The sequence below is a fragment of the Salvelinus namaycush genome, unplaced genomic scaffold (assembly GCF_016432855.1).
Source record: "Salvelinus namaycush isolate Seneca unplaced genomic scaffold, SaNama_1.0 Scaffold907, whole genome shotgun sequence".
Classification (NCBI taxonomy): domain Eukaryota; kingdom Metazoa; phylum Chordata; class Actinopteri; order Salmoniformes; family Salmonidae; genus Salvelinus; species Salvelinus namaycush.
The window spans coordinates 15,649-77,500 of record NW_024061650.1 but is presented as its reverse complement, the minus strand read 5'-3'; the positions used below and the strand labels follow the sequence as shown (position 1 = coordinate 77,500).

Sequence of the window (61,852 nt, the reverse complement as noted above, 5' to 3'; positions counted from 1 at the left end):
AAGTTTACATGCACTCAATTAGTATTTGGTAGCTTTGCCTTTAAATTGTTTAACTTGGGAAAAACTTTTCAGGTAGCCTTCCACAAGCTTCCTACAATAAGTTGGGTGAATTTTGGCCCATTCCTCCTGACAGAGCTGGTGTAACTGAGTCAGGTTTGTAGGCCTCCTTGCTCGCTCACACTTTTTCAGTTCTGCCCACACATTTTCTATAGGATTGAGGTCAGGGCTTTGTGATGGCCACTCCAATACCTTGACTTTGTTGTCCTTAAGCCATTTTGACACAACTTTGCTTGCAAGTATGCTTGGGGTCATTGTCCATTTGGAAGACCCATTTGCGACCAAGCTTTAACTTCCTGACTGATGTCTTGAGATGTTGCTTCAATATATCCACATTTATTTCCATCCTCATGATTCCATCTATTTTGTGAAGTGCACGAGTCCCTGCTGCAGCAAAGCATCCCCACAACATGATGCTGCCACCCCCGTGCTTCACGGTTGGGATGGTGTTCTTCAGCTTGCAAGCTTCCCCCTTTTTCCTCCAAACATAATGATGGTCATTATCACCAAACAGTTCTATTTTTGTTTCATCAGATCAGAGGACATTTCTCCAAAAAGTACAATCTTTGTGCCCATGTGCAGTTGCAAACCATAGACTGGCTTTTTTATGGCAGTTTTTGAGCAGTGGCTTCTTCCTTGCTGAGCGGCCTTTCAGGTTATGTCGATATAGGACTCGTTTGACTGTGGATATAGATACTTTTGTACCTGTTCCAGATACCTGTTCCTTCCTGAGCGGTATGACGGCTGCGTGGTCCCATGGTGTTTATACTTGTGTACTATTGTTTGTACAGATGAACGTGGTACCTTCAGGCATTTGGAAATTGCTCCCAATGATGAACCAGACTTGTCTGGTCTTGTCTGAGTTCTTTTGATTTCCCCATGATGTCAAGCAAAGAGGCACTGAGTTTGAAGGTAGGCCTTGAAATACATCCACAGGTACACCTCCAATTGACTCAAATGATGTCAATTAGCCTATCAGAAGCCTCTAAAGCCATGACATCATTTTCTGGAATTTTCCAAGCTGTTTAAAGGCACAGTCAACTTAGTGTATGTAAACTTCTGACCCACTGGAATTGTGATACATTGAAATAATCTGTAAACAATTGTTGGAAAAATGACTTGTGTCATGCACAAAGTAGATTTCTTAACCGACTTGCCAAAACTATAGTTAACAAGAAATTTGTGGAGTGGTTGAAAAACTAGTTTTAATGACTCCAAAGTGTTTGTAAACTTCCGACTTCAACTGTATGTGTGTGTGTGTGTGTGTGTGTTTCCACACTTTGGGTGTTTGCCTCTGTGTTATACGTTTCTTAGGCAACACTTCCTTCTACGCTACTGGGTCAATATGTACGTCAAGGACAAGGTAGACATTTAAAAAGGAGAGATTTGTCTTTGTTTTGAATATCAATATAATCTCAAAGTAGTTATTGACTTTTAGAATTTCTATCAAAAATATAAAATACCCCCATCAACGAAGTTCTATCAAAAATATAAAATACCCCCCCATCAACAAAGTTCTATCAAAAATATAAAATACCCCCCATCAACTGAGTTCTATCAAAAATGTAAAATACCCCCATCAACGGAGTTCTATCAAAAATATAAAATACCCCCATCAACGAAGTTCTATCAAAAATATAAAATACCCCCATCAACGAAGTTCTATCAAAAATATAAAATACCCCCCATCAACGGAGTTCTATCAAAAATATAAAATACCCCCATCAACGAAGTTCTATCAAAAATATAAAATACCCCCCATCAACAAAGTTCTATCAAAATATAAAATACCCCCATCAACGAAGTTCTATCAAAAATATAAAATAACCCCCATCAACGAAGTTCTATCAAAAATATAAAATACCCCCCATCAACGAAGAAGACTTCAGAAATTGTTGATCAATATGTAAACGTCTCTTTTTCAGGACCCTGTCTTTCAAAGATAATTCGTAAAAATCCAAATAACTTCACAGATCTTCATTGTAAAGGGTTTAAACACCATTTCCCATGCCTGTTCAATGAACCATAAACAATTAATGAACATGCACCTGTGGAACGGTAGTTAAGACACTAACAGCTTACAGACGGTAGGCAATTAAGGTCACAGTTATGAAAACTTAGGACACTAAAGAGGACTGTCTACTGACTCTGGAAAAACACCAAAAGAAAGATGCCCAGGGTCCCTGCTCACCTGCGTGAACGTGCCTTGGGCATGCTGCAAGGAGGCATGAGGACTGCAGATGTGGCCAAGGCAATAAATTGCAATGTCTGTACTGTGAGACGCCTAAGACAGCGCTACAGGGAGACAGGATGGACAGCTGACCGTCCTCGCAGTGGCAGACCACGTGTAACAACACCTGCACAGGATCGGTACATTCGAACATCACACCTGCGGGACAGGTACAGGATGGCAACAACAACTGCCCGAGTTACACCAGGAACGCACAATCCCTCCATCAGTCCGCGATAGGCTGGACTGAGGGCTTGTAGGCCTGTTGTAAGGCAGGTCCTCACCAGACATCACCGGCCTATGGGCACAATCCCACCGTCGCTGGACCAGACAGGACTGGCAAAAAGTGCTCTTCACTGACGAGTCGCGGTTTTGTCTCACCAGGGGCGATGGTCGGATTCACGTTTATCGTCGAAGGAATGAGCGTTACACTGAGGTCTGTACTCTGGAGCGGGATCGATTTGGAGGTGGAGGGTCCGTCATGGTCTGGGGCGGTGTGTCACAGCGTCATCGGACTGAGCTTGTTGTCATTGCAGGCAATCTCAACGCTGTGCATTACAGGGAAGACATCCTCCTCCCTCATGTGGTACCCTTCCTGTAGGCTCATCCTGACAATGCCACCAGCCATACTGCTCGTTCTGTGTGTAATTTCCTGCAAGACAGGAATGCCAGTGTTCTGCCATGGCCAGCGAAGAACCCGGATCTCAATCCCATGGAGCACGTCTGGGACCTGTTGGATCGGAGGGTGAGGGCTAGGGCCATTCCCCCCAGAAATGTCCGGGAACTTGCAGGTGCCTTGGTGGATGAGTGGGGTAACATTTCACAGCAAGAACTGGCAAATCTGGTGCAGACCATGAGGAGGAGATGCACTGCAGTACTTAATGCAGCTGGTGGCCACACCAGATACTGACTGTTTCTTATGATTTTGACCACCCCCCCTTTGTTCAGGGACACATTATTCCATTTCTGTTAGTCACATGTCTGTGGAACTTGTTCAGTTTATGTCTCAGTTGTTGAATCTTGTTATGTTCATACAAATATTTAAACATGTTAAGTTTTGCTGAAAATAAACACAGTTGACAGTGAGAGGACGTTTCCTTTTTTGTTGTTGCCGAGTTTACATTCACATATATATCTGAAGACAGTCGATTAACGTGTAAAACAACCACGTTTATTCCAATATAAATATATTCATGTTTTTACCTTAATTAGCGTTGTCATAACAACTTGTTAAAAATAAAGAATATTACACGCCATTAGCTTCATCACCAAGTTTCTCTCAGACGAATGAGGAGATTTCATTTCAATGTTATTGTGTGAAATGTTCATTGATATACTCTGTATAGGCTGTGTGTGGCAGACCTGGGTTCAAATACTATTTGAAATCATTTCAAATACTTTACCTGGGCTTGACTGAGCTTGTCTGTTTAAGCAGAAGAACAGTCCCATATCAGCTGATGTAAGAAGGGCTTTATAAATAAATGTGATTTGTTTGAAAGATTTCAAATAGTATTTGAACCCAGGTCTGTGGGTGACTGTGTGTGAAATACATTTCCCCCCCCATTAAAAAGATAGAGGAAGGAATGTACAGGTAGCTCTCAAAGTCCTGTCCATCGCCGTCCTCATTTCCTGTTAATGTGGGAGGAAGTGGCGTTGAGAAACAACACCAATCCCAGACGGACCCCTAGGCGCCCTACGCCCTCTGAGAGGATTTGATTGGTACAAGCAATAGGGTGAAACTTCCCCCTAGCCTAACAGAGGGAAAGGGGGGAGCTACTACCATATTAATTGACCTAATAATTATAAATAATTTATTGCACCGGTCAAATCATCTCAGATCCCCACGTGCATCGGGTTTAGGTGACCATTTGGTAATGGGACGACATCCACTAGTTCTAGTGCAGAGAATTTATACAAGTTGTATTCTGTTCATACCCAGTACATCACAATACAAACCAGCTGTTCATACCCAGTACATCACAATACAAACCAGCTGTTCATACCCAGTACATCACAATACAAACCAGCTGTTTATTCAGTTCATACCCAGTACATCACAATACAAACCAGCTGTTCATACCCAGTACATCACAATACAAACCAGCTGTTTATTCAGTTCATACCCAGTACATCACAATACAAACCAGCTGTTCATACCCAGTACATCACAATACAAACCAGCTGTTTATTCAGTTCATACCCAGTACATCACAATACAAACCAGCTGTTCATACCCAGTACATCACAATACAAACCAGCTGTTTATTCAGTTCATACCCAGTACATCACAATACAAACCAGCTGTTCATACCCAGTACATCACAATACAAACCAGCTGTTTATTCTGTTCATACCCAGTACATCATTATAAGGCATTCAGGCTAAGAGAGAAATGCTGATAGCCCAGACAGAGACCCTCCTTCACCTTTCACTCCCAGAGACATGACCCGGTCCCTTCACATGGACTACTGTACTCTACAGGGTCCAGTCAGAGACATGACCCGGTCCCTTCACATGGACTACTGTACACTACAGGGTCCAGACAGAGCAGGAGCCTGGCCTGGTCCCTTCAAATGGACTACTGTACTCTACAGGGTTTAAACAGAGCAGGAGCCGGTCCCTTCACATGGACTACTGTACTCGTCTTTGTCCTTTAAGACTGTCAGCAGGGTTTACCTACTATACCACCCAACTCCTCTTTCCTTTCACAGTCCCATTCCCCTGAGGGTGGTAAGAATAGTTCAGGGTCATTCAGTCCCATTCCCCTGAGGGTGGTAAGAATAGTTCAGGGTCATTCAGTCCCATTCCCCTGAGGGTGGTAAGAATAGTTCAGGGTCATTCAGTCCCATTCCCCTGAGGGTGGGAAGAATAGTTCAGGGTCATTCAGTCCCATTCCCCTGAGGGTGGTAAGAATAGTTCAGGGTCATTCAGTCCCATTCCCCTGAGGGTGGGAAGAATAGTTCAGGGTCATTCAGTCCCATTCCCCTGAGGGTGGTAAGAATAGTTCAGGGTCATTCAGTCCCATTCCCCTGAGGGTGGTAAGAATAGTTCAGGGTCATTCAGTCCCATTCCCCTGAGGGTGGTAAGAACAGTTCAGGGTCATTCAGTCCCATTCCCCTGAGGGTGGTAAGAACAGTTCAGGGTCATTCAGTCCCTTTCCCCTGAGGCTGGTAAGAATAGTTCAGGGTCATTCAGTCCCTTTCCCCTGAGGGTGGTAAGAATAGTTCAGGGTCATTCAGTCCCTTTCCCCTGAGGGTGGTAAGAATAGTTCAGGGTCATTCAGTCCCTTTCCCCTGAGGGTGGTAAGAACAGTTCAGGGTCGTGTTCATTCAGTCCCTTTCCCCTGAGGGTGGTAAGAATAGTTCAGGGTCGTTCAGTCCCATTCCCCTGAGGGTGGTAAGAATAGTTCAGGGTCATTCAGTCCCTTTCCCCTGAGGGTGGTAAGAATAGTTCAGGGTCGTGTTCATTCAGTCCCTTTCCCCTGAGGGTGGTAAGAATAGTTCAGGGTCATTCAGTCCCTTTCCCCTGAGGGTGGTAAGAATAGTTCAGGGTCATTCAGTCCCTTTCCCCTGAGGGTGGTAAGAATAGTTCAGGGTCATTCAGTCCCTTTCCCCTGAGGGTGGTAAGAATAGTTCAGGGTCATTCAGTCCCTTTCCCCTGAGGGTGGTAAGAATAGTTCAGGGTCATGTTCATTCGGGAACATGAGAAAAAAAAGCATTAACATTTTGCAGCATTTCTCATTGGACATATCCAGGTTCTCCCTCCTCGTTTCAGTCTGTTTTGTTCCATTTGGTGCCTAATGAACACGACCCGGTTCAGTTCCTCTCGATCTGATCAATGTCCAGATCTCCTCCCAGCTGATACACATCCTTCCTGGTGCCAGTGGCTGCCCAGTGTGTCACGTCATCGCAGACCGGGGAGCTCAGCCAGATGGCTGGATCCTCCTCCCCAGAGACACTGGTGACGACTCCGCCCTCTTTGGAGCTGGCGGTTGGATCGTCCAATCCCTGATCGCCTGCAGAGGCGAAGTCAGTCTCACATTGGTCAGTGGTGCTCAGAGGGGGCGGGCCCTGGGTTGATTGATAGCCGGCGTCCCCAGTGATCCCAGGGCAGCTGAGGCTTTGGAAATTCCGAAGTTTCTGTGGATCCAAAAAAACACGTTATTTTGTTATGAATATTTATTTGGTCACACAGGAAGAAGCAGAAACTAAAGCAAACCGGGACTGGACTGGGGTAGAGAGGAGAGAGAGTTACACAACATGCAGGATACTGAACAGACACTCAAGTCCCCATGAGCAGTATTGGCAGTTACTTTACAGTTGGTTTCCATGGAGATGCAATATTCCGCTGGCTAGACGGACAGTATTGGACTTGTGCAATTATAGTGGTTGAAAAAACACACACACCTTGACCTTTTTAATTGTTTGGTTTACCCAACAGTGCAGGAAAGATTTGAGCTTTGAGATTTGAGCAGACCAGAACCTCCAGCTGGGAGTGTGGCTGACTGACTGAGCTAGCTAGCAGACCAGACCCTCCAGCTGGGAGTGTGGCTGACTGACTGAGCTAGCTAGCAGACCAGACCCTCCACCTGGGAGTGTGGCTGACTGACTGAGCTAGCTAGCAGACCAGACCCTCCACCTGGGAGTGTGGCTGACTGACTGAGCTAGCTAGCAGACCAGACCCTCCAGCTGGGAGTGTGGCTGACTGACTGAGCTAGCTAGCAGACCAGACCCTCCAGCTGGGAGTGTGGCTTACTGACTGAGCTAGCTAGCAGACCAGACCCTCCAGCTGGGAGCGTGGCTGACTGACTGAGCTAGCTAGCAGACCAGACCCTTCAGCTGGGAGTGTGGCGAACTGAGCTAGCTAACAGACCAGACCCTTCAGCTGGGAGTGTGGCGAACTGAGCTAGCTAGCAGACCAGACCCTCCAGCTGGGAGTGTGGCGAACTGAGCTAGCTAGCAGACCAGACCCTCCAGCTGGGAGTGTGGCTGACTGACTGAGCTAGCTAGCAGACCAGACCCTTGAGTTTGAGTTTATTTTTACAGGGACAGTGCACATTAATCAACGTTTCAGTAAAAGTGCCGGTTTTAGCCAGCCGGCTAATTTTCAACCGCAGTCCCTGGGCAGGTTATTAAAAACAATTACAATATAGACAATAGCAACATAGAACAAGACATAGCATACAGACATAGCAACATAGGACAAGCAAGACGTAGCATACAGACAGAGCAACATAGAACAAAAAGCAGCAAGACAAAATTCATAAAAGCGACAAAGTGTTTCCACACCTCACAAGTTACAGACAACAGACATGGAAAGCGGCAACACACAGCTAGGGACCATGTTCACAAATCTGATTGACCTTTAGCCATGTCTTCAAGCATTTTGTGAAAGTGTGATATGTGGTGCAGTTATGTGTGTCTGATGGCAGTGTATTCCAGACATGGGAAGCTCTCACAGAAAAAGCGGATTTACTAAAGGTGCTTTTCCTTAGGGGAACTACACAGTCACCTCTCATGGCAGACCTTGTGGATCTGCTGCCATATGTTTGGGTTTTCTGTTTAACAAAAATACTGAGTGGAGGGGGAGCCAAGCCATTTAGAATCTTGATACAAGACATGCATCAGTGTATTGCACAAGATTTTCCCAACTCAGGAGCTCATGCTTTCTGAGGATGTGACAGTGATGATGGCTATTGGGCTTCCTATCAAGCACTTTGAGAGCCTGTTTGTAGACAGACTGAATAGGTCTTACTGTTGTACAGCAAGCTTGGGCCCAACTAGTCAAGCAGTATGTTAAGTGGGGGAGTATCATAGATTTGAAGTACAGTTTTGCTACCTCTGTAGTCAAACAATTTCGTATAAATTGGAAATTAGCTAGGTTGAATTTGGTTATTTGAATTACCTTTTTCACCTGCTTTTTAAAAGAGAGGTTGGAATCAAGTATGATGCCAAGGTACTTAAAATCAGATACCACCTGGAGCTTCTCCCCTGACACAGACATCTGGCTCAGTAGCATCTGTTGCCCTCTTTGTGAAGAACATGCAAACAGTTTTTTTCACATTGAGATGCAAACACGAGTCACTGAGCCACTTTGTAACCTGGGCCATTACAGTAGTGAGTTCTTGTGCAGCTTGTTGTTTGCTCTTTGCATGCACATATATCACTGTATCATCTGCATACATTTGAACTTCAGACCCAGTACAGACAGAAGGCAGATCATTAATGTACAGGCTGAACAGGAGGGGCCCCAGTATTGACCCTTGGGGCACACACACATCATAGCTAAGAGTGGGCGACAGCTCATTGCTCACTCTGACACACTGAGTTCTGCCTTCAAGGTATGATTTCATCCATCTCAAGGCATCGGGGGAAAAGTTGAACTTGGACAATTTTGTGATGAGAATCTCATGGTTAACAGTATCAAAAGCCTTCCTTAGGTCCAGAAACACAGCCCCAACAACGCCCCCTTTGTCCATCTTGGACTTCACATTTTCCAGAAGAAAGCAGTTGGCCGTTTCTGTGGAGTGTTTCGCTCTGAAGCCAAACTGCATGGAATGTAATGTGAAGGGGCTGTTGTTGAGGTGGGCAATCAGTTGTTCTGCTACACACTTTTCAACAACCTTTGACACCACAGGTAGTATACTAATGGGCCTGTAGTTACTCACGTCAGCAGGGTCGCCTGATTTAAAGATGGCCGTTATTATGGCCGACTTCCATACCCTTGGAAACACCCCGAGACCAATAGATGTGTTGGTGACCTTAGTAATGGGGCCAATGAGTGACTCTTTGTAGTTTTTAAGAAAGGTAGAGTCCATCCCAAACACATCTTTGGCTTTAGCGTTCTTTAGTGAGATAATCACCTTGTCCACCTTTGACTCAGAAACCTCCCTTATGATGAAGACAGGTTGAGCATCATTTACTAGCACTGAGCCCAAGCTGGGAGCGTGGCTGACTGACTGAGCTAGCTAGCAGACCAGACCCTTCAGCTGGGAGTGTGGCTAACTGAGCTAGCTAGCAGACCAGACCCTCCAGCTGGGAGTGTGGCTAACTGAGCTAGCTAGCAGACCAGACCCTTAGTCACCAAACCATGTACAGTCCAGTCCCTTAATTAGTCTACTAATTAGCATGAATTACAACCCACGTAAACCCATGATATTCTTCCCCTTCTAACCTGTGTCATCTTGGTCAGATCCAGAGAAGGCCTCTGTTTGTGTGAGTCGGCTGGTCTCCTCCGCTTCATACCCATCTTCTTATCGCTGAGGACACAGGGCTGAGAGCGACTCCGGGCCAGCCCCCCCTGCCCAGCACGACGCTTCATCTCTGGGGTGGAGTCTGGGGAGCTCAGGGGCGACGCCGGGCCTCCCTGGATCTCTGGGAGGCAGATCTGTTCATGAGAGAGGTAGAGGAAGGGCCTGGGGGGCTCTGAGGAGTAAGAGGTGGGGGCTAAGCCGCTGAAGGAGGAAGGGCAGGGGGTGAAGCCAGTGAGATCCAGGGAGAGGGTGTTGGAGCGAGCTGGCAGGCTGAAGCTGGAGCTACGCTGCATGGCAGGGAACCCTAGCTGCTGAGAGCGTGTCCCTCCTCCTGTTGCAAATCCTCTCTGGACACTTCCTCCGCTGTGGCATCGCCTCTTCGCCACAGCCGTCCACACCCCGGACCCCTGGGGCCTCCAGGCCGACCTACAGCCTCCCAGGTCCTCTGAGCAGGAGACGGAGCGGCACTGGCGTTTGGAGGGAGGAGCGGCGGAGGGTGAGGGGGCTGAAGCGGCTGACGCCTCACCCAGGCTCAGGTCCTGTAGCAGGCTGGTGATGGTGCCTGGGATGGAGGTGATGCTGGTGGGACTCAGTCCTGCGTCTCTGTCCCCACAGCGGACTGAGCTCTGGTAGTAGTGGGAGGGTAGAACCTCAGACGGCAGGACATCCCACAGGTTTTCCAGGCAACTGGACTCCACTGAGGGTCTCTGGTGATGCAGGGCTCCACAACACACCCGGCCCAGATCCACGTCACCCCACCTGCTGCCGGTCTCTGAAACACAACACGCAAATAGTCAGGTGGGGAACATATAGTCTACAACAACATGGAAATAGTCAGGTGGAACATATAGTCTACAACAACATGGAAATAGTCAGGTGGGGAACATATAGTCTACAACAACATGGAAATAGTCAGGTGGGGAACATATAGTCTACAACAACATGGAAATAGTCAGGTGGAACATATAGTCTACAACAACATGGAAATAGTCAGGTGGAACATATAGTCTACAACAACATGGAAATAGTCAGGTGGAACATATAGTCTACAACAACATGGAAATAGTCAGGTGGAACATATAGTCTACAACAACATGGAAATAGTCAGGTGGAACATATAGTCTACAACAACATGGAAATAGTCAGGTGGAACATATAGTCTACAACAACATGGAAATAGTCAGGTGGGGAACATATAGTCTACAACAACATGGAAATAGTCAGGTGGGGAACATATAGTCTACAACAACATGGAAATAGTCAGGTGGGGAACATATAGTCTACAACAACATGGAAATAGTCAGGTGGAACATATAGTCTACAACAACATGGAAATAGTCAGGTGGAACATATAGTCTACAACAACATGGAAATAGTCAGGTGGGGAACATATAGTCTACAACAACATGGAAATAGTCAGGTGGAACATATAGTCTACAACAACATGGAAATAGTCAGGTGGAACATATAGTCTACAACAACATGGAAATAGTCAGGTGGAACATATAGTCTACAACAACATGGAAATAGTCAGGTGGAACATATAGTCTACAACAACATGGAAATAGTCAGGTGGAACATATAGTCTACAACAACATGGAAATAGTCAGGTGGAACATATAGTCTACAACAACATGGAAATAGTCAGGTGGGGAACATATAGTCTACAACAACATGGAAATAGTCAGGTGGGAACATATAGTCTACAACAACATGGAAATAGTCAGGTGGGGAACATATAGTCTACAACAACATGGAAATAGTCAGGTGGAACATATAGTCTACAACAACATGGAAATAGTCAGGTGGAACATATAGTCTACAACAACATGGAAATAGTCAGGTGGAACATATAGTCTACAACAACATGGAAATAGTCAGGTGGGAACATATAGTCTACAACAACATGGAAATAGTCAGGTGGGAACATATAGTCTACAACAACATGGAAATAGTCAGGTGGAACATATAGTCTACAACAACATGGAAATAGTCAGGTGGGGAACATATAGTCTACAACAACATGGAAATAGTCAGGTGGAACATATAGTCTACAACAACATGGAAATAGTCAGGTGGAACATATAGTCTACAACAACATGGAAATAGTCAGGTGGGAACATATAGTCTACAACAACATGGAAATAGTCAGGTGGAACATATAGTCTACAACAACATGGAAATAGTCAGGTGGAACATATAGTCTACAACAACATGGAAATAGTCAGGTGGGAACATATAGTCTACAACAACATGGAAATAGTCAGGTGGAACATATAGTCTACAACAACATGGAAATAGTCAGGTGGAACATATAGTCTACAACAACATGGAAATAGTCAGGTGGGAACATATAGTCTACAACAACATGGAAATAGTCAGGTGGAACATATAGTCTACAACAACATGGAAATAGTCAGGTGGAACATATAGTCTACAACAACATGGAAATAGTCAGGTGGGGAACATATAGTCTACAACAACATGGAAATAGTCAGGTGGAACATATAGTCTACAACAACATGGAAATAGTCAGGTGGGAACATATAGTCTACAACAACATGGAAATAGTCAGGTGGGAACATATAGTCTACAACAACATGGAAATAGTCAGGTGGAACATATAGTCTACAACAACATGGAAATAGTCAGGTGGAACATATAGTCTACAACAACATGGAAATAGTCAGGTGGGAACATATAGTCTACAACAACATGGAAATAGTCAGGTGGAACATATAGTCTACAACAACATGGAAATAGTCAGGTGGGGAACATATAGTCTACAACAACATGGAAATAGTCAGGTGGGAACATATAGTCTACAACAACATGGAAATAGTCAGGTGGGAACATATAGTCTACAACAACATGGAAATAGTCAGGTGGGAACATATAGTCTACAACAACATGGAAATAGTCAGGTGGGAACATATAGTCTACAACAACATGGAAATAGTCAGGTGGAACATATAGTCTACAACAACATGGAAATAGTCAGGTGGGAACATATAGTCTACAACAACATGGAAATAGTCAGGTGGAACATATAGTCTACAACAACATGGAAATAGTCAGGTGGAACATATAGTCTACAACAACATGGAAATAGTCAGGTGGAACATATAGTCTACAACAACATGGAAATAGTCAGGTGGAACATATAGTCTACAACAACATGGAAATAGTCAGGTGGAACATATAGTCTACAACAACATGGAAATAGTCAGGTGGGAACATATAGTCTACAAAAACATGGAAATAGTCAGGTGGAACATATAGTCTACAACAACATGGAAATAGTCAGGTGGGAACATATAGTCTACAACAACATGGAAATAGTCAGGTGGGAACATATAGTCTACAACAACATGGAAATAGTCAGGTGGGAACATATAGTCTACAACAACATGGAAATAGTCAGGTGGAACATATAGTCTACAACAACATGGAAATAGTCAGGTGGGAACATATAGTCTACAACAACATGGAAATAGTCAGGTGGAACATATAGTCTACAACAACATGGAAATAGTCAGGTGGAACATATAGTCTACAACAACATGGAAATAGTCAGGTGGGAACATATAGTCTACAACAACATGGAAATAGTCAGGTGGAACATATAGTCTACAACAACATGGAAATAGTCAGGTGGGAACATATAGTCTACAACAACATGGAAATAGTCAGGTGGAACATATAGTCTACAACAACATGGAAATAGTCAGGTGGGAACATATAGTCTACAACAACATGGAAATAGTCAGGTGGAACATATAGTCTACAACAACATGGAAATAGTCAGGTGGGGAACATATAGTCTACAACAACATGGAAATAGTCAGGTGGAACATATAGTCTACAACAACATGGAAATAGTCAGGTGGGAACATATAGTCTACAACAACATGGAAATAGTCAGGTGGGAACATATAGTCTACAACAACATGGAAATAGTCAGGTGGGAACATATAGTCTACAACAACATGGAAATAGTCAGGTGGGGAACATATAGTCTACAACAACATGGAAATAGTCAGGTGGGAACATATAGTCTACAACAACATGGAAATAGTCAGGTGGAACATATAGTCTACAACAACATGGAAATAGTCAGGTGGGAACATATAGTCTACAACAACATGGAAATAGTCAGGTGGGGAACATATAGTCTACAACAACATGGAAATAGTCAGGTGGGAACATATAGTCTACAACAACATGGAAATAGTCAGGTGGGAACATATAGTCTACAACAACATGGAAATAGTCAGGTGGAACATATAGTCTACAACAACATGGAAATAGTCAGGTGGAACATATAGTCTACAACAACATGGAAATAGTCAGGTGGAACATATAGTCTACAACAACATGGAAATAGTCAGGTGGAACATATAGTCTACAACAACATGGAAATAGTCAGGTGGGAACATATAGTCTACAACAACATGGAAATAGTCAGGTGGAACATATAGTCTACAACAACATGGAAATAGTCAGGTGGAACATATAGTCTACAACAACATGGAAATAGTCAGGTGGAACATATAGTCTACAACAACATGGAAATAGTCAGGTGGGGAACATATAGTCTACAACAACATGGAAATAGTCAGGTGGGAACATATAGTCTACAACAACATGGAAATAGTCAGGTGGGAACATATAGTCTACAACAACATGGAAATAGTCAGGTGGAACATATAGTCTACAACAACATGGAAATAGTCAGGTGGGAACATATAGTCTACAACAACATGGAAATAGTCAGGTGGGAACATATAGTCTACAACAACATGGAAATAGTCAGGTGGGAACATATAGTCTACAACAACATGGAAATAGTCAGGTGGGAACATATAGTCTACAACAACATGGAAATAGTCAGGTGGGGAACATATAGTCTACAACAACATGGAAATAGTCAGGTGGGGAACATATAGTCTACAACAACATGGAAATAGTCAGGTGGGAACATATAGTCTACAACAACATGGAAATAGTCAGGTGGGAACATATAGTCTACAACAACATGGAAATAGTCAGGTGGGAACATATAGTCTACAACAACATGGAAATAGTCAGGTGGAACATATAGTCTACAACAACATGGAAATAGTCAGGTGGAACATATAGTCTACAACAACATGGAAATAGTCAGGTGGGAACATATAGTCTACAACAACATGGAAATAGTCAGGTGGGAACATATAGTCTACAACAACATGGAAATAGTCAGGTGGGGAACATATAGTCTACAACAACATGGAAATAGTCAGGTGGGGAACATATAGTCTACAACAACATGGAAATAGTCAGGTGGGAACATATAGTCTACAACAACATGGAAATAGTCAGGTGGGAACATATAGTCTACAACAACATGGAAATAGTCAGGTGGGAACATATAGTCTACAACAACATGGAAATAGTCAGGTGGAACATATAGTCTACAACAACATGGAAATAGTCAGGTGGGGAACATATAGTCTACAACAACATGGAAATAGTCAGGTGGGGAACATATAGTCTACAACAACATGGAAATAGTCAGGTGGGGAACATATAGTCTACAACAACATGGAAATAGTCAGGTGGGGAACATATAGTCTACAACAACATGGAAATAGTCAGGTGGAACATATAGTCTACAACAACATGGAAATAGTCAGGTGGAACATATAGTCTACAACAACATGGAAATAGTCAGGTGGAACATATAGTCTACAACAACATGGAAATAGTCAGGTGGAACATATAGTCTACAACAACATGGAAATAGTCAGGTGGAACATATAGTCTACAACAACATGGAAATAGTCAGGTGGAACATATAGTCTACAACAACATGGAAATAGTCAGGTGGAACATATAGTCTACAACAACATGGAAATAGTCAGGTGGGAACATATAGTCTACAACAACATGGAAATAGTCAGGTGGGGAACATATAGTCTACAACAACATGGAAATAGTCAGGTGGGGAACATATAGTCTACAACAACATGGAAATAGTCAGGTGGGAACATATAGTCTACAACAACATGGAAATAGTCAGGTGGAACATATAGTCTACAACAACATGGAAATAGTCAGGTGGAACATATAGTCTACAACAACATGGAAATAGTCAGGTGGAACATATAGTCTACAACAACATGGAAATAGTCAGGTGGGAACATATAGTCTACAACAACATGGAAATAGTCAGGTGGGGAACATATAGTCTACAACAACATGGAAATAGTCAGGTGGAACATATAGTCTACAACAACATGGAAATAGTCAGGTGGAACATATAGTCTACAACAACATGGAAATAGTCAGGTGGGAACATATAGTCTACAACAACATGGAAATAGTCAGGTGGGGAACATATAGTCTACAACAACATGGAAATAGTCAGGTGGAACATATAGTCTACAACAACATGGAAATAGTCAGGTGGAACATATAGTCTACAACAACATGGAAATAGTCAGGTGGAACATATAGTCTACAACAACATGGAAATAGTCAGGGGGAACATATAGTCTACAACAACATGGAAATAGTCAGGTGGAACATATAGTCTACAACAACATGGAAATAGTCAGGTGGGGAACATATAGTCTACAACAACATGGAAATAGTCAGGGGGAACATATAGTCTACAACAACATGGAAATAGTCAGGTGGGGAACATATAGTCTACAACAACATGGAAATAGTCAGGTGGAACATATAGTCTACAACAACATGGAAATAGTCAGGTGGAACATATAGTCTACAACAACATGGAAATAGTCAGGTGGAACATATAGTCTACAACAACATGGAAATAGTCAGGTGGAACATATAGTCTACAACAACATGGAAATAGTCAGGTGGGAACATATAGTCTACAACAACATGGAAATAGTCAGGTGGGGAACATATAGTCTACAACAACATGGAAATAGTCAGGTGGGGAACATATAGTCTACAACAACATGGAAATAGTCAGGTGGAACATATAGTCTACAACAACATGGAAATAGTCAGGTGGGGAACATATAGTCTACAACAACATGGAAATAGTCAGGTGGGGAACATATAGTCTACAACAACATGGAAATAGTCAGGTGGAACATATAGTCTACAACAACATGGAAATAGTCAGGTGGAACATATAGTCTACAACAACATGGAAATAGTCAGGTGGGAACATATAGTCTACAACAACATGGAAATAGTCAGGTGGGGAACATATAGTCTACAACAACATGGAAATAGTCAGGTGGGGAACATATAGTCTACAACAACATGGAAATAGTCAGGTGGGAACATATAGTCTACAACAACATGGAAATAGTCAGGTGGAACATATAGTCTACAACAACATGGAAATAGTCAGGTGGAACATATAGTCTACAACAACATGGAAATAGTCAGGTGGGGAACATATAGTCTACAACAACATGGAAATAGTCAGGTGGGGAACATATAGTCTACAACAACATGGAAATAGTCAGGTGGGGAACATATAGTCTACAACAACATGGAAATAGTCAGGTGGAACATATAGTCTACAACAACATGGAAATAGTCAGGTGGAACATATAGTCTACAACAACATGGAAATAGTCAGGTGGAACATATAGTCTACAACAACATGGAAATAGTCAGGTGGAACATATAGTCTACAACAACATGGAAATAGTCAGGTGGGGAACATATAGTCTACAACAACATGGAAATAGTCAGGTGGAACATATAGTCTGCAACAACATGGACATAGTCAGGTGGGGAACATATAGTCTACAACAACATGGAAATAGTCAGGTGGAACATATAGTCTACAACAACATGGAAATAGTCAGGTGGGGAACATATAGTCTACAACAACATGGAAATAGTCAGGTGGGGAACATATAGTCTACAACAACATGGAAATAGTCAGGTGGGGAACATATAGTCTACAACAACATGGAAATAGTCAGGTGGAACATATAGTCTACAACAACATGGAAATAGTCAGGTGGGGAACATATAGTCTACAACAACATGGAAATAGTCAGGTGGGGAACATATAGTCTACAACAACATGGAAATAGTCAGGTGGAACATATAGTCTACAACAACATGGAAATAGTCAGGTGGAACATATAGTCTGCAACAACATGGACATAGTCAGGTGGGGAACATATAGTCTACAACAACATGGAAATAGTCAGGTGGAACATATAGTCTACAACAACATGGAAATAGTCAGGTGGAACATATAGTCTACAACAACATGGAAATAGTCAGGTGGGGAACATATAGTCTACAACAACATGGAAATAGTCAGGTGGAACATATAGTCTACAACAACATGGAAATAGTCAGGTGGGGAACATATAGTCTACAACAACATGGAAATAGTCAGGTGGAACATATAGTCTACAACAACATGGAAATAGTCAGGTGGAGAACATATAGTCTACAACAACATGGAAATAGTCAGGTGGGGAACATATAGTCTACAACAACATGGAAATAGTCAGGTGGAACATATAGTCTACAACAACATGGAAATAGTCAGGTGGAACATATAGTCTACAACAACATGGAAATAGTCAGGTGGAACATATAGTCTACAACAACATGGAAATAGTCAGGTGGGGAACATATAGTCTACAACAACATGGAAATAGTCAGGTGGGGAACATATAGTCTACAACAACATGGAAATAGTCAGGTGGGGAACATATAGTCTACAACAACATGGAAATAGTCAGGTGGAACATATAGTCTACAACAACATGGAAATAGTCAGGTGGAACATATAGTCTACAACAACATGGAAATAGTCAGGTGGAACATATAGTCTACAACAACATGGAAATAGTCAGGTGGAACATATAGTCTACAACAACATGGAAATAGTCAGGTGGAACATATAGTCTACAACAACATGGAAATAGTCAGGTGGAACATATAGTCTACAACAACATGGAAATAGTCAGGTGGAACATATAGTCTACAACAACATGGAAATAGTCAGGTGGAACATATAGTCTACAACAACATGGAAATAGTCAGGTGGGGAACATATAGTCTACAACAACATGGAAATAGTCAGGTGGAACATATAGTCTACAACAACATGGAAATAGTCAGGTGGAACATATAGTCTACAACAACATGGAAATAGTCAGGTGGGGAACATATAGTCTACAACAACATGGAAATAGTCAGGTGGAACATATAGTCTACAACAACATGGAAATAGTCAGGGGGAACATATAGTCTACAACAACATGGAAATAGTCAGGTGGGGAACATATAGTCTACAACAACATGGAAATAGTCAGGTGGAACATATAGTCTACAACAACATGGAAATAGTCAGGTGGAACATATAGTCTACAACAACATGGAAATAGTCAGGTGGGGAACATATAGTCTACAACAACATGGAAATAGTCAGGTGGGGAACATATAGTCTACAACAACATGGAAATAGTCAGGTGGGGAACATATAGTCTACAACAACATGGAAATAGTCAGGTGGGGAACATATAGTCTACAACAACATGGAAATAGTCAGGTGGAACATATAGTCTACAACAACATGGAAATAGTCAGGTGGAACATATAGTCTACAACAACATGGAAATAGTCAGGTGGGGAACATATAGTCTACAACAACATGGAAATAGTCAGGTGGGGAACATATAGTCTACAACAACATGGAAATAGTCAGGTGGGGAACATATAGTCTACAACAACATGGAAATAGTCAGGTGGGGAACATATAGTCTACAACAACATGGAAATAGTCAGGTGGAACATATAGTCTACAACAACATGGAAATAGTCAGGTGGGAACATATAGTCTACAACAACATGGAAATAGTCAGGTGGAACATATAGTCTACAACAACATGGAAATAGTCAGGTGGAACATATAGTCTACAACAACATGGAAATAGTCAGGTGGAACATATAGTCTACAACAACATGGAAATAGTCAGGTGGAACATATAGTCTACAACAACATGGAAATAGTCAGGTGGAACATATAGTCTACAACAACATGGAAATAGTCAGGTGGAACATATAGTCTACAACAACATGGAAATAGTCAGGTGGGAACATATAGTCTACAACAACATGGAAATAGTCAGGTGGAACATATAGTCTACAACAACATGGAAATAGTCAGGTGGAACATATAGTCTACAACAACATGGAAATAGTCAGGTGGAACATATAGTCTACAACAACATGGAAATAGTCAGGTGGGAACATATAGTCTACAACAACATGGAAATAGTCAGGTGGAACATATAGTCTACAACAACATGGAAATAGTCAGGTGGAACATATAGTCTACAACAACATGGAAATAGTCAGGTGGGAACATATAGTCTACAACAACATGGAAATAGTCAGGTGGGGAACATATAGTCTACAACAACATGGAAATAGTCAGGTGGGGAACATATAGTCTACAACAACATGGAAATAGTCAGGTGGGGAACATATAGTCTACAACAACATGGAAATAGTCAGGTGGGGAACATATAGTCTACAACAACATGGAAATAGTCAGGTGGGGAACATATAGTCTACAACAACATGGAAATAGTCAGGTGGGAACATATAGTCTACAACAACATGGAAATAGTCAGGTGGGAACATATAGTCTACAACAACATGGAAATAGTCAGGTGGGGAACATATAGTCTACAACAACATGGAAATAGTCAGGTGGAACATATAGTCTACAACAACATGGAAATAGTCAGGTGGAACATATAGTCTACAACAACATGGAAATAGTCAGGTGGAACATATAGTCTACAACAACATGGAAATAGTCAGGTGGAACATATAGTCTACAACAACATGGAAATAGTCAGGTGGAACATATAGTCTACAACAACATGGAAATAGTCAGGTGGAACATATAGTCTACAACAACATGGAAATAGTCAGGTGGAACATATAGTCTACAACAACATGGAAATAGTCAGGTGGAACATATAGTCTACAACAACATGGAAATAGTCAGGTGGAACATATAGTCTACAACAACATGGAAATAGTCAGGTGGGGAACATATAGTCTACAACAACATGGAAATAGTCAGGTGGGGAACATATAGTCTACAACAACATGGAAATAGTCAGGTGGAACATATAGTCTACAACAACATGGAAATAGTCAGGTGGAACATATAGTCTACAACAACATGGAAATAGTCAGGTGGAACATATAGTCTACAACAACATGGACATAGTCAGGTGGGAAACATATAGTCTACAACAACATGGAAATAGTCAGGTGGAACATATAGTCTACAACAACATGGAAATAGTCAGGTGGAACATATAGTCTACAACAACATGGACATAGTCAGGTGGAACATATAGTCTACAACAACATGGAAATAGTCAGGTGGGGAACATATAGTCTACAACAACATGGAAATAGTCAGGTGGAGAACATATAGTCTACAACAACATGGAAATAGTCAGGTGGGAAACATATAGTCTACAACAACATGGAAATAGTCAGGTGGGAAATATATAGTCTACAACAACATGGACATAGTCAGGTGGAACATATAGTCTACAACACAACATACTGACTGGTTTTCTGATCCACACCCCTACTTTTTATTTTAAAGGTATCTGTGACCAACAGATGCATATCTGTATTCCCAGTCTTGTGAAATCCATAGATTAGGGCCTAATGAATTTATTTAAATGTACTGATTTCCTTTAGATAAACTGTAAGTCAGTAAAAATAAATAACAAGTTTAATGTTGCATTTATATTTGTGTTCAGTGTAGAACTTATTTTATTGTACTGATCAACATCATTTTGTATAGAAGTAATCTTTCATAAAAAGGGTGCGCTGTCTCTTTAAGAAATGACAGCATTCATGAGGCTGTGGAATCTAGTGGAAACCAAAACGAGGCGTCGACTTGAACCTATAATGGTTTTGACTTTGTGGAAACCAAAACGAGGCGGCGACTTGAACCTATAATGGTTTTGACTTTGTGGAATCTAGTGGAAACCAAAACGAGGCGGCGACTTGAACCTATAATGGTTTTGACTTTGTGGAATCTAGTGGAAACAAAAACGAGGCGGCGACTTGAACCTATAATGGTTTTGACTTTGTGGAAACCAAAACGAGGCGGCGACTTGAACCTATAATGGTTTTGACTTTGTGGAATCTAGTGGAAACCAAAACGAGGCGGCGACTTGAACCTATAAATGGTTTTGACTTTGTGGAATCTAGTGGAAACCAAAACGAGGCGGCGACTTGAACCTATAATGGTTCTGACTTTGTGGAATCTAGTGGAAACCAAAACGAGGCGGCGACTTGAACCTATAATGGTTTTGGTGGCAATCAGGCTTTGAAATAAACACATTTTGCATCACAAAGTAAATGTTAGGGTAGTGATTTCCCTTGGGCTCTCGAGTGGCACAGCGGTCTCAGGCACTACATCGCAGCGCTAGAGGCGTCACTATAGACACCCTGGTTCGAATCCACAGTATCATAACCGGCCGTGATTGGGAGTCCCACAGGGCACCGCACAATCGGCCCAGCGTCGTCCGGGTTTAGCCGTCATCATAAATAAGAATTTGTTCTTAACCGACTTGCCTGGTTAAACATATATCTTTTTTTTTTATTACAAAAAATAAGCTAGCAAGGAAAGTTATCCTAGTAGAAGTTAGCCTACTGGAAGCTACAACGTATGGTTTTGCATTTCAAAATACTGTTGTAGCCCGTATGGACATTGTTCTGTGAACAGTAATTAGCAGGTTCAACATTTCTACAAGCCGTGTTGCATTATTCATGCGTGTTAACGTCTGTTACAGCATGGAGTGGAGAACGAACAATGCAGCCAAACAGCTCTAGCAATGAATGAGGAAGTGCATCTGAAAATGGGCGTGGTGAGATGATCAAAACCAGGAGGTGTATCGAAACCTAACAGCTAATTGGGCAGACTGGTTGCCACTCAAGACCGTTTTACATGGCTGTTATATGTATTTATTATGGATCCCCATTAGTTCCTGCCAAGGCAGCAGCTACTCTTCCTGGGGTTTATTATGGATCCCCATTAGTTCCTGCCAAGGCAGCGGCTACTCTTCCTGGGGTTTATTATGGATCCCCATTAGTTCCTGTCGAGGCAGTAGCTACTCTTCCTGGGGTTTATTATGGATCCCCATTAGTTCCTGCCAAGGCAGCAGCTACTCTTCCTGGGGTTTATTATGGATCCCCATTAGTTCCTGCCAAGGCAGCGGCTACTCTTCCTGGGGTTTATTATGGATCCCCATTAGTTCCTGTCGAGGCAGTAGCTACTCTTCCTGGGGTCTAAACACATTAAAAGCACATCATATAACATTACTACACATCTACAATACTAAATATATAATACCAAATATACAACAATATTACAATGTATGCATCTTCACAGTCCACGCTGATCCATAAGGTGTGTTTTTACTTGTTTAAAAAAAAAAAAATCTGATTCTACTGCTGCATCAGTTACTAGATGTGGAATAGAGTTCCATGTAGTCACGGCTCTATGTAGTCACGGCTCTATGTAGTCACGGCTCTATGTAGTCACGGCTCTATGTAGTCACGGCTCTATGTAGTACTGTGTGCCTCCCATAGTCTGTTCTGGACTTGGGGACTGTGAAGAGACCTCTGGTGGCATGTCTTGTGGGGTATGGATGGTTAGTAGTTCAAAACAGACAGCTTGGTGCATTCTACATGTCAACACCTCTCACAAAAACAAGTAGAGATGAAGTCAATCTCTTCTCTACTTTGAGCCAGGAGAGATTGACATGCATATCATTAACGTTAGCTCTCTGTGTACTTTTAAGGGCCAGCCGTGCTGCCCTGTTCTGAGCGAACAACCTGCCTCGTTGATAGTGCTGTTAAGAAGGTAGAGCTGCGCTTTATTATGGACAGACTTCTCATCTTAGCTACTGTTGTATCAACATGTTTTTGACCAGGACAGTTTACAATCCAGGGTTACTCCAAGCAGTTAGGTCACCTCAACTGCCACATTATTTTAAGGGTTTAGTGAATGATTTGTCCCAAATACAACGCTTTTAGTTTTGGAAATATTTAGGACTAACTTATTCCTTGCCACCCATTCTGAAATGAACTGCAGCTCTTTGTTAAGTGTTGAAGCTGTACTAGCTGATGTGTATAGCGTTGAGTCATCCGCATACATAGACACACTGGCTTTACTCAAGGCCAGTAGCATGTCGTTAGTAAAAATTGAAAAAAAGCAAGGAGCCTAAACAGCTACCCTGGGGAATTCCTGATTCTACCTGGATTATGTTGGAGAGGCTTCCATTAAAGAACACCCTCTGTGTTCTGTTAGACAGGCAACTCTTTATCCACAATATAGCAGGGGGTGTAAAGCCATAACACATTATAGCAGGGGGTGTAAAGCCATAACACATTATAGCAGGGGGTGTAAAGCCATAACACATTATAGCAGGGGGTGTAAAGCCATAACACATTATAGCAGGGGGTGTAAAGCCATAACACATTATAGCAGGGGGTGTAAAGCCATAACACATACGTTTTTCCAGCAGCAGACTATGATCGATAATGTCAAAAGCAGCACTGAAGTCTACCAAGACAGGCCCCCACAATCTTTTTATTATCAGCTTCCTTTTAGCATTTTAGCTAAGCCTAACCTTTTGCTAACCTTAATTATCCTCCTAACCTGCCATGTTAATTATCCTAATGTTATGTTTCTAACCTTAACCTCATTCTCCTTAAAACCTCTTAAGGATCCGCCCCTTTGTTTCAATTTTTGCCTAAAATGACATACCCAAATCTAACTGCCTGTAGCTCAGGACCTGAAGCAAGGATATGCATATTCTTGATACCATTTTGTATTTTTTTTTGTACCACCATCTTCAAAATGCAAGAGAATGGCCATAATTTATTATTCCAGCCCAGTTGCAATTTAGATTTTGGCCACTAGATGGCAGCAGTGGGTGTGTGTGTGTGTAGAGTGTCAGACTGATCCCATGAACCATTGCATTTCTGTTCCAAATGTTGTATCAAGACTGCCCAAAAAGTGCCTAATTTGTTTATTAATAACTTTTCATGTTCATAATTGTGCACTCTCAAAACAATAGCATGGTATTTTTTCACTGTAATAGCTACTGTAAATTAGACAGTGCAGTTAGATTAACAATAATTTAAGCTTTCTGACAATATCAGATATGTCTATGTCCTGGGAAATGTTCTGGTTACTTACAACCTCATGCTAATCACATTAGCCTACGTTAGCTCAACCGTACCGTGGAAGGGACACCGATCCCAAAGAAGTTTTAATTATCCTCCTAACCTTCTATGTTTCTTGTCCTGCCGCGTTAGTTCTCCTAACCTACCTAACCGGCTTGGCTAAAACGCGTAGGTTTCGATACACCCACTGGTGTTGATTCTCCCACTTCCTGAGCTCAATGTCTTACTAAGCCACACCTATAATTCCAACTAAATCCATTACTAGGTTACATTCAGAGATGTTATTTGGTCTTGGGTAAATTTCCTGTCAGAAACATCTCATTCTCAGTAAGCCAGCCACTCCTACAGCCATTGGGCCTAGTCCACGGGCCACTCCTACAGCCATTGGGCCTAGTCCACGGGCCACTCCTACAGCCATTGGGCCTAGTCCACGGGCCACTCCTACAGCCATTGGGCCTAGTCCACGGGCCACTCCTACAGCCATTGGGCCTAGTCCACGGGCCACTCCTACAGCCATTGGGCCTAGTCCACGGGCCACTCCTACAGCCATTGGGCCTAGTCCACTGGCCACTCCTACAGCCATGATATCCACACTCACCCATGACTCCGCAAGAGAAGAGTGATGTCCCCTGGAGGCTCATGGTCTCTGCCTTGATCTGTGGAAACACAAGACATCACATCAGGAAACAACACCTCCCTTTGGGTTGGAAAGTCCCTCCACCAAGTCACCCTACCTCCCCACTGGAGCTTAACGTTCTGTCACCTCACCACTGGAGCTTAACGTTCTGTCACCTCCCCACTGGAGCTTAACGTTCTGTCACCTCCCCACTGGAGCTTAACGTTCTGTCACCTCCCCACTGGAGCTTAACGTTCTGTCACCTCACCACTGGAGCTTAACGTTCTGTCACCTCCCCACTGGAGCTTAACGTTCTGTCACCTCCCCACTGGAGCTTAACGTTCTGTCACCTCCCCACTGGAGCTTAACGTTCTGTCACCTCACCACTGGAGCTTAACGTTCTGTCACCTCACCACTGGAGCTTAACGTTCTGTCACCTCCCCACTGGAGCTTAACGTTCTGTCACCTCCCCACTGGAGCTTAACGTTCTGTCACCTCCCCACTGGAGCTTAACGTTCTGTCACCTCACCACTGGAGCTTAACGTTGTCACCAAGTCACCTCACAACAGGAGCTTAACGTTCTGTCACCAAGTCACCTCCCCACTGGAGCTTAACGTTCTGTCACCAAGTCACCTCACCACTGGAGCTTAACGTTCCGTCACCAAGTCACCTCACAACAGGAGCTTAACGTTCTGTATGTACATACACAAAGCTCTACACAATGAAACAGGAAGTGTAAGCTAGCATCACCTACCCCCTAGATATGTAATGCAAAAAAGGGTCTACTGCAAACCACAAAGACAATAGTCTCTACCAGTGTGTGTGTGTGTGTGTGTTTTTGTAGGTCTATGTAAATGTGGCAAGAAAGAAGACGTTAGAGAGGGAACTGCAGCTGTGGAATGGATTCCACCTGGGCACATCTAAAATGGCCTCTTATCCACTACATATTGGCCTATAGGGCTCTGGTCCAAAGTGTGACTATTAGAAATAGGGTGCCCTTTAAAAAAGACACAGCCCTAGTCAGTCCAGTCTCCACTTTAAACTGAGGATCAGTCTCCTTGAGACTGGGCATGATGATGACGTGTCACGTGGACAGAGGGAAAAGTCAAGTCCACATTACAGGGAGAATTTTCCCTCTGTGCTAATGAGAGGAACGCTGAAGGCTTCTCTTCTCCGGTGAAAAACACGAGTCAGAGTTGACCAGCCTCCTTGTTGTTTCTAAAGGTTGAGTCATATAGTCCACTACTGTTGACCAGAACCTTATGGGCCCGGGTCAAAAGTAGTGGACTTTATAGAGAATGGCCCTTTATTTTTCCAGAAGAGTAATGAACGGAAGGAACCGAGAGGCCCCCGGAAGGGAAGGAACCGAGAGGCCCCCATAAGGACCTTATTCCTCAACAACCCTCAACCCAGACCTCATGTTCCAGCTGAACTGTGGACTGGTCAGTAAGAATCCCTGAACGGGCTCCTCTGAAGGGGCTCTCTCATAAGCCTGATCCAAGATCTGTTTGCAATGGAAATGACAATGATCATGGGAGTTGGAGATACCGTACCAACAGATCTGGCACCAGGCTACTGTATCTCTCCAGACCCAACGCAGTGCTGCTTTAAAGCTCTCTGGCAGCTCAGACGTCAGAGTCTCATCATAATTTAAGGTCTCCAACGACACAAGGAGAAAGGCAGTGGTTGGACAAGAGCCATTCATTCCAGAACCACAGTAGAAGATGAGAGGAGGACTGCACAGAGGGTCTGAGAGGAGGAGAGAGCGAAGAGGAAGGGGAGAGAGAGCGAGGAGGAAGGGGAGAGAGAGCGAGGAGGAAGGGGAGAGAGAGCGAGGAGGAAGGGGAGAGAGAGCGAGGAGGAAGGGGAGAGAGAGCGAGGAGGAAGGGGAGAGAGAGCGAGGAGGAAGGGGAGAGAGAGCGAGGAGAGAGCTGTTGTCTGTGGAACAAAAGCGTTTTGTCTTGATCATAATGAACAGAGGGGAAACAATACGAGCTGGCAGAGAGAAGTCAGAATATAAACTCATCACAAGACTGCAGGGGGCTGACTGACCACCGTGACGGTACGATCTCCATCCCTAGACCTAACAGTGATCAAGTCACAGCAACGTGAGGACAGGACGTCACGCCATTTCCTGGTTGATCAAATTCTAATAGGTCGCCTAAATTGGGCTCCGGAGTGGTGCAGTGGTCTGTATCACAACCGGCCGTGATCGGGAGTCCCTTAGGGCGGCGCAGAACTGGCCCAGCGTCGTCCGGGTTAAGGTTTGTACCATCTAAACCTAAACCTAAAATATTATATTTTCAGCTGTTTGAAACTGGTGTACAAAACCAAGAGGCAAAAAATTAAATTTAAGAACATGAAGACTAGAAATAGTGCACATAGAACATATCTACCGCTTCTTAGACTTGCTTTCAATAAGAACGACAGATCTATAACTCACATTTCTATGATAACTTGATCAGGCCAGGGGGGAAAAAAGTTACATATTGCAGCTTTAAATATTTTAAATGCTTTAAAGAGCTAAATTGGCTCTGGACTGGACACCAGCTGGCAACATGGGCCCTCAGTAAGTGGACTGGGTGAATCAGTCACATAAAATCACACAGCGGGTGACGGGGGTCGGGCCAGCGACAGAGCAGGTGACGGGGTCAGGTTAGCAACACAGCTCCGACCCCCTGCCTGGTTACCATCCACGCGGCTCCGACCCCCTGCCTGGTTAGCAACACGGCTCCGACCCCCTGCCTGGTTAGCAACACGGCTCCGACCCCCTGCCTGGTTAGCAACACGGCTCCGACCCCCTGCCTGGTTAGCAACACGGCTCCGACCCCCTGCCTGGTTACAGTTTAGCAGGGCCTCTGCTTTAAGTTTCAACCCTGCATGAGAAACCAAACTACTGTCAGCGCCAGGAGACATGCTGCTAGTCCCGTCTGTTTTTTAAATTCACCTTTATTTAACCAGGTAGGCCAGTTGAGAACAAGTTCTCATTTACAACTGCGACCTGGCCAAGATAAAGCAAAGCAGTGCGACACATACAACAATACAGAGTTACACATGGAATAAACAAACAGTCAATAATACAGTAGAAAAAGTCTATATACAGTGTGTGCAAATGAGGTAGGATAAGGGAGGTAAGGCAATAAATAGCCTGCAGTGGCGAAGTAATTACAATTTAGCAATTAAACACTGGAATGGTAGATGTGCAGAAGATGAACGTGCAGGTAGAGATACTGGGGTGCAAAGGAGCAAAAGAAAATAACAATATGGGGATGAGGTAGTTGGGTGTGCTGTTTACAGATGGGCTATGTACAGGTGCAGTGATCTGTGAGCTGCTCTGACAGCTGATGCTTAAAGTTAGTGACTGTCTGTCTCAGGAGTCCCTAGACTAGCCATGCTGCTAGTACTGTCTGTCCCAGGAGTCCCTAGACTAGCCATGCTGCTAGTACTGTCTGTCCCAGGAGTCCCTAGACTAGCCATGCTGCTAGTACTGTCTGTCTGTCCCAGGAGTCCCTAGACTAGACTTGCTGCTAGTACTGTCTGTCTGTCCCAGGAGTCCCTAGACTAGCCATGCTGCTAGTACTGTCTGTCTGTCCCAGGAGTCCCTAGACTAGCCATGCTGCTAGTACTGTCTGTCTCTCCCAGGAGTCCCTAGACTAGCCATGCTGCTAGTACTGTCTGTCTCTCCCAGGAGTCCCTAGACTAGACATGCTGCTAGTACTGTCTGTTACTTTATTTAGTTTTTACAAGGACAGTGCATATTAATAAAACAGGTCTGTAAATGTGCCAGTTTTAACCAGCGAGCCTCTCGACCGCGGTAGACTATTTTGGGGTGTTAGAAGATACGACGGCTCTCTGCAGTATAGGGCTTGATTGGTGATGGAGAACAGAGACTTCCTCTGTGGTCAGTCAGCCTTTCAAACTGTGGCATTTCTGAGGTGTATAAAGTTGCTGAAACAGCTAAGTCCATCTCGTGGTTTAAAACACCAGAGAGAAAGAACTGGGCCTAGAGGAAACCACAGTGCCAAATGAGGACAGGAGAATGGATAGACACAACAGTGTAGAATACTATGAGCCGAGTCACCCTGAGCTGTTCTGGAGCTGGGTCACCCTGAGCTGCTCTGGAGCTGGGTCACCCTGAGCTGCTCTGGAGCTGGGTCACCCTGAGCTGCTCTGGAGCTGGGTCACCCTGAGCTGCTCTGGAGCTGATAGGAGCAGAGCTGGGTCACCCTGAGCTGTTCTGGAGCTGATAAGAGGAGAGCTTTAAGGTTTCTGTGTTCAGTACAGATCAAATTGAGACATGGGTAGGCTATTCAGTTAGAAAAATTGCATTATGCAATATACAGTGTGATCCTGTAGAGAACAAGTTGAGACTGCAGTTAAGAGAGCCTTAAAATGTTACATCATATTTGTGTCTGAGAAATGTTCTATCGATTCCCAGGGTCAGTGGGACACAGTAATGGTTTAGGAGGCCCCGAGCCGTGTCCGAGAGACTAGTGGGACACAGTAATGGTTTAGGAGGCCCTGAGCCGTGTCCGAGAGACTAGTGGGACACAGTAATGGTTTAGGAGGCCCTGAGCCGTGTCCGAGAGACTAGTGGGACACAGTAATGGTTTAGGAGGCCCTGAGCCGTGTCTGAGAGACTAGTGGGACACAGTAATGGTTTAGGAGGCCCTGAGCCGTGTCTGAGAGACTAGTGGGACACAGTAATGGTTTAGGAGGCCCTGAGCCGTGTCTGAGAGACTAGTGGGACACAGTAATGGTTTCATAAGCATGCAGCTGCCCCAGCCACTTACCATAAACACAAAGACCCACCCAGCAAGCCTATGCATGGCAGCCAAGGCAAAGAGGCCTGCTTTTTAGTGGGTTTACTTTATATAAAGAAGGCCTACAGCCTGCAACAACACTGTATACATGGGTTAGAACACAGCACCGTGGGTTAGGAAACACCACCAGCACCGTGGGTTAGGAAACGGCACCACCAGCACCGTGGGTTAGGAAACACCACCGCGGGTTAGGAAACGGCACCACCGTCGCGGGTTAGGAAACGGCACCACCGTCGCGGGTTAGGAAACGGCACCACCGTCGCGGGTTAGGAAACGGCACCACCGTCGCGGGTTAGGAAACGGCACCACCGTCGCGGGTTAGGAAACGGCACCACCGTCGCGGGTTAGGAAACGGCACCACCGTCGCGGGTTAGGAAACGGCACCAGCGCCGCGGGTTAGGAAACGGCACCAGCGCCGCGGGTTAGGAAACGGCACCAGCGCCGCGGGTTAGGAAACGGCACCAGCGCCGCGGGTTAGGAAACGGCACCAGCGCCGCGGGTTAGGAAACGGCACCAGCGCCGCGGGTTAGGAAACGGCACCAGCGCCGCGGGTTAGGAAACGGCACCAGCGCCGCGGGTTAGGAAACGGCACCAGCGCCGCGGGTTAGGAAACGGCACCAGCGCCGCGGGTTAGGAAACGGCACCAGCGCCGCGGGTTAGGAAACGGCACCACCGCCGCGGGTTAGGAAACGGCACCACCGCCGCGGGTTAGGAAACGGCACCGCCGCGGGTTAGGAAACGGCACCGCCGCGGGTTAGGAAACGGCACCGCCGCGGGTTAGGAAACGGCACCGCCGCGGGTTAGGAAACGGCACCGCCGCGGGTTAGGAAACGGCACCGCCGCGGGTTAGGAAACGGCACCACCGCGGGTTAGGAAACGGCACCACCGCGGGTTAGGAAACGGCACCACCGCGGGTTAGGAAACGGCACCACCGAGGGTTAGGAAACGGCACCACCGAGGGTTAGGAAACGGCACCACCGTGGGTTAGGAAACGGCAGCAGCAGGTTGGTTGACATCTAAACAGGCCTCAGTGGTTCAGAAACAAGAGAATGGAGGAGGTCTTTAAACAACACCTGTCCACCAGCCCTGTCAATATCTGGGCAGAAATGTCTACATGAAGATGTCCATTAAAGTAACAGGGCCAACCTATACTGCAGGTAGGGCAGGCCTATCGAACGTCATATGGATAACATGGGAAGGCGGCTGCATCCTATTCCCTATATCGTCCACTACTTTGAGCCCTATGGGCCCAAAAGTAGTGCACACTAAAAAGGAATAGGGCACCATTTAGGACACATCCCTTAAGAGTCCCTTTTCTAAAATGTTAGGCTTGTCAGCATTAGGCCAAGAGCAATCTGGAGACACTCCCAAACAACTTTTTTTTTAAACAGCTAACTGCATTGTCACTGACCTATTTAATAGCGTACATGGAGAATAACCCGCAAGAGTCATCAACGTTCCGTCCTGCTGCCTCGGCTACACGGAGCCTTATGACTAACAACTAAACCACAACTGACAACATATTCTTACACCCAGTTGTGATAAAGATCAAGAGGTGTAAGACCACATGTTAACGTATGACTCAAACGCCTGGCTGTTTACCATGAACGATCCCCTTTCTGGCTCCACTTCCTCAGTGAATATGACAAGGCTTAACTAGCTAAATACGGCCCAAGCAACCCACATAAACTATCTAGGCCTGACTGAAAAGGAAAGGGGTTTGGCAGGCAGGTTGGTGTTGCAGAAGCCCACCGAATGTTACAATGAGGCTACAGAGAGCACACACACACATTTTAACCTTGGGGGGAAAGGCCACAGACTGCTATATACACTGTAATAACACAATATGACAAGAGCTGCTTCTAAAAACTAGTTGGCGTAGCAATCACCGACTACCTTATTGGATCGCTCTCTCTCTCTCTCTCTCTCTCATCTGACAACTTTGATGTCGATCAGCAAAAAAAAAAGTACAGTATCGAGATACAGGCTAAATATCATGGTCCTACACATTGTTATAGAGAAAGTTGAATAGCGAGCCAACGTCCTGTCGTTGACCACATTATGGGTCCACGTTATATTGGATAGCAAGTCAACCCGATCTACCCGAGAGGAGCATTACTCATTATGAACATTCTCTTATGGTACAATAAGTTCTGAATAAGTGGAATGTTGACATCTATAAAATGCTACTTGATACGTTATGGCCCAAAAGATACATGTTCCTGCCACAGGATCTGCTTGTCTAACTCACGGGATGAAAATTATAGTAACAACGCGCCCAATTAATTACAACAGCCATTCAAAAGTTAACAACAACTCCCGTATTTCCTACAGTTCATTCTGGGTTGATTTGATTTAAGGGGACTGCAACGCAGCAGCCAAGTTCAGACGCGACAAAATCTCTCCTGGATAAACTCGCGTAACGCAACGACATGGTTTTGAAAACAGAAAGGCATCTCGCAGAGCAGGACTTTCCAACATAACACCACTAGCTAGCAGACTGCTATAGTAGAGGCTAGTTGGTAGTAGTAGATACCCTAGTTGTCATGAGCAGCCCATAAAAACTAGCTACTACTGAGACCAAGCCATGTTCCTCGAAGGCAGAGGCAGTAAACACTATTTAGTTAGACATGTTGTTGCTTTACAGAAAAGTGTTATTCGCAGTACAATAAAGAACATTCAACCTCCATTCCTTTGACAGTTGTGTAAAAGTGTTGCTACATTTCATCACATCAATTGCTAATTAAAATGTTACAATGACACAACTTTAATCAAACAGCTACCTCGAACATCTTCGCTAGTATGCCAGTTATTTTTCTATGCTTACAAAAACTAAGCTGCACAACTGGCTAGACAAAGGGAGCCAAGTAGAGAACTTTGTAGCTAACTTTTTCTTAAACAAAAACAGTTTCCTTCCTATCAGACATAGTTACATAGCAAGCTTAATGACTGAATAAAATAACTAGTTAAATCATACAAACACAATTATTGCTTTGACATAAACCTACCTCGGGGTACGCACGTTTACTACTAGCTAGCTTTCTATGTAGCCAGCTAGATGGCTTGGTAGCTAGCCGCACAGTCAGCTACATGGCTTGGTAGCTAGCCGCACAGTCAGCTACATGGCTTGGTAGCTAGCCGCACAGCCAGCTACATGGCTTGGTAGCTAGCCGCACAGTCAGCTACATGGCTTGGTAGCTAGCCGCACAGCCAGCTACATGGCTTGTTAGCTAGCCGCACAGTCAGCTACATGGCTTGGTAGTTAGCCGCACAGTCAGCTACATGGCTTGGTAGCTAGCCGCACAGTCAGCTACATGGCTTGGTAGCTAGCCGCACAGTCAGCTACATGGCTTGGTAGCTAGCCGCACAGTCAGCTAGATGGCTTGGTAGCTAGCCGCACAGTCAGCTACATGGCTTGGTAGCTAGCCGCACAGTCAGCTACATGGCTTGGTAGCTAGCCGCACAGTCAGCTACATGGCTTGGTAGCTAGCCGCACAGTCAGCTACATGGCTTGGTAGCTAGCTGCACAGCTACCTAGCTTGCTAACCTAGAATCTCCTAGCTAAAATGTATAACTATAGTAGCTAAACAGTGTTATAACTCACGAGAATCAAGCTGCACATCTCGATTGTCCAATGCCTGCCTGACTCCCACACCAAAATACTAAATTGTCTTTAAGTTTTTTAGCAAAAACATAGCTACTGCAACAACAAAAAAGACAAGCACTGAGTTCAAACTTGCCGTGCTGCACACAACCAGGGGACTGACCTCTCAAAACTACTAAACATTGAGCCAGTGTCTAAATTTGCACGCTGGGACAACATGCACTTTGGAACGAACCATTTATAACTCGTAGGGGTGGTCGGTCTGTTCATTAATATCATGAACAAGGTTGTCGCGCATTTAGCGATACATTATGTGGTTATGATAGTTTTTGATACGGTCAATAATCAAAACTATGTAAAGATAGTGAGAGATACTGTACCAGACTTTACCAATCACATAGCGGCCACCTCACCTAAACGATGGTCTCATCCACACCCCACTAATCGAAACACATAAAAAATAAGTCAGATTTAATGTTTGTAATAGTTGTTGTCTGACCTTAAACAACTTTGTGAAAAATGTGGTAATATGTACAAGGATTACACAATGCACATGTATGTGTAAACCACGATAAAGGATTGGTTAATAACCATAGTTATATTGCCAAAACTACTGAAATATGCTGGATATTTTTTTAGAGTGACTTTCTGAGCAAATAGTCTCACAGTGGAAGTTTTTTTTCTTTTTTTAAGTATTTTCAAATGACCTAAAAGCATTATGGGTTGGGATGATGTCACTGGAATAGCACCAGATATTTGCATAATGTTATGCAGTATGTCAACAGAACACTTGTTTTTTGGTCCAGGAAAAGTTGCACATGTGGTCCAATTTATTTGAGGGTTAACTGCATTTCACCACTAGTCATGTTTCATTATTTATTCTAATTCCCGGATTAGAGGAGTACCGGAAGGCCAATTCTAAATAAATAAAAAGACTTCTTAACAGCTTCTACACCCCCAAAACCATGAGACTCTTATACAGTTAATCAAGTGGCTACACAGACTATTTGCATATTCCTGTCTGGTGGTAATGGGGTTACCGTGGTAACATATCAGAGTGTTCATACCTTCCTGTCTGGTGGTAATGGGGTTACCGTGGTAACATATCAGCGTGGTCATACCTTCCTGTCTGGTGGTAATGGGGTTACCGTGGTAACACGTCAGAGTGTGTATACCTTCCTGTGTGGTGGTAATGGGGTTACCGTGGTAACATGTCAGCGTGTTCATACCTTCCTGTCTGGTGGTAATGGTGCTACCGTGGTAACACGTCAGAGTGTGTATACCTTTCTGTGTGGTGGTAATGGTGTTACCGTGGTAACATGTCAGAGTGGTCATATCTTCCTGTCTGGTGTCCATTATACAACAGGAGTTCTCTGATCCTAGTTCAGAATACACAGGGTTCCTCCCTCCTCATATTGACTGATCCTGGTCCAGAATACACAGGGTTTCTCCCACCCCATATTGACTGATCCTGGTCCAGAATACACAGGGTTTCTCCCACCCCATATTGACTGATACCTGATCCTGGTCCAGAATACACAGGGTTTCTCCCTCCCCATATTGACTGATCCTGGTTCAGAATACATCGGGTTTCTCCCTCCACATATTGACTGATCCTGGTTCAGAATACACAGGGTTTCTCCCTCCCCATATTGACTGATCCTGGTTCAGAATACATCGGGTTTCTCCCTCCACATATTGACTGATCCTGGTTCAGAAAACACCGGGTTTCTCCCTCCCCATATTGACTGATACCTGATCCTGGTTCAGAATACATCGGGTTTCTCCCTCCCCATATTGACTGATCCTGGTTCAGAATACACCGGGTTTCTCCCTCCACATATTGACTGATCCTGGTTCAGAATACACAGGGTTTCTCCCTCCCCATATTGACTGATCCTGGTTCAGAATACATCGGGTTTCTCCCTCCACATATTGACTGATCCTGGTTCAGAATACATCGGGTTTCTCCCTCCACATATTGACTGATCCTGGTTCAGAATACACAGGGTTTCTCCCTCCCCATATTGACTGATCCTGGTTCAGAATACATCGGGTTTCTCCCTCCACATATTGACTGATCCTGGTTCAGAATACACCGGGTTTCTCCCTCCCCATATTGACTGATACCTGATCCTGGTTCAGAATACACAGGGTTTCTCCCTCCCCATATTGACTGATCCTGGTTCAGAATACATCGGGTTTCTCCCTCCACATATTGACTGATCCTGGTTCAGAATACATCGGGTTTCTCCCTCCCCATATTGACTGATCCTGGTTCAGAATACACCGGGTTTCTCCCTCCACATATTGACTGATCCTGGTTCAGAATACACAGGGTTTCTCCCTCCACATATTGACTGATCCTGGTTCAGAATACACAGGGTTTCTTCCTCCCCATATTGACTGATCCTGGTTCAGAATACACAGGGTTTCTCCCTCCCCATATTGACTGATCCTGGTTCAGAATACACAGGGTTTCTCCCTCCCCATATTGACTGATCCTGGTTCAGAATACACAGGGTTTCTCCCTCCCCATATTGACTGATCCTGGTTCAGAATACACCGGGTTTCTCCCTCCCCATATTGACTGATCCTGGTTCAACAACCCCATGCAGGAAGTAATGGTCCTAGCTCCAGAACCTCATGCAGGGGATGTGTGCAGCCAGGGGACTGTATGCATGCCATCTGGGTTTCTAATTAAATTGATCATTAATTGAAACATACAGTAGCCTATTTTTGATCTAAAAGCTCTCAACAAAAGACAACCCACCTCTCATCAATAAAACAAAAGCTAAAAACAAAAAACAATTTAAAATAAGTTGATACAATTCTACACGATTTATTTCATGGTCATTCATGCAATTTAATGTCTGTCTTTGCTGTAACAAACATTTTATTGCACTGTAAGTAATTTGCGGTCCAGGTTACAAACTTTAAATGCACTGTCCCTGGCTGAATTCACAAACTGTCACTAATCTTCACTCCCGTAGCCGGTTTTAGAGGTGCTAACTGAGGATTGTGTGTTGCAGTTAGCCATCTACCAATAAAGGGCCCTTGCCCGTTGTAGACCATCAAAGCTAAGTATAATCTCTTTCATTACAAATCGAGACAAGGCAGGCTACTACAAACAAGACGACATTTAAGTGAAAGGAAAACAGGGACACCAACTGACAGAGTTGCAGAACTACATCCATATAACGTGTGTTGAGCAACTCTTTTTGCGGAGTGGAATCATTTGACGATTGATCAAATGGGAAATGTACGAGCATCCAACTGTTGTCATGGAAACAGTTGACCAAATCCAAGCGAGTGATCTATTTTATTATTTAACCTTTATTTAACTAAGCAAGTCAGTTAATTAAGAACAAATTCTTATTTACAATGACGGCTTACCTCGGCCAAAACCCGGACAACGCTGGGCCAATTGTGCACCGCCCTACGGGACTCCCAAAAAGAGCCGTATGTGATTCAACCTGAATTCGCACCAGGGACTGAAGTGACGCCTCTTGCACTGAGAAGCAGTGTCTTAGACCGCTGCGCCACTCGGGAGCCCAGTTCAACAGAGTTATCTTCCAAATGGCACACTATTCTCTATAGTGTGCACTACTTTTCCACCAGAGCCCTATGAGCCCTGGTCAAAAGTAGTGCACTACATAAGGTACAGGGTACCATTTGGGGGTCAGACAGTGACCTTTGGAAACTAATATGAGACCAGAAAACATGAAAGGGCCATCTGGTCGCCATAGACACCCATTTATTGACACAGCCACCCGTCAGACATCTAGTCCATCCACAGCTCATAGCAGAGAGATGAGATCATTAAACCTGAAAGACCCTCCAGGATAATGTAGTTAATTGGGGGGGGGGGGGGCGAAGGACCCTTGGACGTAGGGGTCCATTTGGAATTGGGCCTTGTCTTTGGCTCTGGGAGCCCACGACTCAGGAGTGGAGAAAAGAGATGGAGGCATTTTTGGGAGACGGGACAGAGTGTCCAAGGGAGGGGGGGTTCTGGAGCAATGCCCATCAATGTTGTTGGTTGTGGAGAACAAAGTGTACAGAAGTGTAGTGTCTATGCTTGATAGTAATATTCAGTGTGTTGTCCAGAAGTGTAGTGTCTATGCTTGACAGTCATCTTCAGTGTGTTGTGACTAACTGACATTTTCAATGTCAAAAACTGTCAATGGAAAAGTACTGAACTGGATCTTCTACCAAGAACTGTGCAGCAAGTCAAATAGCTTTATTCCCAGCATTCATATCATTATTATTTAGCGAACATCACAAAGACATGATCAATTACAGTAATGACTTGAAGTACCACTTTATGATCAATTACAGTAATGACTTGAGGTTACCACTTTATGATCAATTACAGTAATGACTTGAGGTACCACTGTGGTCAATTACAGTAATGACTTGAGGTAGCCCTATATGATCAATTACAGTAATGACTTGAGGTACCACTATATGATCAATTACAGTAATGACTTGATGTTACCACTATGATCAATTACAGTAATGACTTGAGGTTACCACTGTATGATCAATTACAGTAATGACTTGAGGTTACCACTTTATGATCAATTACAGTAATGACTTGAGGTTACCACTTTATGATCAATTACAGTAATGACTTGAGGTACCACTATGATCAATTACAGTAAAGACTTGAGGTACCACTTTATGATCAATTACAGTAATGACTTGATGTTACCACTTTATGATCAATTACAGTAATGACTTGAGGTACCACTTTATGATCAATTACAGTAATGACTTGAGGTACCACTTTATGATCAATTACAGTAATGACTTGAGGTACCACTTTATGATCAATTACAGTAATTACTTGAGGTACCGCTTTATGATCAATTACAGTAATGACTTGAGGTACCACTTTATGATCAATTACAGTAATGACTTGAGGTACCGCTTTATGATAAATTACAGTAATGACTTGAGGTACTGCTTTATGATCAATTACAGTAATGACTTGAGTTACCACTATGATCAATTACAGTAATGACTTGAGGTACCACTATGATCAATTACAGTAATGACTTGAGGTACCACTATGATCAATTACAGTAATGACTTGAGGTACCACTATGGTAAATTACAGTAATGACTTGAGGTACCACTATGATCAATTACAGTAATGACTTGAGGTACCACTATGATCAATTACAGTAATGACTTGAGGTACCACTATATGATCAATTACAGTAATGACTTGAGGTACCACTAGGGTCAATTACAGTAATGACTTGAGGTACCACTAGGGTCAATTACAGTAATGACTTGAGCTACCACTATGATCAATTACAGTAATGACTTGAGGTACCACTATTTGTTTACAGTTTCAGTCCTCCTCATATTCAATAACATACAGTACCGGTTTCTAAACTGCTTTTTGACACAGCATGAAATCAAATCAGAAAATACGTCTTGTGAATGTGTTCATTGTATACCGAACATTTTTTGTGTGAAAATGCAACAATTTCAAATATTTTACTGAGTTACGGTTCATATACGAAAATCAGTCAATTGAAATAAATGAATTAGGCCCCAATCTATGGATTTCATAAAGTAGGGGCGTGGATTAAAAAAACTGTCAGTATCTGGTGTGACCACCATTTGCCTCATGCTGCCATGACACATCTCCTTCGCATAGAGTTGATCAGGCTGTTGATTGTGGCCCGTGGAATGTTGTCCCAGTCCTCTTTAACGGCTGTCCGAAGTTGCTGGATATTGGCAGGAACTGGAACCACGCTGTCGTACACGTTGATCCAGAGCATGCCAAACATGCTCAATGCTCAGTGGGTGACATGTCTGGTGGGTATTCAGGCCATGGAATAACTGGGACATTTTCAGTTTCCAGGAATTATCATGCTGAAACATGAGGTGATGGCGGCTGATGAATGGCAGGACAATGGGCCTTAGGATCTCGTCATCCTATTTCTGTGCATTCAAATTTCCATCAATAAAATGCAATTGTGTTCGTTGTCCGTAGCTTATGCCTGCCCCATACCATAACCCCACCGCCACCATGGGGCACTCTGTTCACAATGTTAACATCAGCAACACAACGCCATACACGTGGTCTGCGGTTGTGAGGCCGGTTGGACATATTGCCAAATTCTCTAAAACGAGGTCTTATAGTAGAGAAAAGGAGACATGCTCACTAACAGGGATGTTAACAAACTTCTGTGCAAAATTTTTTGACAAATAAGGTTTTTGTACTTACGGAACATTTCTGGGATCTTTTAAGTGGGACCAACACTTTACATGTTGCGTTCATATTTTAGTTCAGTGTACATTGAGATCCAGTGAAATTACATTGAATTTATAAAGTACAATTTATAAAAACACATTTATAAATTATAGATGATAAATGATTTATTTATGGTATTGTGTTGTATTGTATTTATTGAAAATTACAACTGGTCACAAAGTGTAAAAATGTGTGTGTTTTATAAATTGTTTGATTGTTAATGTTGACTAGTTTGGCTAGTAACATTAGGAGTGCTCTGTCCCTGTCTTTGTTGTGTCTCTGTCTTCTCTGTGCCGGTAGACTTCCAGTCATTGCTGTAAGGTTGACTAGTGTGGCTAGTAACATTAGGAGTGCTCTGTCCTTGTTGTGTCTGTCTTCTCTGTACCGGTAGACTCCCAGTCATTGCTGTAAGGTTGACTAGTGTGGCTAGTAACATTAGGAGTGCTCTGTCCTTGTTGTGTCTGTCTTCTCTGTACCGGTAGACTCCCAGTCATTGCTGTAAGGTTGACTAGTGTGGCTAGTAACATTAGGAGTGCTCTGTCCTTGTTGTCTCTGTCTTCTCTGTGCCGGTAGACTTCCAGTCATTGCTGTAAGGTTGACTAGTGTGGCTAGTAACATTAGGAGTGCTCTGTCCTTGTTGTGTCTGTCTTCTCTGTACCGGTAGACTCCCAGTCATTGATGTAAGGCTTGTGAACATGGGAGTGCAAAACGACCTGTAACTTCCTTCATACCGCGTGTAAAGATATAAAAATGGATTCCATGAGTTCATCGGACTCTGGGTAACTAGATAAAATGATAGTGGAATATTTTGTTTAAGTTAAAAGGCTTTGCAGGTAGTTAATGTTGACTAATTTGCATTGTAACGTTAGGAGTGCTCTGTCCCTGTTGTGTCTGCCCTCAAATCAAATTGTATTTGTCACATGTGCCGAATTACAACTGCTGTAGCTTACCCAAGGATCGTACCCTTATTTTCAGTTTTCGCCTAAAATGACATACCCATATCTAACTGCCTGTAGCTCAGGACCTGAAGCAAGGATATGCATATTCTTGATACCATTTGAAAGGAAACACTTTGAAGTTGATGGAAATGTGAAATTAATGTAAGAGAATATAACACATTAGATCTGGTAAAAGATAAAACAAACAAAAAAACATGCGTTTTCTATTTTTTTCCCCTCATCATCTTTGAAATGCAAGAGAAAGGCCATACCTTCAGATTGGAGTCTAGGTGTAATTTAGATTTTGGCCACCAGATGGCAGCAGTGTGTGTGCAAAGTTTCAGACTGATCCAGTGAAGAATTAGTCTGCCAGAAGTTTGCCCAAATGTGCCGAATTGGTCAATTGATACATTTTCAAGTACATTACTACAGAGAACATACAAAATGTTATGGTAATAAAAAATATATATGTTTACACTCCCAGGATTGTCGTACATGATGGATCATTAGCTTATACACTAACTTTCACACATCTAGATGGCCGGGCGGGGTGTGTGTAGAGCCAGAGACAGCAGTGGGGTCAAACTGTAGAACCCAGTTCCTACATTTGAACATAAAAATAGATTTTATCAAACAAAACTATGCTACATTTTATCTACATTTATGCCGAGCAGTTGCCATACCAGGCGGTGACGCAACCGGTCAGGATGCTATCGATGGTGCAGCTATAGAACTTTTTTGAGAATCTGGAGACCCATGCAAAAAAAATTCAGTCTCCTGAGGGGGAATAGGTTTTGTCGTGCCCTCTTCATGACTGCCTTGGTGTGTTTGGACCATGATAGTTTGTTGGTGATGTGGACACCAAGGAACTTGAATCTCTAGACCCGCTCCACTACAGACCCGTCATTGTTAATGGGGGCCTGTTCGGCCCTCTTTTTCCTATAGTCCACGATCTTTGTCTTGCTCACGTTGAGGGAGAGGTTGTTGTCCTGGCACCACACTGCCAGGTCTCTGACCTTCTCCCTATAGGCTGTCTCATCATTGTGAGGGATCAGGCCTACCACTTGTGTCGTCAGCTAACTTAATGATGGTGTTGGAGTCGTGCTTGGCAACACAGTCGTGGGTGAACAGGGAGTACAGGATGGGACTAGGATGGACAGGATGGGACTGGCAGATGTGTTGTTGCATAAACTTACCACCTGGGGGTGGCCCGTGAGGAAGTCCGGGATCCAGTTATAGAGGGAGGTGTTTAGACCCAGGGTCCTTAGCTTAGTGATGAGCTTTGTGGGTACTATGGTGTTGAACGCTGAGCTGTAGTCAATGAACAGCATTCTCACATAGGTGTTCCTTTTGTCCAGGTGGGAAAGGGCAGTGTGGAGTGCCATTGAGATTGCGTCATCTGTGGATCTGTTGTGGCGGTATGTGAATTGGAGTGGGTCTAGGGTTTCCGGCATGATGGTGTTGATGTGAGCCAAGACTATGCGGAAATAGTTTTGATTTAGAATGGACCATTATTATTCATCTGCCTCAAAACAGGGGCAGGGGCAAGGGAAAAAAATACATGTCATCTATGCACTTAAATAGCAATTGGAGGACGCTTTTCCCTTGGTTCATTTTCATGCCAGCCAGGTAGGCTATACTCCTGTTATAAAGAGAAGCAATGTGCTTAATATTAGGAAAGTTGAGAAATAAATATAGTAGGCCTAGCCTATAGAAAGCTGATGGGATCCTCCTCTTTTTAGTAGAGGCCATCAATCTGTTCTCACGCAATTTAAATGTTGCACAACATGAACTCTCATGAAGTGTCTGATTAGATTTTCCACCACATTTTGCATTGATGTCAGAGAGACAATAGAGTGCTGAGTACCAGGCAGTTAGCAAGTTTGGTAGGCTACTAATGACCATCAGCTAAACGGTCACATGTAACTTGGGACTGGCGCCGTAGAGGTCATTTGGTCACCGTAACAGCCCTATAACCCACCCCACCGTTTGGAAGTTCACTGAGGCATTGCAACGACAGCAGCTAAGAGGTGAAATGAGAAGGGAGCAGCAACTTGCTGGTTTTCCACCACCAAAGACCTCCAAGACTATTGGAAAAGCTTCCCTCATGAAGCTGGTTGAGTGAAAAAGCTGTTAAAGCAAAATGGAAGCTACTTTGAAGAATCAAAAAAATATTTTGATGTTGTTTTAAACCCTTTTTTTTTTTTTTTTACTACATGATTCCATATGTGTTATTTTACCGTTTTGATGTCTTCACTATTATTCTACAATGTAGAAAATAGTATAAATAAAGAAAACCCACAAACTTTTGACCGGTACTGTATAATATTCTGCCCATATGAATTACTTTTAAGCCATAAAAATATTTGTAGTCATACATGATTTAATGAAAAGCATTAAATATACACATTTAATAACAAACTCATAAACACAATCCTTCAATCATGCTTCCCCGGTGCTTCACAGCTTCCCCGGCGCTTCACAGCTTCCCCGGGAAACTCAGTGTATTGTAGCCTCACAGAGACGAAAGAGTAGCGGAGGAAGGAGTTCTGCTGCAGTGTTCTGCTGTGAAAGGTTTGTTATTGTGGCCGTGCTTCGGTTCTGGGGTTACGTTCTGTGGTTGAGATGTGTTCTCTCCTTGTGCCTCAGTCTCTGCCCTCTCTGTGTCCATGTATGCCTGGACACACCTCCACAGGGCTTGGATGTTCCCCTCTCCGAACCCTGACGCACCTCTCCTCTCTATTAGCTCCAGGAAGAAAGTGTCCTCTGAGAAGATGGGCTTGGTGAACACCTGGAGCAGGTATCTGTTTAGAGGGAATGAGAAGATGGACTTGGTGAACACCTGGAGCAGGTATCTGTTTAGAGGGAATGAGAAGGTGGACTTGGTGAACACCTGGAGCAGGTATCTGTTTAGAGGGAATGAGAAGGTGGACTTGGTGAACACCTGGAGCAGGTATCTGTTTAGAGGGAATGAGAAGGTGGACTTGGTGAACACCTGGAGCAGGTATCTGTTTAGATGGAATGAGAAGGTGGACTTGGTGAACACCTGGAGCAGGTATCTGTTTAGATGGAATGAGAAGGTGGACTTGGTGAACACCTGGAGCAGGTATCTGTTTAGAGGGAATGAGAAGAGAGGAAAACATAGGTTAGATATAGTGGGTAGCCTCGACATCAGCCATTAAAAGGACGCTGGTGTCTCACTTCCTTGAAGGTGGTTTCTGATCATTATTAGAAAACATTTTTTTTAAAGGAGATGTTGGTGTAGTTGAGGCTATCCTCCGGCCGGACCCGGGCCTCTACCCTCCGGCCGGACCCCGGGCCTCTACCCTCCGGCCGGACCCCGGGCCTCTACCCTCCGGCCGGACCCCGGGCCTCTACCCTCCGGCCGGACCCCGGGCCTCTACCCTCCGGCCGGACCCCGGGCCTCTACCCTCCGGCCCGACCCCGGGCCTCTACCCTCCGGCCCGACCCCGGGCCTCTACCCTCCGGCCGACCCCGGGCCTCTACCCTCCGGCCGACCCCGGGCCTTGTTGGAGCGAAGCATTAAATATACATTTCCAGGCTGAAGTAGCAAGGACATGCACATTAAGAGAAGATGACACCCAGGCCATATGACACCCAGGCTATACTCTATTTCTGAAAGAGTACATTGACCAAGACCACACGTACATTTATGACAGCTGGACATCCACTCCCACCGACCCCGGGCCTCTACACTCCCACCGACCCCGGGCCTCCACACTCCCACCGACCTCTACACTCCCACCGACCTCTACACTCCCACCGACCTCTACACTCCCACCGACCTCTACACTCCCACCGACCTCTACACTCCCACCGACCTCTACACTCCCACCGACCTCTACACTCCCACCGACCTCTACACTCCCACCGACCCCGGGCCTCCACACTCCCACCGACCCCGGGCCTCTACACTCCCACCGACCCCGGGCCTCTACACTCCCACCGACCCCGGGCCTCTACACTCCCACCGACCCCGGGCCTCTACACTCCCACCGACCCCGGGCCTCTACACTCCCACCGACCCCGGGCCTCTACACTCCCACCGACCCCGGGCCTCTACACTCCCACCGACCCCGGGCCTCTACACTCCCACCGACCCCGGGCCTCTACACTCCCACCGACCCCGGGCCTCTACACTCCCACCGACCCCGGGCCTCTACACTCCCACCGACCCCGGGCCTCTATACTCTGTGTTGATGAAGCAGAGCAGTAGACATACTGCGGTCTCATCAGAGCTGAAATAAAGTACTATATTGAAAACCCATGACAGTCTTTGAGGAACACTAGCATTTGATGCCTACAGGCTAATGAATCTGGTACCTTTTCTTCTTCGTGTCCGTAGTCTGACAGGAGGGGTCAGTCTGGGCCTGGCGCAGGTCTGTGTCCAGGAGGATGCCGTGCTGAGACAGCATCTGGGGGTCGTAACCTGCGTCCTCCATCTCCTGCTGCTTACCCACCTGCCACAGGACAGACGCAGGGGTCAACGAGCACAGTGGTAGATATAACGCTTGACTTCCTGCCACAGGACAGACACAGGGGTCAACGAGCACAGTGGTAGTAGATATAATGCTTGACTTCCTGCCACAGGACAGACACAGGGGTCAACGAGCACAGTGGTAGTAGACATTACGCTCGACTTCCTGCCACAGGGGTCAACGAGCACAGTGGTAGTAGACATTACGCTCGACTTCCTGCCTGACTAGATGCGCAGGCGTTTCATTAACCAATGGCTGCGTGCCACGGGCGTCAGATGGCTACGTCATACGACGTGGTTAGCTGACATGTTAAACACCTAACAAGATCTACGTCCTCGACGTGGTCGCGTCCTCAACGTGGTCGCGTCCTCAACGTGGTCGCGTCCTCAACGTGGTCGCGTCCTCAACGTGGTCGCGTCCTCAACGTGGTCGCGTCCTCAACGTGGTCGCGTCCTCAACGTGGTCGCGTCCTCAACGTGGTCGCGTCCTCAACGTGGTCGCGTCCTCAACGTGGTCGCGTCCTCAACGTAGTCGCGTCCTCAACGTAGTCGAGAGGAAATCAACCAACAACACTAATAGTGTTCAATCACGCTACAACTTCCTACTTCCAGAAAACAACTTCCTGTAGTGTTCAATCACGCTACAACTTCCTACTTCCAGAAAACAACTTCCTGTAGTGTTCAATCACGCTACAACTTCCTACTTCCAGAAAACAACTTCCTGTAGTGTTCAATCACGCTACAACTTCCTACTTCCAGAAAACAACTTCCTGTAGTGTTCAATCACGCTACAACTTCCTACTTCCAGAAAACAACTTCCTGTAGTGTTCAATCACGCTACAACTTCCTACTTCCAGAAAACAACTTCCTGTAGGGTTCAATCATGCTACAACTTCCTACTTCCAGAAAACAACTTCCTGTAAATGCACGTAGAGCTACAGAGGACTGTTTGGGTTCCTTTGAATGATACATGTACTGGAACCACAATGCATTGGGGCATCTCACACACCTGTTTCAGTCACAAGTTAGAGAGGGACATGAGGGACGTGAGGGAGACGGACGGACATGAGTGAGAGGGGGACGGACGGACATGAGTGAGAGGGGGACGGACGGACATGAGTGAGAGGGGGACGGACGGACATGAGTGAGAGGGGGACGGACGGACATGAGTGAGAGGGGGACGGACGGACATGAGTGAGAGGGGGACGGACATGAGTGAGAGATTTAAGATTATTATGAAAAGTGCTATAAAATTTAAATAAATTATTTATAATTATTAGCTGCAATCAAAATAGTAGTAGCTCCACCCTAATGCCTGATAGGCTAAGTGGAAGTTACACCAATCAAATCCTCTAAGGGTTCCATTTGGGGATGAGCCATTGAGTGCTATGGTGACTGAGTGAGACAAACCTCCGTGTAGTAGGCAGGTGGAGGAGAGAAGAAGTGGACTCCTGCCTGACCCATGGTCTGTGCTGTGGACACTATGTCCTGTGTGTACAATCCAATGTGCTGGATCCCTGGGCCTCCGTGCTGCTCCAGGAAGGTGTCCACCTGGTTCCTGCCTGAAACAGACACCCATTCAGGCACACAAGACAGAGATAGACAAGATTCAGGTCTCGGCAGGTGGTAATTCATTAGAATGAAAAATTGGGTAAATGCATAAGCCTCTCTCTCTCAATCCATCTATTCCTCACATCATCTCTCCTAACTAGAGGTCGACACCGGAACAGGACTTCCACAGGATGTTCTCTCTCTCTCGGAGGACCTGAGCCCTAGGACCATGCCTCAGGACTACCTGGCATGATGACTCCTTGCTGTCCCCAGTCCACCTGGCCTTGCTGCTGCTCCAGTTTCAACTGTTCTGCCTGCGGCTATGGAAACCTGACCTGTTCACCGGACGTGCTACCTGTCCCAGACCTGCTGTTTTCAACTCTCTAGAGACAGCAGGAGCGGTAGAGATACTCTTAATGATCGGTTATGAAAAGCCAACTGACATTTACTCCTGAGGTGCTGACTTCTTGCACCCTGGACAACTACTGTGATTATTATTATTTGACCATGCTGGTCATTTATGAACATTTGAACATCTTGGCCATGTTCTGTTATAATCTCCACCCGGCACAGCCAGAAGAGGACTGGCCACCCCTCATAGCCTGGTTCCTCTCTAGGTTTCTTCCTAGGTTTTGGCCTTTCTAGGGAGTTTTTCCTAGCCACCGTGCTTCTACACCTACATTGCTTGTTGTTTGGGGTTTTAGGCTGGGTTTCTGTACAGCACTTTGAGATATCAGCTGATGTACGAAGGGCTATATAAATACATTTGATTATGATTATGTTGCCGGTCCCACCGGATTCTGGCAGGAATGGGAGTGAAGTTGTTGAGTCCATTTTGGGATCAACAGTCTATACAAATAGTTATAAACTGAGATTTTGGCGCAGAAATGTGTCATGTGTGGAGCATTTCTTCAAAACAACAACAGTTTAGCAATTTGAGTAAAAAAATTAAATAAAGGTAATTTCCCCCTCGGCTCACTCTCCCGCCTCACTCTAGTTGTAGCCAGTCATTAGGTTACCTCAGATGCTAACCGATATTAGCAGGCTAAATGATGAAGTCTTCAATGGAGGAATTACAATGTCTTGTTGCAGCCAAGGTCCCATCACTAACATTAGAGCCAAGGAAAGAGCGACGTTTAAGCTACATTTGATGGAGTTGTCTTTGACAACGAAGAAACCCGAGTACACGGCTTGTAAACAAACAAATGCTGCGTTTCAATGAAATAGTCCACCAACCGCCGCGCGGGACACGCGGCCTGAAGCGGCATAGCTGCTCTACTCCTAGACACTTTACCATCAAGCCCAAGTGTTTGAGTATTTAACTAAAACCCTTGACATTTGAGGTGAAGAATTAAATAAAAATAGATTGACTTGTGCTGTACTTCCGGTTCAGGTGTATTTTTTTTATTTTCTTTAGGTTGACGTTGTAACTGTTAATATGTGCGCAGTGCTCAGATGTAGGCTACAGATTTACACTAGTGAGCAGACCATCCTGCAGGGGGCGCTGTCCTCATCCTCCAGCCTTCATCCATCTATTCAGGCCATTTAGAATACATTCTCATCCAGAGAGATTTAGGCCTACAGTCAGAACATTTAACTAAAATTAGACAATACAACCACATATCACAGTCGCAATATTACATTATTTTGTAATACTTCCTAAACAAACACAATAGCCTACATATTTCTGCACACGGGACGGACTTTTATCAGGACGGGACAGGATAGTCCTGGGGTTATAGAACTGTTGCCGGTTCAGGGCAGTAAAGGGGGGGAAACAATTTGACAGGACTGACTTTTCATTCCCGTGTCAACCTCTAATCCTATCCTCCTCAAATCCTGTTAAAAGATGAGGGACCGTTGACCTTCTCTTCCAAAACAGGTGAGAAAGAGGCGAAGAGAGGATTCGAGGAACCGTGGAAAAAACTAAATATGAAGAAATGAGCAGTATAACCCTTCGAATGGAATGACCTTGTTCGGGCAGCGACTCTGCGATGACAAACTTGCAGTCGGGTTGTTTGTCATCTGTGAAGGGAAGCGTGATTCCTGTTTCGCTGCATTTCCAGTACTCCATGGCTGTGAGACGCAGTCCGATCCCCTCCTTGTTCAGAACATAGCCCTCATCCACATCCTCATTACTGCTCAGGGAAACAGAATACATTTATTTATTGTCCCAGGTGGGACATTTGTAAACAGATGGGAAAAAAACAACACAGAAAGAGCATCTATTTGTCATCATTGTTAATCCCATAGACATCTTATTTAACTAGTATTAAAATGCCTAATTATATGGTTTATCCTTATAGCGTAGCCTGGGTACCAATCCCGGTTTGTGCTATCATTCCACACGTTGTCATATGTTTGGCTTATGACACGGAGTGGCATGACAGCACTAACAGATCTGGTGTCCAACCCAAACCTAAAATGTTCTATACTCACAATAACTTTCATTCATATCACATTCACTGCATCAGTTTGTATTGAGATGCATGATCAATAATCATCTAACAATTAATTATTTAAAAATTGCAGAACCATAAAAAAAAAAAAAAGCCACTTAACCTGTCAATGAAGAACCTCTGGAAGCCAAAGTGACGCTCATACCACCTCATCACTTGCGGTGTCCACCGTCTCGAACAAGCATAGGTGATGTGATCAAAATGTGTGATTGGACAAGACTCTGTACTCTTAGCCACGAGTGTGCCGTTTTTCGTTACGTTTTCAACCTCCTGAAACCCGGGTAAGAAGCTGCCCTTATATTTACTCGTGTCAATGAGCGTGTGGTTCACATTTCCCATTATTGATTTGACGACTGAATAGGTGACAAGCCCGTTCTCGTCACACACCTCCGTCGGCGGCACCAGGAATTCGCAGCCAATGTTGCGAAGGGACTTGAATGACCTTTCCACATCTTCTACTTCGAAACAGACGTTAGACGCGGTATCGACGGAATAGTGTGGGTGGACATCGTAAAGACAATTCGGATCCTTGTCGTTCTTTTTCCCCGTTTGAATGTTGTTAGTCCATCCCGGTTCCGATTCTGAAGGAGAAATCCCTCTCTTGCTCGATAGCGTTAGTCCATTCAACTCAAGAGGGGACTTGTTTGGTCTTTCATTGACGACGAAAACTGCCGCTCCTTTTCTGAAAGCCAACTGTTTAGACTTCTCCGTCAGCCTCGCAACAAATAAATTAAACTTAAAATTATTAACAAGTTCATACGCTATTTTATCCACGTTTGTAACGTGGAGTGAAATGTGGTGCAACCGGCTCAAGTAGGCTGCCATTTTGTTATGACGTCAAGTTGGTGTGTGTGTGTCACCGACAAGAAACATACTTTATATAGGGTCCAGTTGCGACATCTTCTCTCAGAGCCAATAACGGACTTGCCATCTGGAGTTTTCCCGGTGGGCTGCTTGACAATCGGGGCCGATACAATACAAAATATAAATAACCTCAGGCCCCCCGCATAAATAAAACATAACCAAGTGCTGTGTGTCTAACTGACCAGTCCATTCTAACTCTACCTGGGCCCCGCCCCTTTCCCCCATCTCTGTTTAAGTGGTGACATTTTGGATAAATGGTGGAGTGGAGCAAGATGGACGAAACAAAAAGAGAAAAAAATTAAAAGGTGTTGTATTGTGAATTTTTCAGTACATATGTAGCAATTATTTATTTCAGAAGGAGCCAGCAAAACTAGTGCACTCTATAATATGTGCTCTGTGTCATTAGATATATGTGCTCTGTGTCATTAGACACCATTAGACATGTACCTGTCTGGGGTGTAGACATGACTGGTTATTCCTGTGACTGTGTTGTGGCCAACGATGTACTGTTGCTATGGTTACACCTCTTGGGTCTTTTCCAGAACATGGGTGTCCCTTTCAGAGGAGTTAGCAGGATGACATGTATGGTTATTGCTGTAAAATGCCAAGGAGTGTTACTATGGTCCTACATGCATGAACCTGGCTTAAGGTGAGTACAGGTCTATTTCTGTGGGTCTACTGGTTCCATGTCCTAATATGAAACTAAACTTAGTGCAAGGCAATAAGATAAACGTGGCTAAATGCCAGAGGGGATGAGACATTAAGAGGAGTTACTATGAGTGTGACGTAAGGAGGAATAATGTATAAAACGTGTGTGCCAAGACTGGAAAGGGAGTTGCTTCATAAATCAGCTCGACTTTTGTTATATTGTTCATAAAAGTCTATTTGAACGAACGCACATGCGCAGGTATTTGTGAAATATGATTGATCAAATATTTCCACGACAGGTGCTGATAAGCGGAGAGAGAAGAAGTTGAAGTCCCTTGAGGCTGATGCAACCAAAAATGTTTAAATAACTAATTATTTATTTGGCACCGTTACCAGTCAATCATCTCAGCCTAGTGAGCCTGAAGGCACTGACAGCAGAGAGCAGAGAGAGCAGAGAGGAGAGAGAGCAGAGAGAGAGCAGAGAGCAGAGAAGAGAGAGAGCAGAGAGGAGAGAGAGCAGAGAGCAGAGAAGAGAGAGAGCAGAGAGGAGAGAGAGCAGAGCAGAGAGGAGAGAGAGGAGAGAGAGCAGAGAGCAGAGAAGAGAGGAGAGAGAGCAGAGAGAGCAGAGAAGAGAGAGAGCAGAGAGGAGAGATAGCAGAGCAGAGAGGAGAGAGAGGAGAGAGAGCAGAGAGCAGAGAAGAGAGAGAGCAGAGAGGAGAGAGAGCAGAGAGGAGAGAGAGCAGAGAGGAGAGAGAGCAGAGAGAGCAGAGAGCAGAGAAGAGAGAGAGCAGAGAGCAGAGAAGAGAGAGAGCAGCCCAGCGATACCAGTTCAACTGTTAGTTAAAGGTTTTGCAGCTGAAGCGGTAAGACAGAAGGCAATAGGGAGAAGATAAGCAACGTTTGGGTTTGTCTAGCTGGCTATTTAGCGATATCGGGTGCCTTTTGTTGAAACAAGCGCTCGTCAATGTCATTTTTCGTGAACTGAGCAATCACAGCCTGGATGGGGCGGGACCTTAAAAAAAAAGTTGACGTGCTACAGCAAATGTTGGAAACCGTTGAACTCATTGTTCTGCATGAATGGTTCTGATTATTGACAAGTTAGTACTTAGCATTAACACATTAGAGACTAACCACCAATGGAGACCATTTTTATTGCACAAGGATTTCATGACGGAACAAAACCTACAATTTTTTTAATAAATGTTGGTTGTGTATTTCTCAAACTGCTGTATTGTCCAATTGGAATTAATATCATTCTAGTGGTATATAGTATCCTATTATATGAACATACTAACATTATATAATTAATATTATACTAACATTATATAATTAATACATGAATATTATACTAACATTATATAATTCATATATTAATATTATACTAACATTATATAATTAATATATTAATATTATACTAACATTATATAATTAATATATTAATATTATACTAACATTATATAATTAATACATGAATATTATACTAACATTATATAATTAATACATTACTATTATACTAACATTATATAATGAATACATTACATTACACACAATGCAGGCCACCATAACAAGTGAAATCCAGGAAGCTGCTATGTATTCAGTCCAGATTGACGCTACGCAGGACATTACAACACAAGATTAACACTCTGTCATAGTCAGGTATGTGACGAACGTCATCCATGAGAGGCTTGTGGCCTGTGGTGAAATGCGAGGCGTCCACTGGACTATACTGTCCAGGTACTGAGTGAAGTACTGGAAAACATGAAGCTTGACATTAGCAAGTGCATTGGTAATTCCACTGATGGAGCCTCCAGTATGCAAGGCCAGTATAAAGACTTCTCTCCCCTGCTCTCTGCAAAGTCCACCAATCAATTGCATGCACACATTTTTTAACCTTGTTTTGGCAGACACAACAGAGTGTCTTGGCAAGTGGGTCACTTTTTTTTCTTTCTCTCATTAATAACAACATGGCTGTGTTCTTCTGTGAATCCTACCAGAGGATGAACATTTGGGAGAAGGAGAGCAAGGACCCAAAGACACATAGGTCTTTCTCCAATCGGAGAGACTCGCTGGTGGGCTAAAGACAGAGCCTTTAAAGAAGGTCTTTCTCCAATCGGAGAGACTCGCTGGTGGGCTAAAGACAGAGCCTTTAAAGAAGGTCTTTCTCCAATCGGAGAGACTCGCTGGTGGGCTAAAGACAGAGCCTTTAAAGAAGGTCTTTCTCCAATCGGAGAGACTCGCTGGTGGGCTAAAGACAGTGCCTTTAAAGAAGGTCTTTCTCCAATCGGAGAGACTCGCTGGTGGGCTAAAGACAGTGCCTTTAAAGAAGGTCTTTGGAGCTTCTTTTTGTAAATCCAGATGAGGCTCCTCTGTGTGTTGATGTCCTTCTCACATCAACACTACTGCACCGGGGTGTCACGTTCTGACCTTAGTTCCTTTTTTATGTCTTTATTTTAGTTTGGTCAGGGCGTGAGTTGGGGTGGGCATTCTATATGTTGTTATTCTATGTTTTGTTCTGTATGTTATATTTCTATGTGTTTGGCCTGGTATGGTTCTCAATCAGAGGCAGGTGTCGATCGTTGTCTCTGATTGAGAATCATACTTAGGTAGCCTGTTTTCCCACTATGGGTTTTGGGTAGTTATTTTCCGTTTCAGTGTTTGCACCATACGGGGGACTGTGTCGGTTTTCATTTTAATTCTCTTGTTCTTTTTGTATTTTGTATTCATTCTCGATTAAACGATATTATGGATACGTACCACGCTGCATGTTGGTCCTCCTCTCCTTCCACCAACGAAAGCCGTTACACCGGGTGTCAAGGCACGAGGATACATTGAGGAGTCGCTGAAGTAGGAAACAATACTCACAGCTCTGATATTCCTCAGAATATTTCAGGTCACCTCACACTAGTCTCTCTAAAAAATATATATATTTTTAAACAAGTGTAATGGACATTCTGTCTGCGTGTGGTTGTGTCGACAGAGGAGCAGCTGAAAGGAACGCCAAGAGATTATTTTTGAAAAAAGTCAAGGTGGCTGCAGACACATTTGTTCAGTGGGCCAACAGGAAGTTGCAGCAACGGGATGAGGAAACAGAGCTGGAGTTAGAGACCACTCTACCAATGAAGAAGGGCTCGAAAGAAGAAAACCATGGCACAAGATGAGGCTTCTACTGGGGCAGTGTTAAAGTAATTTAAATGTTGAAAAATAATGATTAAATAATTCCCACTCTGAAACCTTATAACTGTATGAAATTGATTCGAATCATACATTTATTATCTGATGGGTTTGTTTAGGTTTAGTCAGTAAAAGTATAATTAATGAGGTGTGTAGTTTTAGTCAGAATTAGGGTAAAACAATATAAACTGTACAACATGTCTCTAAAGTGTCTTAAACACAGACTGTCTGAGCTGGATTCGGTGCCGACCTTGGCTAGGGGCCACGGAGAGATTTGAGGGAGGACAGGGAGTGCTTCTCACGGTCCCTAATCTTTGTCGGCTGGGTATTGATACAGTATGTGCGTAGGATACCTACTGTTTGTGTGCAAATGTATGTGCGTATGAGTTCTGTTTGTGTGCAAGAGTATGTGCGTAAGGAGCTAGTATAAAATGGATGGTTTTGTACAACTAACCAGCGCTCTCGTGAATAAACCTTATTGACTATTTTAGCTGGGCCTCCGTCTGTTTTCATTTCAATCAGTATCTTACAAATCCTGATTAGCAGACTGAGTAGTTTAATTTAATTGGTTTATGAACTTCGAGAACATAATTCTCATGACAGGCAGAGAGTGCATACAGGATTGGTGTCCATAATCAACTTCTGGATATATAGTTATTAATAGCATCCACCGATTTCTGAGTAATGACCCTTTGTATGGTCAACATGGCTCTTCTGGACCCTAAACACTTTAGTCGGCTGACATCCAGTGCCAGTGGCCTTCCACAGACAGCCCTTCAAGAACTAAGCAAATGTTTGATCAAATTTGACAGCGGAGCAACGGTGGACAATTTACAGAGCGAGCTCACGAGTCTGGCAGAACAGCGGACTAAGTTAAAACAATCGGGATTTGAAGAATACACAACCAGGACTATGGAGGATCGATGAACCTGAAGGAAATGAAGACGAGGTAGAGATGGTGAACAAGAGCTGTTCATCTCACGGGGACCGTCCAGTGTGTTGCTGCCGTATTCTTAGTCACTACAACCTATTGACCGACGCATACCACATCCTGGGCCTTACAAGTTCCTACTTACCCTGTCAGTAACCCAGGTAGCTTGCGAGCGGAGCTTCTCTACTCTGAAGTTCATCAAGAGGAGGCTCAAGAGCACCTGGAGGCTTTTAATGGTCATGGCTACTGAGCGAGATGTTTAAATAGCCCTGGACCGTGACCTGGTTATAGATGGCATTGCAGAGAGAAGTGAGCTGCTGCAGAAATTGCTAAAGGGGTAGGAAATATGTTTATTTTAATTTTATTCTGTGACTTGCCTAGTCACCAGTCTTTTCATCAACAAAATGTCCTCCTGTATTATCTATTCTACTGGTCAGATGGTTCCAGAGATTCTTGCCATCTTGCTGCCTGTGACATTGTGCCAATATGTGCTCTTTCTAGCCAGCCTCCTCCTAAGAGCAACACGTTCCCCTTGTTCTATTTTACTAAAAGTTATTGTTATAAATATTGTTCAGTAATCTTGTTTACATAAAGTGTGGCGTGGGTTGTGTGGGTGGTGGTGTATTGCTGGGGGGGGGGGATTTGGTGGGCCGGTCTGAGTCAAAAAGTCCAGGGCCATTTTTCATTCCCAGTCCGTCCCTGCTCAGAGCAGTCGTCTCTCAGGGTCTCTATGCTGCCCCCTGCTGATAGGTCATCTCTCAGTGCATCTATGAGGAGAAGTGGGGGTTTTGAAAGGAACCATATAATATTCAATAATTCAATAATAAACAATACATTGTAAAATGTATGTATTTAAAAAAAATAAGTTAAGGTAGCTAACGTTAGCTAGCATTTAGATTTCTGGAAAACGTGACGTTACATACGTGGCTACCTGTAGGTAAAGTTCAAACACAGCTCACAGTGAGGGAAGACATCTTTTGGTCTTAACTGAAATTCCTTACTGTCATTTCTTCAGACCATGAATAATGTCCTATAACCCGAAAGCCTTGAGTGGCACCTTTCGAAACCCCCACTTCTCCTCATAGATGCACTGAGATGACCTATCAGCAGGGGGCAGCATAGGGATGACTGCTCAGAGAGATGATGTCTCAGCTGGACCCTATTGGCCATAGAGATCCTGAGGGATGACTGCTCTGAGAGATGATGTCTCAGCTGGATCCTATTGGCCATAGAGATCCTGAGGGATGACTGCTCTGAGAGATGATGTCTCAGCTGGACCCTATTGACCATAGAGACCTTGAGGGATGACTGCTCAGAGAGATGATGTCTCAGCTGGATCCTATTGGCCATAGAGACCTTGAGGGATGACTGCTCAGAGAGATGATGTCTCAGCTGGACCCTATTGGCCATAGAGATCCTGAGGGATGACTGCTCTGAGAGATGATGTCTCAGCTGGACCCTATTGGCCATAGAGATCCTGAGGGATGACTGCTCTGAGAGATGATGTCTCAGCTGGACCCTATTGGCCATAGAGATCCTGAGGGATGACTGCTCTGAGAGATGATGTCTCAGATGGACCCTATTGGCCATAGAGATCCTGAGGGATGCAAATTAAAATGATTTTCTCTAATGAAAATTAAACAAAGGAGGCACACTGACCTTGTCAAGCGGTCTGACCGTTCAGAATATTTAATAATATATACCATTTAGCAGAAGCTTGCAACTTATGCCTCAAATCACACCGACGACGTAACGCCTCGATCACACCTACAGTGTAACACCTCCATCACACCTACAGCGTAACCCCTCGATCACACCTACAGCGTAACGCCTCCATCACACCTACAGCGTAACGCCTCCATCACACCTACAGCGTAACGCCTCCATCACACCTACAGCGTAACGCCTCCATCACACCTACAGCGTAACGCCTCCATCACACCTACAGCGTAACGCCTCCATCACACCTACAGCGTAACGCCTCCATCACACCTACAGCGTAACGCCTCCATCACACCTACAGCGTAACGCCTCCATCACACCTACAGCGTCACGCCTCGATCACACCTACAACGTCACGCCTCGATCACACCTACAGTGTAACGCCTCCATCACACCTACAGTGTACCGCCTCCATCAGGATCATTCAAACACAGGGCTTCAACATGTCTCATGTAAATACTGACAGAGAATGACATACTGCAAAAGGAGCAGAGAAGGCCAAGACACTCACTATATGAGATCTGTTGAGACGTATGTACTTCCTTGGACAAAATTCAGAGTTCGGTTTTCTAGAAAGTGCAGTTCTACTTCAGGTACATTACTCTAGATCCAGCATGGTGTATGGCAGATGCATTGGGGATTTTAACATGCCATCAGTCCAATCAAAGCTACGGTAGATATAACGTCATTTGACGTCATTTTATCTGTGGCCAATGACCTTGAGCCTTCTTGGATGGGCACTTCTAATGTAAATCTATAGCAGCACCCAAGGGGCTTGAATGTTCATGCTCTACCCTTAGATTTGGCAGTGACGTAGTGTCCCCATGAGTGACAGAACACTGGGCCAATCACGGCGCAACTAGAGAACATTACCAACCCCTACGCTCTGTATTTTCCGCCCGCTGCCCCACCACCACAGAAAGCACTGAGCTAGGCTAATACACCTGTATTTTGGAGCTGCCTTACTTAAGAAAGCAAAAAAGAGACCATGTTCGTATGCGGCTTTATTAACTCAATAATATTTTTTGGGGGACATTGTTTGCAAACGTGACACGTATAAATGCCAAAATAACATGCAAAACAGTGCAAACCAGATGGGATGGCGTATCGCTGCAGAATGCTGTGGCAGCCAGGCTGGTTAAGTGTGCCTTGAATTCTAAATAAATCACAGACAGTGTCACCAGCAAAGCACCCCCAAATCATAACACCTCTTCCTCCATGCTTCACGGTGGGAACCACACATGCGGAGATAATCCGTTCACCTATTCTGCGTCTCACAAAGACACAGCGGTTGGAACCAAAAATCTCAAATTTGGACTCATCAGACCAAAAGGCAGATTTCCACCGTTCTAATGTCCATTTCTCGTGTTTCTTGGCCCAAGCAAGTCTCTTCTTATTATTGGTGTACTTTAGTAGTGGTTTCTTAGCAGCAATTGGACCATGAAGGCCTGATTCACGCAGTCTCCTCTGAACAGTTGATGTTGAGATGTCTGTTACTTGAACTCTGTGAAGCATTTATTTGGGCTGCAATTTCTGAGGCTGGTAACTAATGAACTTATCCTCCACAGCAGAGGTAACTCTGGGTCTTCCTTTCCTGTGGCGGTCTTCATGAGAGCCAGTTTCTTCATAACGCTTGATGGTTTTTGCGACTGCACTTGAAGAAACTTTCCAAGTTCTTGACATTTTCCGGATTGTCTGAACTTCATGTCTTAAAGTAATGATGGACTGTCATTTCTCTTTGCTTATTTGAGGAGTTCTTGCTATAAAATGGACTTGATCTTTTACCAAATAGGGCTATCTTCTGTTTACCATCCCTACCTTGTCACAACAACTGATTGGCTCAAACGCATTAAGGAAAGAAATTCCACATATTAACTTTTAACAAGGCACACCTGTTAATTGAAATGCATTCCAGGTGACTACCTCCTGAAGCTGGTTAAGAGAATGCCAAGAGTGTGCAAAGCTGTCATCAAGGCAAAGGGTGGCTACTTTGAAGAATCTCAAATATAAAATATATTTTGACTTGATTAACACTTTTTTTGGGGTTACTAAATGATTCCATATGTGTTATTTCATAGTTTTGATGTCTTCACTATTATTCTACAATGTAGAAAATAGTAAAAATATAGAAAAACCTTTGAATGAGTAGGTGTGTCTAAACTTTTGACTGGTACTGTTTATATATATATATATATTTTTTTAGCTAAACAGGTGAGCATTTTGAAGTGTCACAGTGGCTCTTTTAGAAAAACTTTAACTTGCAAGAAAATTGACATTTTCCAGAGAGCAAGTGGCGAAGCGAGAAGATTTGTCTGCCCGTGCCAGTTACGCCCTTTTTTATATGGAGGTCTTATAAGAAAGTGTTGAATTACATGAGGATTATTTTATTTAATAGAAGTTTTTTTTTTTAATGTTTAGATGGCACGTGACATTATGGCAACTTTGAGAAAAAACAACTTAGGGGTTTTCTAGTTTGGGCAAAAGACCGTCCTCCGTCCTCCTCTCCTCTGTGACCCTGAAACCGATAAGTGTTTGAGTGGTCGAGGAGTGCTCCGTCCTGTCTCCTCTGTGACCCTGACACTGATAAGTGTTTGAGTGGTCGAGGAGTGTGTAAATTCGTAGGCAAATGGAAAATTGTCCTCCCCTTCTTGGTAGCCACCTTTCATCGAGGATACTCGATGTGTATCCAGCAAGAGGTGAGCAGATCTAATTGATAAAAGGCCTTAGTTGTGACTGTCGTTCACACACGTATCCCCCTTGGTTTGTGCTGTGGTGGAGTTCTTTGTGGGCTATACTCGGCCTTGTCTCAGGATTGTAAGTTGGTGGTTGAAGTTATCCCTCTAGTGGTGCGGCTGTGCTTTGGCAAAGTGGGTGGGGTTATATCCTTCCTGTTTGGCCCTGTCCGGGGGTATCATCGGATGGGGCCACAGTGTCTCCTGACCCCTCCTGTCTCAGCCTCCAGTATTTATGCTGCAGTAGTTTATGTGTCGGGGGGCTAGGGTCAGTTGGTTATATCTGGAGTACTTCTCCTGTCCTATCCAGTGTCCTGTGTGAATTTAAGTATGCTCTCTCTAATTCTCTCCTTCTCTCTTTCTTTCTCTCTCTCGGAGGACCTGAGCCCTAGGACCATGCGTCAGGACGACCGGGCATGATGACTCCTTGCTGTCCCCAGTCCACCTGGCCTTGCTGCTGTTCCAGTTTCAACTGTTCTGCCTGCGGTTATGGAACCCTGACCTGTCCACCGGACGTGCTACCTGTCCCAGACCTGCTGTTTTCAACTCTTAATGATCGGCTATGAAAAGCCAACTGACATTTATTCCTGATTATTATTTGACCATGCTGGTCATTTATGAACATTTTGAACATCTTGGCCATGTTCTGTTATAATCTCCACCCGGCACAGCCAGAAGAGGACTGGCCACCCCTCATAGCCTGGTTCCTCTCTAGGTTTCTTCCTAGGTTTTGGCCTTTCTAGGGAGTTTTTCCCAGCCACCGTGCTTCTACACCTGCATTGCTTGCCGTTTGGGGTTTTAGGCTGGGTTTCTGTACAGCACTTCGAGATATTAGCTGATGTACGAAGGGCTATATAAAATAAACTTGATTTGATTTGGTGGAAAAAGTACCCAACTGCCGTACTTGAGTAAAAGTAAAGATACCTTAATAAAAAATGACTGACGTAAAAGTGAAAGTCACCCAGTAAAATACTACTTGAGTAAAAGTAAAGATACCTTAATAGAAAATGACTGACGTAAAAGTGAAAGTCACCCAGTAAAATACTACTTGAGTAAAAGTAAAGATACCTTAATAGAAAATGACTCACGTAAAAGTGAAAGTCACCCAGTAAAATACTACTTGAGTAAAAGTCTAAAAAAAAGTATCTGGTTTTAAATGTACTTAAGTACAGCGGTGGGAAAAGTAGTCTATACTTGTTTAAAATTACAAAGTAAATGTAAATGCTATACATCAAATTCCTGATATTAAGCAAACTAGACAGACAGACACTTCAAACATAATTTACTAATGCAGTATTTATATTTAGTATATTTACTCTGCCAGATCAGAGGCAGTAGGGATGACAATGTTACATTGATAGGTGTGTGAATTGGACCATATTGCTGTCCTGCCTGAACATTCGAAATGTACTTTTAAGTGTCAGGGAAAATGTCTGGAGTAAAAAGCACATTATTTTCTTTAGGAATGTAGTGGAGTAAAAGTAAAAGTTGTCAAAAATATAAATAGTAAAGTAAATTACAGATACACCCCAAAAAATACTTAAGTACTACTTTAAAGAATTTCTACTTAATTACTTTACACACCTTTGCGTATCGGCCCTCTCATTGGCTAAAATCGTCTCACCTGATCTCGCCTCCGGCCTGCCTTCCTTCTTTGAGGACATGTATTTCCATCGTTAGAGCGGTCACTTAACTATCTTATCAATATAATATATCATCTTTGCATTTCCCCCCTCAATCTTCTTCTTTATCTCTGTCTGACTACAACCAAAAAAGGTGTATTGCCGCCGCCTACTGGGTGGGGTGAAAACTGAAACACTTTAACGCAGAATGGGAACTGGGGGAAAGGTGAAAAACATACTCAAAATATCTATGTACTACCAAAGTATCTGTGGTACTACTCCTTCCGTCAGATTAAAATGTCTTTCCCCTCTATCTTCGTCGCAGCCAATAAAAACACAGGCGATTTTTTTTATGGCTAGGCATTCCGAGAGGAGACCTCTGAGCTTCTCATCCAGTGGTTTTTGAGGAGGCGATGAGAAATGACGCAAGGGGGAGTACCTCAATTGCTTGATCCTCGCGTCCTCTCTCTTCTACATTTACATCAGTTAGCAGACACTCTTAGCCAGAGTGACTTACAGTAGTGAGTGCATACATTTTCATTATTTTCTTATTTTTTCGTACTACGCTCCGTGGGAATTGAACCCACAACCCTAGCGTTTCAAGCGCCACG

At 44.1% G+C, this 61,852-nt stretch overlaps 2 protein-coding genes across 2 annotated transcripts; both read right to left on the bottom strand.

The window, feature by feature from the left end:
- Window positions 1–4,294: 4,294 nt before the first annotated feature.
- On the bottom strand, window positions 4,295–33,998 carry LOC120043421 (protein FAM53B-like). Its single transcript, XM_038988001.1, has 4 exons — window positions 33,832–33,998; window positions 25,387–25,444; window positions 9,461–10,311; window positions 4,295–6,426 (listed from the first exon to the last, which is right to left on the bottom strand). Exons 1-4 carry the CDS (start codon window positions 33,847–33,849, stop codon window positions 6,103–6,105), a joined length of 1,251 nt encoding a protein of 416 aa, XP_038843929.1. The 5' UTR covers window positions 33,850–33,998; the 3' UTR covers window positions 4,295–6,102.
- Window positions 33,999–43,426: 9,428 nt separating this feature from the next.
- On the bottom strand, window positions 43,427–50,376 carry LOC120043422 (4-hydroxyphenylpyruvate dioxygenase-like protein). Its single transcript, XM_038988002.1, has 5 exons — window positions 49,655–50,376; window positions 49,064–49,230; window positions 46,952–47,103; window positions 45,388–45,524; window positions 43,427–43,847 (listed from the first exon to the last, which is right to left on the bottom strand). Exons 1-5 carry the CDS (start codon window positions 50,374–50,376, stop codon window positions 43,559–43,561), a joined length of 1,467 nt encoding a protein of 488 aa, XP_038843930.1. The 3' UTR covers window positions 43,427–43,558.
- Between the last annotated feature and the right edge of the window lie 11,476 nt (window positions 50,377–61,852).

Coding starts and splice junctions, on each gene's coding strand:
- LOC120043421 (XM_038988001.1), bottom strand. Junction 10,312..25,386: donor CTTCTCTTGCGGAGTCATGG/GTGAGTGTGGAT, acceptor GTTGTGTTTCAG/AGACCGGCAGCAGGTGGGGT. Junction 6,427..9,460: donor ATCTGACCAAGATGACACAG/GTTAGAAGGGGA, acceptor TTGGATCCACAG/AAACTTCGGAATTTCCAAAG.
- LOC120043422 (XM_038988002.1), bottom strand. CDS start 50,376: ATGGCAGCCTACTTGAGCCGGTTGCACCACATTTCACTCCACGTTACA. Junction 45,525..46,951: donor CACCTGCCTACTACACGGAG/GTTTGTCTCACT, acceptor GTCCTGTGGCAG/GTGGGTAAGCAGCAGGAGAT. Junction 43,848..45,387: donor ACGGACACGAAGAAGAAAAG/GTACCAGATTCA, acceptor CCCTCTAAACAG/ATACCTGCTCCAGGTGTTCA.